Genomic DNA, 72,089 nt, shown 5'->3' with positions numbered 1-72,089 from the left:
GCTATTGACATAGCTTTTCTCCCCTTTGGATGAGATGCTTCAAGCTTGTAACAACTAAGTGAAAATCTCTCTCTCAAATTGTTTCTCTCTAGTCTTGGTATTTAGGCTGTGGAATATGTCGTTGTTCTTCTGGTCTTACCACTTAGCACACTCCACCATCGATACGGGAGATTTCGGATGAACAACAACACCAATGCAGAATCTGTGGAATAGCTGCCCTAAATTTACGATTTACCAACGAGGTAATATCGCTTTCGTTGTGTACTTTGATCTAGTATCTCTAACATTGGTACAAGAGTGTGTGTGATCGGTTGTTCTCGATTTATATTTTGTTGTGCATCTGGCGATTTCTTTTAAAGAATATTTTTCTATGATAAGAAGATTTTTTCCCGTAACCATGGCTGGCTACAACCAGAATAATCAACCAATCAAGCTTGCGACATCTTGATTGTGAGACAACAGCGTGCATAGCACCCAGGTACTGCGAGCACCGCAAGAGGCAACAACGCCACTGCATGGGTGCTGCAACGTGTTTATTGCCTCGATACAGAAACCACTCCAAAAAGCAATGCCTTGTGCCAGAGGGGTTGTGGCAGATTCGTGTATTAGGCCGCACAAAGAGCTACGTGCTCTACCGCTGGTTGCTGTCGAGCATTGTTAATGCAAACACAAGACCGCTTCATAGGCAGCGGCTATGGTCACATGCAGAGCAATGCGGGGACCCGTGTACTCGAAGATGTTGCACACATCAGTGCTGGGAGTGCCTGGGGAAAAAGTGCGTACTAATGGTGCAGCACTCGCCTTAATGATGCCCCCTGCTTTTTTGGAGTTGCAGCAATCGGTGATGCCCTCTCGAAGGAGGTACAGGCACTGCAGCCACTGTGCGCAGTGCATTGCGCACCCATGAGAGTGCAGCGAGCATTGCATCGTGGCATTGCTCGCACCAGCTAGATCGTCGCCCATGGCGCAACCTACACGGCGCATCTCACATAGATGCCTATGTAACACTGCCAAGGGTCAACACTGACTACTAGGGAGAGTCGGTGCCGACGTGGATCACCAAGCACCAGCTGGGTTTATTGTCTGGTGCATCGAGTTGAGATTGTGTGCAGCAGAGCCTACATCACAACGGTTGGATACTACGTGCCCATGGTGCTGTGCACACAGGCAGCACAGGTGCAACGATGCGCCCTATGCTAAGTTGAGCTTCATGCACCAGGCCGGTGCAGCATGCTCTATTGTTGAGCTGCGCGGACCAAGCCGATTATACCATGTCTTAGGAGTTTCGGATCTTAGACATGCTTTGATTTCTAAGCAATATGTTTGAAGTTTGAAGTATGTTTAAGTGATGATTCTTCATGTTTTTGCACTTACATGTTTCGGCCAAGGCATTTTTTCATAGTTCCAAGTATGTGTTTTGATAGTTCATGTAATCTATGTTATCATGCCATGAATTGAACATGTTAGGCTTGGTTATTTCATGCACGGCATTTTATATTTCATATGTCAAGTACAAGAACATTTGTCTTTAGTCTCATGTCATATGCATTTATTTGGGAAGAAGTGTTTTCAAAAGTGTTTTCCAAGGAAAGAGTTTAAAAGTTTTATCACGACCCCAAATGCTAAGGTGGGGGAATGTCCTAGTGAAACTCATTTGTCCACTCTGGAGTGCTTAAAAATAGAGTGGTAACCCCTGGGACGACAAAGAACCATCGACAAGCCTCGAATAGATTCTTTTTAAAGAATGCCAGAGCGATGAAGCGCCTAAGGCTAGTGGGTGCATAAGGCATGTAACCCGAAGAGGTATTTTTGAGTTAATATGAAATCACTATTTATGACATATTCATCATGGTGCACGAACCATTGATGGTGCGGTAACTAGTAGGAACACGTAGTGCAAAGGAAAACCGTGTTGTGTCCACCCTCTAAACAAGAATAAGAGCTCAAATGTTATGGATCACTTGATGAAAATCTCGTGATATGATAATGATCCTCAATGAAAATCTTGTGATATATTTTGATAAGGCAAGTTCTGATTAAGATCAACATGAAAAAGAAAGTCAAAGAAGATTTTCTGAAAAGTTAAAGTCTCTGTTACAAGTCATTTGAAAATGGTCAAATGCACAAGTTAAGTTCTGGTCAAGTACATGTCCATGCATGCATTTCATGATATGTCTCTCGTATGCTTATGTTAACTGTTGTATGTTGCGAGTTTACTTGCTGAGATTTCTCAAAATCTTATTGTGGTAGTTTTCACTTCCATTCCCCAACCGGAATGGTAGAAGTTGTGACAGGTATCCCGGATTCCCCAGAACCATGAACCTAGATGGTTCCATGATAGAGGACGAGTTTACTGTATAGGCTCATCATAACTTATTGCAGACGCATTAAAACACAACCAAGATTCTTAGGGAAATTCTAGCTAGTATTAGTGAGACCGAGATCGATGCTACGATCTACCAACTATCTAAGAATCTGAAATTTTGGTAAAACATGGACCAGTTGTCTACTTTTCTTGAGCAAGCCTTAAAGGCCTTGGCTAATGCAAAGGCAACAACAAAAGACTTAGGACTGACACCACCCAAGCCTCGGCAATCTCATGGGGTCTTCTGGTGTTTGACTCCTGATGGGACAGTAGTGATGAAGAAAATGGGAACCTAAGATATTTTGTGGAAAGAAGAAAAGAAAAGAAAAAGAAACTTATGACTCTAGGTCTCAACTATTTTGAAAAGATCCCGTGTTCTGGGAGTTTAAAAATATACTCTGTGCTTTTGGGATACTATACCTTTTATGATGCATTCGTATGGAAATTGAGAATGTTAGGGTATTTTGTTAGTAACGATACCATGTGCTATGCAATTGCTTATCACATTGCTTAGATTATTCGACTTTTACTATTATTCTGCTGCTATTTTATTACATACTACTAGTGTACTTAGATGTATAGCATATTATCTATCATATACGTGGGGTGTGTAGCCATATGTTACATATCCCAATGTTTCAGTCACCGTCCAATCCCAAGTGGGGACTGGGTGTGCCACATCATCAGTTCCAACGGAGTCAGTCCCGGAAGGCACCATATGTGCATATGGGTTAGGCGATCTTGGTTGTTCGTTGTCTTGGTTTTTTTTCTTCTTATAGGGACATTTTTTGGCCAAGTGACCCGATTTGTTATAGTTAAAACAAATAGGTCTCTTATCATCATTGTTGATATAGGACTTTGATTTCAAATTGTGCTTTTATCATCCTAGTTTTACCCTTATTGAATTTTGACTTATGGTGTAATGAATTCCTATGTGTTCTATGGCCTTCAACAATATTTACTTTAAACTGAAAATTAGAAACCAATAGTGGGATATGATCATTTTCCAAGTATTGTTCTTGAGTCCTAATAATGAAATCAAGGTTTCCATGGTCATATCTTCATTCTTATGTTTAAGAGATAGGCCAAAATTCTTCCATGAATGAGGTAACTTGTCTATTGTATAAGCAACTTGCAGATGCTCGGTAATACCCATTCCTTGTTGCCCTAATTCATGGTAAATGATAGTTAACTCATGGGCTTGCCCTATCACGGATTTGGAATCATCTCGAGCCAAGAAATTGACTTGCAGTGTACTTATCCATTCCAGCATCTTGTATACTATATATCTTATCAAGAGTATTCCAAATCTCTTTGGTAGATTTAATGTGTAGGTAAACATAAAAAATTATATCACTTGAATTATTTAAAATCCTACATCTACACAAATTATCCTTTTCTTTGTAGGTTTGCAATTCAACAGTACATACGGGCTCATGTAAATCATCAGAAGGATGATCATTTTTAATAACAAAATATAATCCAAGCATTGTAAAAAAAATTTTCATCATTTCTTGCCAACACTTAATCGATTCCTCCAAGTTTCTTGGGTGCAATGGGTTCATTAGAAGTCATGGTGGCAATCAATCAATTAAAACACACCTTTAGTTTAACAAAAAGAAAATCTACTCTAAGATTGATGGGAAAATTTGGATAATAAAAACATCTATGTGCAAATACTTTGTAATTTAGAGAACATGTAAAAATAACAAGAATAAATTAGAAAGAGAAAACCTAGTGGCGTTGAGACCACGTTGTGATTGACACTTTCCTTAGAATAGATTCCACCGCCTCCAAATTTAAACATGCACTTACTCCCAATATATAACAACGTCGGTTCCTTTTAATCTCCTTTTTGGTACACACCAAAGGAAATCCTCAAACCCGATATAGACTAGCCAAAGCCCAAAGAAAAAAAAAAAAAAAGAGTGTTTCTCTAATTTTGTAGAGAATTTGGAGTGAGTAAATTTATGGGTGAGGTTCCCTATTTATAGAGAATGAAATGATACTTGTGAAAAAGCACAACTTATATGAATGAAAAAGTACTTCTGAAAAGTCACAACTTATATAAATGAAATTATACTTGTGAAAAGTCATAACTTTTATAAATCAAATGGTACTTGTGAAAAGATACAACTTATATAAAAGAGCACTTGTGAGAAGTCACAAATTTTCAAATTGTAGAGAATACATTTAAAAGGTTTCTAATTCACCAAAGGGCACAACTTCTCCTTTGGTGGACAAGCAGTTAAGGTTCCTATCTTCAAGAGCCATGCATTAGTTCAAGTTACCATGACACATTTTCATTTAAATCTTGACAACCGAACCGACACATTAAACAATAAAAATGGTTCACATTATTTTTTACTTAATGGTAAATATTTTAATTATTTCAACGTCTAAAAACCAACATGAACATCAGGTCAGGCAAGCTTGGCGAGTTATAAACACCAGGCCGAGTTGATACAAGCAAACTAAAATTTAGGGGCAAGATACCAAGTTTGATCAAATGGGGGCCAAAAGCTGACATATGTGATCTCAAGAGGTCATCTAGGGGAGGATTTGTATAAAATTAATGATGAGATGACCAATGGAGCAAGTAGCATTAATTATTAAGAGGCCAACCAAATCCATCTAGGGTGTGCACGTCTTGATGGGAGTGTGGACAACACATAAAGGGTCAGTTGAACAAGAGAACACACCAGAGTCTTCTCCAGCAAACCACCAGGCATTAAATGTATAGGTATGGTACTCTCTATCCAGAGTCTTTCCTCACTCTCCAACAAACCCCCACTCGTTTATGGAGTCTTCTCTTTACTGTTAAAATATCAACTCATAACTCAATTGCAATCTACACCTAAATGGAAATGGACTCATTGATATAAAAACTGAAGCTCTTTCATGGCAAGATCTCAAGCTAGAACCTGCAGTGGAGGAAGGGAAAAAAAAACATCAGAGCAAGCATTGGTAGAGCGTCTAGTTGTTGCATGCCCCTTGAACAAATTTGCAATTCATGCAAGTATCAAAACTGTATGGAATTTCATACAAAAATACTTGATAGAGGATCTGGAAGCAAATTTGTTCTTATTCATTTTACAATCCCCTCAAGACAAACACAAAATCATTAACCAAGCCCCATGGAATTTCAAAGGACACATGTTCATCCTTAAATAGTGGCCACCTAGTTCCACGTTGCAAGAAATTCATCTGAACCATTTAGATTTTTATGTGCAGATACATGGCCTCCCACTGGACCATATGACTCATGACAATGTTACATATATTATAAAAGCTTTGGACAACTTACTAGAGGTAGAAGAAGATACTCAATTTGGAATTACATGGAGGAAATTTATCAGGATAAAAGTTGAGATCGACATCATCTTTCCACTGAAACAAGGGTTCACTCTCCCAAAAGCCTACAACTTAGACACTTGGGTGGGTTTTGTTCAAATACGAAAGATTGTTGGATTTTTGTTATGCTTGTGGAAGATTGGGTCATTCTCAAATTTTCCACACTTTCCTAAAATCTATTCCCATACATCTTCTATTTGGTCCATGGCTATGAGCTAAGAACCCCAATCTGCACTATCTCAGACAAACCTACAAATTCCAAGCCAAGCAGAAGAACCACATCCGACCTTCTCCACTTACAAGTTCCTAGCAAACCTTTTTCAAAGCAATCCCCTTCCACAACATCACTCAGTCTCCTTAGCAAACTTCTCTAACTAGAGCAACCCAACAACTAGATCCAACAATTCTCAACACAAAATGCAAAGGAGAAAGGGAAAATGGTGGAAAACACAAAAGGAATACTCGAAAAAAAAAATTCAGAGCGCCATTTGGTGGAACTAACCTGTAGAACAAGCCAAGACAAAATCAGTTTGGACTTCATTAACCTCTCGCTGATCAAGCAATTAGAAACTCTCAGCACTTGGCATTTCTGATGAACTTTCTGGCCATCCAAGGCAAGGAGCTACTATTGCACATCATTTACTCATATGGATTTAATCCACTAGCCCCAACCATTTCCAACCCAATCTGAAAGGGGTTCAATTTTTTCATTGTACTCTCCTAGCAGCAGTCAAGGCAACCTCAAACCTCCCATCACAAGGGGTTATATGCCTTCCAAGCTCTAACCGAATCGGTGCCTCAGGAAAGGATTTCATCTCCCTCAACTGTTACGAAGAAGCCTCCCTGGCGATTACAATGGAGACAGCTGCAGTCGGCAGTACAAGGCTATCAAGCACAGCAAGCCAAGCACAAGGCCCACCTCATCTCAGCCGATCACATTGAGCCCATTCCTACTCTCTCAAATTTTATTCTACAAGGCCTTTACCTTAACAAGAAAACCCAGTTAGCTAACCCGTCTAAATCAAGCAATCCAAATAAGTCAATCCCATGGGTTATTTCAATAGTCACTACCACCGAAAATGTCATATGCTCCAATAGCCCAGTTACATCCACAAAGGTCTCCCATTCATCCTGACTCAACTCTGAGAAAATTATAGAAAGGCAGAGCACTCCCCCTCGCTTGATGACCCACAACCCCTAAAGAAAAAACAACAACAAAATCAAACCCACAAGTGAGGCTAATGAATCTGCCTAACCCATCACTAATGATTCAACTCTGGCTTTCATGCTATTAGATATGCAATCCGGATCTGCAGAGAAAATTAAAAAATATAAGGAGCATCAAAGGTCACCCCCCTGCACCTCAGGTCACACTTAATTATGTTTGGAAAATCCAAAAAAATCTCCCTATCACTCTTGGCTTGTTACATTTGTATATGCTCCTGCTCAATGTCACTTTAACACTATTTTTTGGAATTTGTTGGATTCAATATATAAAGTACTCCCGGGACCATGGTGTTGTATAGGCGATTTAAATGACTTTCTAAACTCAAGCACATCTCAAGGTCCAACCCACTAACAAGTACAATGAACTAACCAAACTCAAGCAGTTCAGTTGACACTCAGGGTTCGTTTGGATACTTACAATCTCAATATATTTGTGAATAGTAGTGTAATAATTTTAATTAATATATTTCATTGGATTTTGGAAAGGGAGAAAGAAAATTTTGAATAAAAATATTAAAAAATTGTTTGAATATAATTTTTAATATTATTTTTGTTTTGAATTTTGAAAAAGTAGTATTAGTTTTTGTGTTTTGTTTGCGAGTTTGGAAAAATTGTAATGATTAGGTAATGATTAGATGAAAAAGTTGAAGATTTGAAATATTTGAGGTGTTTTGTGTTTGAGTGATGTTTGGGAATGAAATATTTGAGAATATATGAGAATACTTGAGAAAGTTGTGTTGTCAAATGGAGCCTTAAACACTTAAAGAAAACAAAATATCCTCCACGTGCACTTAGGGTTTCATCACTTATACCCCTTTTCAAATCATGATCTCCATAGCCACTCTCTTTCTCCAAACCCTAGTGCTCGAGGCCGGCTAGTTATAGGTCCTCTCCCTTCAAAACACCTTGCCTGCAAGGTGTGTAAGATCTTATTTCAACTTAGAATAGACCACCCATGTGGCGTCATCCGCCCCTTGGCCTTGCTAATGTATGAGTAACTCTACCATAGCTCGGTTTTCAGCCTTCATCATACAGTGGCTTAGTAGCTCCTCTGGCTCAAGTTACATGATCCCTTGGTCATCGATCGGGGGCTAGAATCACTATCACTTTAGCACTAATCTTTTGCTTAAGATGAGACATGTGGAAGGTGGGTGGATCCATGAGGAAGAAGGTAGATCCAGCTTGTATGCAACCTTTCCAACCTTTTGTAATGCCTAAAATGGACCAAAAAAATATGGGGCTAGCTTGAGGTTGCGTCGGGCTTTAGGCACATCATTGGGTAACCTGAATATGGTGTTAGCCAGATCTCAAATCCAACTTAGAAAAAATAACAAACCCTTATAACTCGTCCACCAACTCCTCTACCACTGGTATGGAAAATTTATCTTTGATGGTCACACTGTTCAGCCCTATATAATCCACACAAAACCACCATGTTCCATCAGCCTTTCGAGCAAACAACACCGAAGATGAATTTGGGCTTTGGCTAGGTTATGTAACTCCAATAGCTAGCAGCTCTTGCACTATCCTCTCAATTTCATCTTTTTCATAATATGGCATCTATAGGGCCTTATAGATATGGTTTTTGTGTTGGGTATCAAGTTAATGGCATGGTCATGGGATTGTCGTGGTGGTAGCCCCTTACATTCAAAAAATACATATTTAAACTACTCTAAAAGGATCTATATAGCTGCTAGGATTTCCCTTCTAGCTTGTTGTTTAGTGTCAAGTTCGCTTTCCAATAATTGTAGAATTACCCCATTTTTCTCTAGTTTGTTGAACTTATCTAGGGAGCCTTCCTCAATCATCTGGGCAGTAGCCAAACCTTGCATTTTCACTTCATTTTTCGATAGCAAATATGCATTGCCAGCCTTTCAAAGTTCCACAAGACTATCCCAACTTCTAAAGCCACTTAATGCCCAACACTATATCACATCCAGCCAATACAAGCACTTGCACCTCCACAATGAAGGTAGTCCCTTGAATTAGGACCCTCGCCCCACTATAGTTTCCTTCACTAGGAATGAGTTTCCCACTAGCAATCCTCATCTTAACCCTTTTTGTGTCATCCAAGGGTAGTTTGGTTCTTTTCATTATGGCAAGGTACACAAAATTGTGAGTAGACCGTATGTTAATTAAGATGGTGACCCACTATGTCCAATTCTCCTTTTTATTCTCATGGATCTCTGGTTGTGTGATCCTGTTAGAGCATGAAGGGAAATATGTGGGTTTCCTTGGGTTGTACACTACTCTAGGGTTGATGTCTCCTCTCCTTTGTCACAAACTTCTTCTTCGACCACCTCACCAGGTTCCTTTTCTAATAGCACCTCTTCTAGCAAATAAAGTTTGGGGTTTTGACACTTATGCCCAGGACTCTATTTTGCATCACAATAATAACACAACCCTTTATCTCTCATCTCTTCCATTTGGTGTTGATTGCTGTATGGGTAAATTTAGTTTCTGGTTGGTTTTGCTAGATTCGGTTTGGTGGTTGTTGGGTGTTTTAAGGATGCTTGGGTTAGGTAATAGGTAAGGCTAGATTTGTTGTAACCTGCTAGAAATTCAATGGTGGAATTTCTATTGACTTTAGGAACCTCGTGAAAACCCCATAAGTTTTTACGAATTGACCAATCACACAGGTTCTAGTTTGTCAATATAGTTAGTGTTATCACTCACTATGGTGCTAGAAGTGAGATTTTAATTGTTTGAGGTAGTTTGAAGAGCCAGAATGTGTTATCTTCTGTGCCATTAGACTCAATTGATTCTATAGGATTTTATGATGCAATAACTCATTTTCATATTTTCAGACGAAACGTCTGTTTGAAACTGTGTTTTATTTTTAGGAGCACTTTGGGGTTAAATTTTGATAACCGATTTTTACTGTAGGTTAATAAGAATATTTAAGATTTTTCAGTACTAAGTTTATTATTCAATTTTTAGGAGTGAGTGGTAACCTTGATAAGTGCACCAAGTGCAGTATTTTTCAAATCACATTGTGGAATGTCCAAACTAGATTAAAGAAGTTTTATTTAGACATTTCTCAAGTTCTTAGCCACACATAGTGAATAGCATTAGATACTTGGCACCATGAGGAACGTTTGATGGATTTGAAGGAACCAAGGTGTGAGATCATACCAACTAAGCAAAAACTCTATTCCATCCGACCAATTAAATTGTGCCAAACCAAAGAGGATTTACACCCTCGTAAAATCCTATATGGTTGGAATCCAACTAAGAACCTAAAAGCATGGTGGAAACCGAAATCCTAAATGGTTTTATCCCAACCATAAAGTTGACCTCCCAAACCTAACTGAATCGGTTTCTAGCATTGTATTTAAGCACTTGATTAAATTACTTTCACATGCTATTAATCCTTCAAATTTATGTTAGAACATCATTATCCAACCTTGTTAATATTGAATAATTGATTGGGCTAAGAGAAATTGGATTTGGGCTTGATAGCAACCCAAACCCTTTTAAAATCTGAAATTGAGGCCCATTCGGTTAAGGCCCATTAAAGCCCACGAATTTGGCCACATTAGCATTGCTTCTTGACGAAGTTTTGCACCCCCACTTGGCTGACCAGATCTTTCCAAAATAGGGCCTAGAAGTTTCTTGAAGTAAAAAGCTTAAGGGCCACCTCACTCTTTTAATTCTACACTCCACCTAAATGAAATATCTTAGGCTGATTTTTTTATATTGTATTGGGTAAGAAAGACTAACACTCAAGCTTCATTTCCGCCTTATCATCTACCATAACTTATGCAAGAAGCCCTCCAGCCCACTTCCCACGAAAATCATCTCTCATTTACACTTTTCTTTGAAAGAACACAAAAGACACTCTCGGACAGCTTTTTTGAGCTCTTTTGCACGCCTGATTCTAAGCTTTTATAAGTGTTTTCTCAAAAATTTCCTTCATTAAAGTCGTTCTTATTTTATTCTAGTTTACATGGATACCTTATTGGTTCCATTTGAAGATCTTTGGTCGGTCAAATGTTGTTTAAAACCTAGAAAGGTCATTTTGGGCGATAAACTAGAGAGTGTCATATTTTGGAGTTTTTGACCAAGCTAATGGATAGATCTTGGTCCGAAATTCTTATGTAGTATTTTTAACTTGTGTATATGATTATTGATTGAGGATTTGTTGTATGATTAAAAGTTTTTGTAAAAGATCTTCTTAGATCTAGAAACTTAGAAATTGGAAGAAGAAAAACAGTTTTTGTTTTGAGAAAGTTTAAATCTTTTATGGTCTAATCTTATTCCAATGGATTTGATATTTTTGTTTGAGGATCCTAAGCCTCTTCTATAAATTTTAGAATGTTGGTTTGAATATATTTGATGTTATTTTCAAGATATGAAATTTTATGCAAGGAGATATTCGGGTAGGCCAAGTGATGATGTTCTTGGCTAAATTCATGTTTTGGTTGATTTTTTAACCATGTGATCTTTAGTTTAAAGCTTAGATCTGTTTTAGGATACCTTTTTAAGCCATGTGATGCTTTGTTTTAAAGATCACATCTATTTAAGTCATAGATCAAGAGGTTGATCAAAACAAGTTAGAAACAAAAATTTGTTTTTGAACTTGGAAGAAAAACCGAAAAGTTCAAGTATGGTTTTAGTAATTTTGATGACTTTTGTTCATGATTCAAAACATGATTATTCTTAGAAATATATTATAAGTATATTAGAAGAAAAATTTAAGTTTAATCATGAGTTTTGAAACTTGAAAAAATTGCAACAAGAATCAAGAGAAATAGCCTATATAAGTTTCGGCCGCAATAGAGTTCCCATGGTTGTGTTTAGTTTTAAATTTTTCTTAATTAATATTTGAGTTTAGGACAAAATTTACATAAGATATGTAAGTTTTGGTGATTTTTGGAGTTAGGATGCAAAATCAAGTTATGAGTAAAATGGTCATTTTCCCACATGTAGAGGGTAAAATGGTTAGTTTGCTCTAAGTTAGTATTTTCCAAGTTTATAATTGTTAGTGATTAAGTTCTAACCTTTAGAATCACTATTTTCAGCTCATCGTGATCGTGCTTGAGTTTTCATAAGAAATACAAAGATTGAGGTAAGTTAGCTTTTCTTTTCTTTTTTTTTTTTATATATATATATAGGAAATAACTTCATTTCATAAAGGCATAACACCATGAGATAGGTTACAATAATGTTGATCAATGAAAATTACATTTTCAATGATAAAAGGTACTATTCCACCAAATAAACATATCTTCTATGGACCAAGCATGTCTTGCGAGTCGATGGGTAGCCTCATTTGTGAATCTACTGCAATGCTGAATATTGCACTGAGGGAAAGTTTGCATCAAACCTTTTACCTCTGCTACCACAGAACGTATAGCTGCATCAGACTCAGATGATCTGTTAATCTCTTCTACTAGGAACAAACAATCACTTTCAATAATAAGCTTAGGGATACCCAAACTCATGCACAATTGAAGGCCTCTCAATAATGCCACAGCTTCAACTTGTTCTGGTTCCAGGAAAACAGATTCTACTCCACTAGATGCCATAAGAACTTCACCCATATGGTTCCTCAAAACCACACCCATACCAGCTTTGTTTAATCAACAAAGAGAGCCCCATCAATATTTAGCTTAAGAGAGTGTTCTGGAGGGGGTGACCATATGTACACCAAGTTTTTAGAATTATGAAGCCCCAACTGATGTCTAACCACAACACTATGCAATTTGTTTGTAAAAGCAAAGCCAATAACTTGCTGAGGTGGTAAAGCAATCTGTTCATGAACCATCTTGTTCCTTCTAAACCAAAAAGCTCAAACCATCAAGAAGAAATCAGCCAGTTCCTCAGAAGTTCCTTTGAATAAAATATCTATTGTAGCAGTGAGAAAAGAGCTGATTTGGCCTCCATTTTGGAAAACAAAAAACCTACTCCTTAAAAATTCATAGATGGAAGGGCATAATATCAACACATGCCTCAAATCCTCAATTGGATGTTGGCAAAAACTGCATTTCCCCTCAATGTCCAGTTTTCTCTTAATTAGATTGGCCTTGGTTGGTAAACTATCTTTACAGGTCCTCCAAGCAAAAACCTTAACCTTATGGGGGACTTGTAACTTCCATAGAGCAGTCCAGAATTTTTTTCATCAAAGCCTCATTAGAGGATTCCCCATGTGCTGATTCCAAGAAAGTTTTAAAGAATCTGTAAGCACTTTTGATAGAAAAGGTCCTGACTTCTCATGTTCCCACATCCAATGATCTACAGCTCCAGTATGACTTGGATGCAATCTGAGAATAGCATCCACAATGTTTGGATTGAAAAGAGCTCTAACTTTAGCAATGTCCCACCATTTAGTACTTAGATCAATAAGATAAAACTTGATTGTCCAATTGACAAAGTTGCTCAATACTCTACTCATTTCCCAGTGCTTGTCTCAAATTTCGAAATCCAGGTATCCAAGCATCATTCAAAATATGGATTAAACTTCCATCTCCCACATTCCATCTACCACCTTAAACTAGTAGCCTCTTTGCTTCCCAAATACCCCTCCAAGCATAGGAGGGATTTCCTCCAAGAGAAGCTATCAATAGATTCCCATCAGAAAAGTATCTAGCAGCATATATTTTTGTGGAATAAACTCTCCTTATTCTACAATAACCTCCAAGCTTGTTTTGCCAACAATGTCATATTGAAAACCTCAAGCTCCTTGAACCCCATGCCTCCCACAAATTTTGAACTACACATCTTCTTCCAGCTTAGCCAATGGATCTTTCTCTCCTCATTCTTCTGACCCCACCAATACCTAGCCATCATACTCTCTATTTCAGAGCAAAGTTTTGGTGGAATCTTAAAGCAACTCATGGCATAAGATGGAATTGCCATAGCTACTGCTTTAAGGAGGATCTCCTTACCCCCTTGAGAGAACATATTCCATTTCCAACCTTGCAACTTGAGACAAACTTTGTGCTTAATTCCTTCAAATGCCCTTGATTTTGACCTGCCCACCACAGGGGCAGCCCAAGGTACTTATCATAGTGCTGCACTTGAGTTGAGCACCACAAATTCACAATAGCCTGCCTGTTATTTTGATCCACATTGGCACTAAAAACCATTGTTGTTTTCTCTCTATTCAACTGCTGACTTGAAGCAACTTCATACTGCTCTAATAGAGTTTGCAACCTTACATTTGTTTCCACATTAGCATTACAAAAAATCAAACTATCATCTACAAAAAGCAGATGATTCAGCTTAAGAGCTTCACGACAAATTTGTATGCCAGTAACAGCCTTAGTTCTTTCAGCCTCTCTCAAAAGACTAATCAACCCTTCAGTACACAAGAGGAAGAGATAAGGAGAAATAGGATCTCTTTGCCTCAATCCTCGTGAAGGAACAATAAAACCAGTAGGAGAGCCATTAATCATAATTGAAAAAGTAGGAGTCCTCACACACATCATCACAAGCTGAATTAACTTCTCATGGAATCCCAACTTGCTCATAACAGATTCAAGAAAACTTCATTCGACTCTATCATAAGCTTTGCTCATATCAAGCTTGACAGACATAAAACCTTTCTTTCCTTTCTTCTTTCGCTTCAAAAAGTGTAAAACTTCATAGGCCACGAGTACATTATCCATGATGAGTGTGCCTGGTAGGAAAGAGGACTGAGTATCTGAGATGACCACAGGTAACACTTGCTTGATTCTATTAGCAATAACCTTAGAAATTAGTTTATATACAACATTACATAAACTAATAGGTCTAAGGTCATTTACTGTTTGAGGGCTCTTCTTCTTAGGGACCAGGGTGATGAAAATGTGATTAAGAGCTTGAGGTATTTCACCATGATTCAAAACTTGTAGAACAATAGTTGTGATGGAAGTACCAATGTCAAGCCAAAATTTCTGGAAGAAGAGAGGTGGCATACCATCAGGCCCTGGTGCTTTTTTGGGATGCATCTCTTTCAAAGCTTGAAGAACTTCAACAGCTGTGTAGGGTTTAATAAGTTCGGCATTCATCTCAGGAGAGACCTTCCTCTCCATTTTATCAAGAATAACTTCCTGGTCTCGAGATCCTGTAGAAGTAAATAAAGAAGAAAAGTGATTAACAATTAACCTGTCACAATCCTCTCCTTCCTGCCAACAACCACTTGCATCCATTAGTTTTGATAAGCAATTCTTTCTCTTTCTTTGAGATGCTTTAGCATGGAAAAACTTTGTATTCTGATCCCCTTCTGCTAACCATAAAGCTCTTGATCTTTGTTTCCACATTATCTCCTCCCTCTCCATCCATTTTTGTACCTCAACTGAAGCTTCATCCACCTCCCTTGTATTTCAAGCTGTTGGAGCCTTACTTTGTTCCATGGAGATTTTGTGCTTTGCTTCTTTCAACTTGATCTAGACCTTACCAAACTTTGATTTATTCCACCTTTGTAACTTGCTGCTACAATTGTCAATGCAGTCCATAACACCCTACATCCCACTAGAGGAAACTACAGCAAGCCACTCCTGCTGTACAATTCTTGAACATTCAGTTTCTCCAAGCCACATTGCCTCAAACCTGAATGGTTTAGCACCTCCCTTTCTTGACTAGGCACCCTCCAGCTCAATCCATAGTGGGAGGTGATCAGAGTAAGAGATAGAACCATGGGTGACTGAGGCTCTATTGAATAGATTACAGCAAGTGGAATTACCAAGGAACCTATCCAGTCTCTCATAAACTCGAGCCACATCCTGTCTTCCATTGCACCAAGTGTATTTTGGACCACAGAAACCAAGGTCCCTTAATTCACAATCGAGAAGCATTTGCTGGAAATCAACCATTTGCTATTGTGGTCGATCTCCTCCCCCCATTTCTCCTGTACTGTTAAAATCTCATTGAAGTCCCCAAAATTTATCTATTACACAAAATTTATTCTATCACAAATTATTCATTTGTTATGCAAGATATTCTATCACGTATTGCTATACATTGCAAGTATGACATGTTAAGTATGTCATATGTTACATATATGTCATGTCATGTAGTATTCACTGTTGCAAGTATGTCATGTTAAGTATGTTATCTGTTACATGTTATGCCATGTTACGAAATGTTGTTTGTTACATGTTATGCCATGTTATGAAATTTTTTCTGTTACATGTTATGCCATGTTACGAAATGTTTCTTCTCACGTAAGTCATGTCTTTCGAGTTACGTTCAAGTCATGTTATGTTACGTCAGGACTTCTGTCATTTCGTATTCTAGTCATGTTTCGTCTCGAATACAGTTTGTGTATTTCGAGAATAATCATATCAAGTTATTAATGTCAATCATGACACTAAGTGCTAGGATGGGGTATCCTAGTGAAACTTCATTGTTCACGCTGTAGTATCTAAATAGATGTGAAATTCTCTGAATTGACAAAATACTATCAACGGGTAGCGGGCGGGGCCTAACTAGCTGCTCACCGGAGCACACCAGGCACTAACGCCGACAGAGCCACATTTCAGTTCTCGTGGGGTCCACAGTGAGTATGGCACACAAGGTATGGGGTTCACAGTAAGTGTGGCACATACAATGCACTTGTAGCTGATGTAAATACATGTGTTGTGATGCGATAATTGGCAAGGACACATGGCTCTAGAGGACCTATGTAGCACCCACATGGTCACTTTATTAATCGGGCTTATTGAACAAGATTTCAAGTTCATGTCATGTTTCAAGTCATGTTATGTTCAAGTTAAGTTCATGTTATCAGTTAAGTTGTACTACGGTCAAGGATGATACGCGCTACTTGGTATTGCGGTCAAGGCTTATGCGCTGCCGAGTACTATGGTGAATGAGTAAAATCTGTCATACTATAATCTTCATGTTAAGTAAAGAAGTCACTTCAAGTTCATGTTAAGTAAAGAATTCAAGTTCAAGTTCATGTTAAGTAAATAAGTCAGTTCAAGTTCATGTAAAGTTAAGTTTCGGTTCATATCAAGTTAAGTTTCAGTTCAAGTTCAAATCCATGTCAAGTTATGTTTCAGTTCAATTCCAAGTTCATGTTAAGTAAAGTTTCAAATCAAGCTCATGTCAAGTCAAGTCTCAATTTAAGTCCAGTTCAATTTAAGTAAGTCAAGTTCAGTTCACATTTCAATTTAAGTTATGTCAGTTATGCTATGTTGTATGTCAAGTTGTGCTATGATTACTTATGACTTTGATTATGTATTCAGGTTTTTACTGCCTTGTATGCATCATTAACCTGTGTGGAGGTTTTCTATTAACTTACTGAAATTTGTAATCAAATCTCACTATGGTAGTCTCAACTACCATTCCCCTCTTAATGGTAGATCTTGTTACAGGATCTGAAGGAGAGCCCATAATCGACCAACTAGAAACTGTAGACTAAGCGATGGTGCGATGTCGATAATAGTTTAATAGTTAACTTAAATTACTACTTGTACTTATGGAGTTGAATCTCCAGTACTCTTTTAATCACAATCATTTTGGACTAGCGTTGTGATCTTAGTTGTTTAGTATATCTTTATTTATGAAGTATATTTTAAGTATTTGGGATATTTTTAGTTTAATGCATAGTATTGCTAAAGAAAAAAATAATCCGCTGCGAATATTGCATAATGCTACCTGCATGTTAGAAACATTGCATCTTATATGTCATGAACGAGGCCAAATAACTTTGTCTTGCATGTCTTGATACTTCAAATGTCCATCCAATCCCAAGCGAAATTTGGGGTCGTCATATTTGTGACCCCCTTGGAAAAGTTAAATTGGTTGGATTAAACATTCTAACTGGTAACTTGATGTCATCCCTTAGTCCACTTATAAAGCAACTTAGCTTGTAGGTATCCGATAGTCTCCTTAGTCTATTGGACAAGGTTTCAAACCTAACCTTGTACTCTTTCATAGTATTAGTTTGCCTCAACCTAGTGAGAGCATCCATAGGATCATCATATGCATTAGGCCCGAACCTAACCAACAATGCTAAAATAAAGGAGTCCCAGTCATGGATCTGTCCAAACTCTTCTAGATCTTGAAACCAAATGAGGGCTTTACCCTCCATGTGGAATGCGGCTAGACTCAATTGGTGCTATGGTAAAGTGTTATAAAAATCACAAAACTGAGGAACTTTATAAATCCAACCTACAGAGTCTTCACCATTGAAAACCAGGAAGTCCAACCTCATTGTTCTGGCTTGTACTTCACCCATGTGCTACTACTACTGTTAAGGAGAGACAACTTCTTCTCTATTCTGAATGCCTGGCGAGGATTTTCCATTTCTGCCATTTTGATTCTTTTTTTGTAACTCCACTGTTAAGGTTGCGTTTGTTTGCCATTTTAAAGCTAGCATCTAGTCTCTAAGTTCTGATATTGTGAGTCAGTAGATTTCTTTAGGGTGGTGAGCCCATCTTGAAGTTGATTTAACCTTGTGTCTTCTGCCATGCCATGTATGTTGATAGCATGTTGATAGCATAAAGAACGGTGTCTCTCTGATACCACTTTGTAACACATCAAAAAATAAAGAGATTCACAGACAAAAAGCTCTCTCTTCGTAAGGAGTGCCTCCAAGAAAGAGGATAGATAGAGAATATGAGAGAAAAGTAGGGGTTTCTATTACATTCCAAATACTTTGCAATTTCATCCATGTGCACAATACAGTGTTAGACACACCCTACAAACATGTAAAAGAAAGGCCATGGGCCTCATTAACAGACCTGAACTCAAGTAATAACAGACACTTGCTAAAGAAAATAATTCAAAAGCATGCACTTCGGCCCAAGGACATGCCCCTCGGCCCATTTAATATCACTAACCTACTTAACATAGTTAAAAGGCTCAGAACTCCCCAAGCCCGTAACAGGGTCTAGCCCACTAACAAGTACAATGAACTAACTGAACTCAAACACTTCCGTTGACACTTGAAATCTTAAACAAAACAAAATATCCTCGTGCACTTAGGGTTTCATCACCTCTGCCCCTTCTCGAAACATCATCTCCACAGCCGCTCTCTTCCTTCAAACCTTAGGGCTCGTCGGCCGACTTGTCGCAGAGTCGAAGCAGCAAACTCCAATTGGACACTAAACTCCAAACTCCAAAAATACCAACTCCTACTGGAGCAGAGTTTGAGCGAAATTCAGTCAAAATTTGAAGCTTTCAATTTTTGTACAACCCTATTCACAAGGACACTATACATTTAAGATCAAAGTGTGCATTAGAAGTTTTTAATTAATCGATTTTTAATATAGCCCTTACGTGTCAGCTGCCACAGAAGGGTGCGCCCCAAGTTTACACACTATCTATGCCTATATTTATTCTAACTTTGTTTCATCCCACTAAAAGTAAATGAGCAATGCTACATACAATCGTAAAATGCGCAAGTGTCATGCAGTTACTTTGAAAAAAAATGAAATTCACTATTAAAAAATTAATTTTTTTTTCATGTGAATCTTGTATTTATTCATTTTTTTTAAAGTGATTGTGCGGTGCTTGCACACTCACGATTGCAACTACCATTTCTCAAAATAAATGTGTTTTGCTCGAGCACGGTTTTAAGAAGAAAAAAGAAAGTACAAAATTGTCTTTACGTGTTTTGTTAGGAAAAGAAAGCGCGCTTGCATTTTCTTTTTCTTTTCATTTTTCTTTTTCTTTTTATTTGACGCCCAACTAATTACATATGTATGGGTGTATTAAAAAGGCTTGTAAATAGAGTTTTACAAAATTTAAGGAATACACCTTCCTCTGTAGAGTGTCTACTGCAGTTGTTTGAGTAATGAATGTCGATCTCCATCTTTCTAATATATATGAAGGTTTGATTTCTCTTAATTACAAGAGTTTAAATACCCATCCTTGTGTGATTAATCCCCTTGTTGTCTTGATAATGTATTAGCAACCTTATTTTCTTGACCTTTCTTTTATTATGCTGTAAAATCATGTACCAAAGATTTAATTTTTTTGCGAGGTTATTCCAACTCTTTTCTTCAATAAAAACTTCTCAGTGATTAATTTTAACTTTCAAAGCCTTCCCCAATAAATAGATGAGAAAATATATTTTGTAATTGTGAATTGTGCAACCGCCACGTAATTGCTTCGAAATTAGTAAATAAAACATGAGACTCACATGAAAAAAATTATTTTTTTAATAGTGGACCCCACTCCTTTTTAAAGCATTAAGCATCGTTTACGCACTTCACGGTTGTATGAAAAATTACTCTAAATAGATTCTCCACTTTCTCACTGCAACTACCAAGGTCCATATTGAGGGCTCTTCCTAAGTGTTTGACTAGGGCATGTTTGAGTAAAGAAATCAAATGAGAACTCCATGAATAGTAATGAAATATTTTGTAAATAATAATAAAATAATTTGAGTTAATTTGTTTTATTGAGTTTTGGAAAAGGAGAGAAAAAGTTGAATAAAAAGATTATAAAGTTAAAAAATTGTTTGAATATTATTTTTCTTTTGAAATTTGAAAAGAATTGTATTGTTTTAAAATTTTGTTTGAAAGTTTGAAAAATTTATAATGATTAAGTAATGATTAGATGAAAAAGTTAAAAATTTAAAATTGAAAAGCGTTTTGTACTTAAGTGATGTTTGAGAAGGAAATTATGAGAAGTTTTGAAGCTCACTTTCTAAACATGGCCTAAGACTCTTCCTTTGACTAAGATAAGCAATTGGTTTGTCATTTTTCATTGAAATCACTCTTATGCCACTACTAACCTTGTTTGGTTATACAAATGAGATAATGCGATGAAAATTGAAAATCGAATAAAATATTATTATAATATAATTTTTTAATATTATATTTGTTTTGGGATTTGAAAAACATTTTCGTAATGAGATGAGATGAGATAAGTTAATATGATTTATATAACCAAACGAGATCAAAAGCATCATACTCGAGAACAAAAAAAACTTCATTGAAATCAAGAGAGGCCGACACAAATGCGGTTTTAAAGGTTGTACTGAGCTTTTGGAAGTCCTCTTGTGCAACAATTGTTCATTTAATAAGCAGTTAACCTTTGGGCATGCTTACATTAGTTAATTGTGAAATGGGCTGTAAAAAAATTATGAGTGTATCATTACCCATCAGTATATCATCAAAGAAGACAACTACAAATCTCCTAAAGGTAAGTGAGCTTGTTCATCTTAGTAGATGAGGGCATTTTTTAATTCAAAAGACATTTTTGAGAATTAGTAATGCATGAATCCTAAAGCTGTTTTTTAGATTTCTTCACGTCTTGCTCGAATCTGATAATACCCATTGGGGTTGGTGAAATTAAGTTTGTTTTGCAAGAAAAGGAAATAAGGGAGAGCAAATGAAAGAAAACAATCATGAAAAATGTTGAAAAGAAATGGCTAAATTCGAGAATAACCATTAATGAATTAGCCAGTGTTCGGTGTTTAATGTGCCATTAAACCAACGCGATATTTGTAACTTGACAAATAAGCATTACATAATAGAGAAAATCTTCTACCCTGGTTTTTTCCAAAAAAAGCCTACCAACAGGTGAATGCCACATAGGCATTCCATTTAGCTAACCCGTGAGCCTCCCATTTGCAAGACTTCGGTCCCTTAACCTCCCATTTGAAAAATCTAAAACTCGTGAGAAGTGACATCGTGAGGATTCTCTATTGCTGTGAGGATTCGTCATTGCCGTGAGGGGTCGCAGTTGCTGTGAGGAGTCGCCGTTGTTGGACTCATGGGCTCCGACCATAAAAATTGACTACAAATCTCTCAAAGTCACCATTGCTATCAGGAGTCGACGTTGTCGTGATGAAGACCCATTCGCTCCGACCATCCATTGCGATCAACAATGAAGCCCTTGAATCCATGGTTGTTCTCTATCCCTACACACTATTCTCTTGTAATTTTGTTCATGTTGTGTTTCTAGGTTTAATCGGTACTGATGTTCATGTGAACAAGTTTGTAAATTTCGATTGGATTTTGGGCTTGTTCATCTTTGTTTGAACTATTGTGTTAATCCATAATGTTGATAATACTCTGAACCCGTGGCTTGTTCGATTGGATTTCTGGCTTGTTCAAATTTATTCCTAATCAGTGCCCCCATGTGAAGAATAATCAATTTCTTCCTAATTGATCAGCCCTAATGTGAACAATAATCAATCAGTTTCTTCCCCACAAATTATTTTCAGGTTTACAATTAGCATCAATGCCCCACCCCCCATGCAAACATGAATTATAATCAATCAGTTTCTTCCCCACAAATTATTTTCAAGTTTGTCCCCCCCCCTACACACTATTCTCTTGTAATTTTGTTCATGTTGTGTTTCTAGGTTTAATCGGTACTGATGTTCATGTGAACAAGTTTGTAAATTTCGATTGGATTTTGGGCTTGTTCATCTTTGTTTGAACTATTGTGTTAATCCATAATGTTGATAATACTCTGAACCCGTGGCTTGTTCGATTGGATTTCTGGCTTGTTCAAATTTATTCCTAATCAGTGCCCCCATGTGAAGAATAATCAATTTCTTCCTAATTGATCAGCCCTAATGTGAACAATAATCAATCAGTTTCTTCCCCACAAATTATTTTCAGGTTTACAATTAGCATCAATGCCCCACCCCCCATGCAAACATGAATTATAATCAATCAGTTTCTTCCCCACAAATTATTTTCAAGTTTGTCCCCCCCCCCCCCCCCCCCCCCCCCCCCCCCCAATTAGAACAATAATCAATTTATTCCCCAAAATTATTTTCAAGTTTCTTCCCTTCGTGGGCAACGGAACTTTGAACGGGCTGGAACTTTCGACCACATTGTGCAGCAATGCTAGAAGGGGTTCTGTGTAGAATTTTGGAGTCTTGATTTTATTCAAGAGTCTTGATTTTATCAGATGTGCAGCGTCTTACTATTATCTGCGTATAATTTGCTGACGTGGTGTATTTTATTGGCGGTTGTTAAAGCCCCCGGAACAGATGACCATTCCGAAGGGGTTCTGTACATAATAATGACCTCAAGTTAGACATCCATCAAAATGAAAGCTTGACCAATAAAAATAAACATTTTATAAAATGGGTACGATAATATTACATTTCCAATTATAAACACTCAAACCGAATCACAAAAGAGACGGACAATTATACGCTGAGTTTAAAGCATGGAACACAAACAATGAAGAGAAATTGCCGGGTGGAGTCCAAACGCATCAATGGTTACCTCGTACATTTATACAGTAAGGAGACGGATGAGCAGCTAAGCACCCTTGTTGCTATTCCACGGCTTGATCACGGCTACAACAATGATTGCAACAATGATAAGAAGGATGATAATTGCAATGCACATCCATTTCCTGGAGTTCTTCTGAAGCGACTTGGCCTTTTGAAGGGCAGTATTCCCTTGATTCACATGATCTACCGCACTTGAAACCTAGAAAGAGGAGAGTGAAGATACATTGTTCAAGGGGTTATCTACCCAAACAAGGCTACTAAGGGATTGATAGTCTACGTTATTTCATTCAATTATTGCCTAAAAATGTCTACTCTTAGAAGAAATTCAGAAGCTCAACCTTCAAGAGCGCAGTTCAATTACCTGTGATTCTATGTTGTTGAGCATGTCCCCCTGTGCATCCACCAACACCGCCATATCCAAAAATATCTGAAATAGACATGGGATTTAATCAAAATACCATCCAAATATCTCTCTCTCTCTCCCTCTCTCTCTCTCTCTCTAGACACATGCACACTCCTAGCATTCCTCCATTCGATTCATTTGTCTGTCGCATATTCAATATAAATAGACATGTTAAAAGGAATAGAATGCAATAAATCATTTTTGGTTTACATGTTCGTGTGTTTGCATAAAAGCAAGTATGAAAACAAAATGAATATGTTTTTTATAACTAAAACAAAATGAATATTTTCAAGCAAAAATAGCGGCTCGTGTCCAAGACTTGCAATCTGTATTAAGTTCACATTGCCCAAGCATCAAACCCCTGCTGATATAATGTTCCTTAAGTTATCCATGGTCAGGATCTTCCCTTAGGCTGTTGAAACAGAGAAAGCCACACTCAGGGGGGCCTTAGTCCGCCAAATACTCCTCCAAGGGAAGGAGTTACTATCCCAAAGTATAAGGAACGTGTAGAACGACCGAATCATTAACTTCCTTTCTTGAAAAAGGCCCAAAGAATCTTATCTATACCTCCAAAGCATACTCTAGTAGGTCAAGAGATTGAAGAACTCCGTGAAGGCATTAATCTCCTAGTCCTGAGCCACTTTAGAAAAGCTAATATTCCACTGAGGGGAGCCACTGGATAACTAACTAGATCAGCCATTAAGTTTGTTGTGCACATTGCTATACACCACTGGGAAAGCTTCCATGGGGGCTCTATCACCACACCAAAAGTCATGCTACAATCAAGTCCCAAAGCCATCACACGCATCAAGTCTGTTATAAGTAGAAAATATCCGCCAATATATATTTTTTTTTTTCCCATATTTCCACCCCATGGGGGCCACGTTCCACATTAGAAAACCATCACCCCAAGCACAACCAAATTTAGAATCCACTAGGACTTTCCAAAAGGTCTCCCTCTCACATTGGTGACACCAAAGCTACCTCTCTAGTGGAGCCTGATTGAACAAAAGCAAGTTGCAAACTCCTGATCAACCCTCAAAATTTGAAGAGCACACCTCGGCTCAATTTACTAGGTGTAATTTCAACTATTCAACAAACCCACTCCATAAAAGTCTCCCGTTGCTCCACAATTTGGTTGGCCATGCTATTAGGAAGCGGGAATAGGACAAGAAATATCAGAAATGATGCTCTTAATCAAATTGATCCTACAGTTACATCCTCGTCCAACTAGCCAATCAGTGCTCAATCTTCTCAATCACTCCATCCCAAAGGAAGGTTAAGATATTTCATAGGCAAAGAGAATACCTTGCACTCCAATATGCTAGCTAGACTATCCAGATTAGAAACATTACCCACAGGAACCAACTCTAACTTAACCAAATTCACTTTCAACCCGAAAAGAGCTTGAAAGTATTAAAAAGGAGCCCTCAAAGAGCAGAGGTTGTCCAGGTTCACTCCTAAATATACAGGTATCATTAGCAAACAAAAGGGAGGAAATGATAAGCACACCTTCATCAATAGTAGCTGAAAACATTTTATTGAAAGCCTCTATGACAAGTTGAAAGAAGATTGAGAAGTGTTAAAAAAAGATGACAACTCTTAAGACCAGGACAAAAGCTCTCAATCTATTATAGTGCAGAGTTCATCGCCAAAAAAACCCATGAAAGGAAGCAAGGCCTCAGCCTCTACAATATGACTTTTGATGCCAAAACATGAATTAACTAGAGACCTTTAGTACTTACAAAAAAAACTAAAGATCTTTAGCCCTATTGTTATGATCATTTTCCAACTGACCACTAAAGGCTTTCAAGTATTGACACTTTGATACATTAAGGGCATTCCTACATGTGCATTAATAGCCCTGAACTCCTAAAACCTTCCTTTTCAATGAGTGTATATGAACTTCTCTTCCTCTTCCAATGGCGCTGTCTGGCTGGCACTTCCCTAACAAGACTATATAACTGCTTTTCCCATCATGTTGGACCCTCAATGACACTTTGGCAAAATGATCAAACATAGCTAATGAGCCATTTGACTAAACTCGGCCTTTTGTTTTTTTTATGTCGGGGGAACCACCCCACGGCAAAGCCCATAGGACTCACCCATGGAACCTAAACCCCCGGGGAGACTAGTACAGCAACTCACGCCATGGCCTCCCACTTAAATCGCAGTTTGAGCACCAGGGGGAATCGAACCTGTGACATGGGGCTCAAGCACACAAGTTCGCCCTTATCACTTGGGCTACCAACGGGTGGGTAAACTAAACTCGGCCTTGCATTAGCATAAGCCAAACTAATCATCAAATAAACTGTTTATATTTGATGAACTGTTTATACATGTCGAGAAACCCATGAAGCAAAATTCAGAAAGCAGATTGCTATTTAGGTTAAAAAGTCTTCCCATTTAACTGTATAAGCATTGAAAATAGGGAGAAGCTATCAGGAAAGTCCAGAAATCTAGGTTGCATAGATGCATTGTACTATAAACTAACATCTTGATGCACATCAATGCAACCAACCAATAATAGTACCTGCTGTAAATCAAGAAGCTTCCTCTCTACTTCTCTAACCGCATCATGGCGCTCGTGAATTTCTGCCACAGTGGCCATTATCTGCAAATACAACCAAAGAATACAAAATGAGGTGAGCAATTTGAACAAATGACTTTTATCTTCACGTAAATGTTGATGTAGTGACCCCTGACCCAGAACATCTTGAAACCCCCTGCAACACCCCGACTATCCATACCTATAATTGGTAAATTTAGAGTTCCCATTTTTGGAAGGTGCCCAATTAGGAAACCTTCCCATTTTGGAAAGCTACAATTTATGTGCATAATGTGTTCTTAAGCCTAAAAATAGTGGACTCAAGGATTTGATAAATAGGGTTAGAACTTGGTTTTCAAGGTGCACGGGATCAAGCTCATATTTTTATTGCGCATAGAATTGAATTTTCACAAATGACCTAGTAAGCCTCAATCATGGTAAGGAATCATGTATTTTAAAAGAAAGGATTTTGGCCACGCAGTCAGAATTTTGGCTAAAAGGGAGGAGAAGAAACATTAAATTCAAGGAAGGAAATGTGGTTTAGTTTTATCAAGTTTTTCAGATCATAATAAAGCATGAATTCTCGGGTTGATTCAGGGTAAAGTATAGGTTTTAGAGGGATTGAATTTATACGAATATTTAATTTTTTTTGTCAAAAAGATTAATAGGCCTTCTTATTTAATATGTTAGTTTGCTCTGTCACTATTTCGTCATTTGGAGGTCATTGAGATAGGTTTTCTATTTTTCACAGAAATGGGGTCTCAGATATGTTTCTCTAGAAATTATGGGTTTAATGTTACGCCCAAGTTACGTTTTAATTTTTCTAAAAAAAACAACATGATCCGAAATTCTAATTTTCAGTTATGTTCTACTGAATTGCATCATTGTTTTTTTTTTTTTTTTTTTTTTTTTTATATATATAAGTAAAAATCTATATGCGTATCATTGTTAAAATTTCAGCTTTATGTAAATTGAGACTCCAGTCTGCCAAATTTACCCTAAAATCTAGAAAAGTAATTTTGGTTTTTGTTTTGCCAAAATATTTGTATGTTGAATATGAGTCTAGAATAAATTTCATGGTTTTTTAATAAGTTTTCAATAGGTTTTCAACATCATGATTTGTGGGTATGGTATGGAACATAGCAAAATTCACAGAAACCAGGGCTCAAATGTGTTAAGGTTTTGAGCTTGCAAATGAGAGTGAATTCAAGCAATTTCTAGATTCTACAGTTACGTCCCTGAGTTAAGAAAACTTTAGGACTGATGTTACATGACTTGGGAGTTATAATGAATTAGAACTGATTTTACCCCATTAGGATATAAACTTTAGTACTGATTTTACTTGACTTGGAGGTACGAATGCTATGGGTAGATGTAAAAGCCACACTGAAGGAGGTTAAGAAGGATTAACCAGTTAGGATGCTTACATACAGCCTGATGCAGTACCTACCCCCTGTGGCCAACTGTTAGGATGGTGCACAACCTTGCACACAAGGATTAATATATGTGGACCACTACGAATGTAAACTTTAAAGATTAATGTCTTATGATGTGTGCATAATGCTTAAATGTATTGAAGTGTGATTTAGTATGAAACCTGATTAAAAACATTTTACTCTATGATGTACTATTTACTGAGTATTCGAATCATTTTTATTTTTACGTTTTATATGTCCCAGGTGATCATGATGGGGATAAGTTGGCAGGCCAAAACCAGCTAGTAGTTGCGACCATGACTTAGTCAACCATATAATAAGTTTTTCACACAGTTTGCTAGGATTTGGTTGATGTTGACATGGTGACACTGAGTATATTTATTTAGTTTCAGTTTATTTGATTTTGGTGCATTCAATATTATACTTTAATAGAATTTTCAGTTATGTTTTAAGGTAAGAAATTTTTGGATTTTTATATCTAGTGGTATGACATGACATTCTTAACCCTATGAGGTGTTAAAAAAAAAAAAAGAAAAAAAAAAGAATTAAAAAAAAAAAAAGGATAATCTAAAGAGATTTTCTGGTCCAGCCTAGCGTTTCAAGGGTGGAATGTAGGTTAGCCGAAATTGTTTCTAAAAATTATAGCATCTTAAGTAGTTCATGAGAATATTATTGTCAAATTTGAACTAAAAAAAGGGAAATGACAAACCTGTCCTCGCCCTTGTTCCTGTATTGCCTTTTGGAAAATTTGTTCGCTATCTCCAGTGTCAATTAATCTCTCAATTGTCTGCGCATTGTTCACATAATCAGAACAATATCTTGAAAGTTACGTATTTACTCAGAAATTTTAAGAATGGAACAAACTTTACCTCTTCATCAGCTCTTGTGCCAGTTACTAACAAACATGATTCCAGATGATTCAAACAGGTTAACTCCTTTTCATGAAAAATCTAGCAAATCATACTGCAGATATATACTCAGTGATCAGTAACAAATGTCCAAACCTGTAAAGACACGCCTCTCAACAATTTCTCGATATTCTTGGTGGATGACTTCCCGTAGAGTCTGCAAAAATTTAACAAATTGTAGATGACACAAGAACAAATGAGAAAAATGAGATACTATCATCCAAATACTAAGAAAATATTCATCTGACCACCAACCTGAAATTCAGCCATCTTGTCCTTTAACTTCTTTTTCAAGGAACTGCAACAAAATATCACAGACAAGTAGTTATATTTGGTTGACTCAGTGAATAAAATCCATTGATATATATGGAAATATTTCAAAGGTGGCGATAAATAGATCTGATTCCATGAGTAAATCATTGAGGATTTAAACAATCAGGGAATTTAAACAATCAGTAAGTTCTCCTTGCAGGACAAAGGCAGGTTCAGAAACCTCAGAAGAGGACACTCGTTTAGAAAAAAAAAACTTTGCAAAGAATCATGCAGACATTTCCAATGGTACGATAAATCAACCGAACAAACGAAAAACAGCATAGCAAACAGGTCAACAATGTATAATACTTATATACCAACCGCATTATACTTAATTGACAATTGCAATTATTTATTAATTAATAAATTATAATGTAGAAAGTATATCTTTAATTTGTCCATATAGAGCAACAACTTAAGGCATGTGGTAATCATGTTTTTAAGTATATTCATTGACAAAATTTATAAGCATTATATTTTTACTCATAAAAAAAAAGTATATTCATTGACAAAAACTTATGTACAAGTATGAAGACCGATAAAAAGAATGTTGCCCATGAAAAATAAATTGAAGAGAATTTAAACAATCAGTGAATTTTCCATTGACTTCTACAAATTGCAAATTCTATTATTTATATGATCTATAGGTTGTCCATATCAGGTTCAATCTAGTGATTTCAAAACACTTTCTCCCCTATCTCCCTTGCATCCTAACTGCAGAAAGTAAAATCAATATTTATCAAATTGACTGATCTAACTCTCATAATCTTCTTGTAACGGTTTCTTCTATTGATTCCTTAAAAGAAAAAAAAAATTATTTCCTGAAGAAAACTAAAGATTTTAACAAAAACATAAACCATCCACAAAAGAACAGGCAAAACCTACATTGCCTCACAGAAAGAATAGAAACTTGTATTGAAATTCAGATTGAAATCCCAGTAGGAAAAGGCATTCCAACATCACGCATTGTTAAAGTGGGTGACCTTCAAGGGCTGGTTTATTTCTGACCCATTCCAGTCTCGGCAGGGACGAGAGTAGGATAGCCATATGAGATGAGGCTGCTTCAGCTCAAGAGAAAGAGAGGCCCTGAGTCTGCTCTGATTCAAACCGGCCGAGTGGATTGTCAAACCGGCAACTCAGCTTCTCAAGCCAAGATTGTATCTTGGGCCGGCACTGTGCACAGTAAGTCTATCAATCCCAAACCCAATTCCAATTTTGAATATCAAAAGGGTACTAGGGAGACATCTTCTGATCATGAGCATGTGCCTTTTGATGAGGGCTTATGTCAGAGTGGATCAAAAAGGGTCATGCATCAAAACCCAGCAACTTGTCTAGGTCGGGATGTTAACAGGGCCAATTTGGTGACTGGGCTCACACTCTGTTTCCTACTCAGCCTTGGCCTGCTCAGGCTGGCTCGTCTCAACCTAAACCTAGGGCCATGCCTCTCTTTTCTGGTAGGTGCAAGCAATAAAAGGAATATCATTTCAATAATATCATTCCAATCAGTAAAGGAATAATTTGTCCCTTAGCTAGGTGCGGCTCTTTCTAGCAATCAATCAATCTGCTTATCACTTCAAAATAAGTCATGTCCTGCTAAGAGTGGAGCTCTTTTGGGGGTGGACTACACGAGTCCTATGAAAGATAGCCAAGGACTATATAATAGCACTTAAATATAAGAATAGAAACTTGTATTGTTTATCTGTGGAGACTTCACAGACCCCCAAGAGTAACCTACTAATTAGATGGTTTCCACAACCTTTGGGTGCTATATGGTTTCAAGACTTGGACAAAGCATAATACATTGACAAACAGAGAGCAAATTACATATAATCTGTCTCTAGCATGCATGTTTTGAAGCAAATTATTGATATGATCTCATACTAACACAACTCGTTTTTCCTTTTTGAAAATTCTCATCACAGCATAACTCAAAAACATAAAAAAAAAAAAAAAAAAAAAAAAAAAAACAAAAAAAGGTAAAAAGGGAGGGTAAGTATAACTAACATAGTTGTTGCCGTTCTAGTTCGGTCTACAGCTGTTCCTTTTCCACACCCAGGCTTCTGCCTATTTGCTAAATTCTGGACCACAGAGAAAAGAGGAGGTATGAGAGGAACTTTGCATGAGAAACCAAATTACCACAAAAAATTGAGAAGCAGCAAAAAGGACTGACCTCTTTGTCAAGTTCTTCCACTTTTGACTTAATGTATCGGGAAACTTTTCCAACTTCATCAATATCTTTCTCCATTCGCTGCTTGATTGCTGGAGATAATGACAGGATCCATCACAATTATTGATTAAATATAAGGCTCTTTTGCCTTAGCGAATTGGAGATTGCATAAAAATGAGCAAAAAGTAGCTAAGACAAGTAACTTCAAGTATATATGAGTCCTTGGGCTATGCCTACTCTCATTCATAAAATTTCTTCTGTATTGATAAAAAATATATATGAATCCTCCATCAATTGGAATATATATGTTTACAGGATCTAGAACAATATGCAGTTATACTATAAGTTCTTTACAGTCTCACTGTTATATCTAATGCCATAAGAAAACATTAAAGCAATAATTTCAGATTTCGTTAAGAACTAAGAATCACTATCTTCATATAATGTTCTTTACCATCCAAATAGAACCGAATATATCAATCATTTGGTTCTACTAATTAATGCAAAACGTAAAAGATTCTCATCCATATAGTTTTGTAGATCTATTGAATGAGATGAATCGCTAAATTATCCTACCAAAATATGAGAAACAATGATTTTTTTTTTTTTCCCTGATGTCAGAGAACCTCTCCAAGGCTCCCTTCGGACCCACCCCTGCAGAGTAAACTCCGGTCCCGTGCACCGCACCCTCGAAAGTTTCTCTACATGAAACTGGTTAAACACTGGCCATATGATCTAATTTGATCATATCTGGTGTTACAATGTATTTTTATCCAATATACTTTCTGAATCATTTATTATTCTAGTTATTTCTTCACATACATTGTCCCCCTCAAACATTGGATTCTAAGTTTGGGTTGAACTTCAACTAGACCTATGGGCCAGATTTGTCTTCACTGGATTGAGATTCTATGATTTAATTTTTATATAATGTCCTTGTTTGATTATTGAATTTTGGGCTCTTCATTTTACATGGTAGTGAGTGGATTATGATAGTGGGCTTGCTGTCCAGTCCACTGGACAGCTTGCGGAGTCAACTCCGTGCCCAATTTAATTTAGAATAGTTGACTTTTAGATATGGAATGTTTTCCCCACACAATAGTCGTGCTTTTGTGCATATCATAGTGCCGCTAACAGCCATAAGCTTCAAAGAATTTTTTTATTGAAATAGGGATGGTATTATGTGGTTTTATTACCGAAATAGGACTTGGGACAGATTAGGAAGTTTTCCCAAACTGCGGGCAGCAGAATTTCGAGTTTTCTGAGCTTATTAGGGAAGTTTGACCGATCTGGGAGCCGGAACCTGGAAATTTCCCTTTATATGAGGGTTTCAAGATCGTAGGATTAAATTAGTAAAATATTCCTTTTATGGCAGAGGTGGTTTTCAAGCCGTCACAGCAGTGTTAGTCTGGGAGAGACCCTATACGTTTTAGGAAAGTTGTTAAACAAAATCAAGGAGGAACCTTCCTAGAATTATGCTGAAAATCCAATATTCTGTTAAAGACCCAACAGAATCATAACATATTCTTCTCCCACCAGAGCTGCCGCCCATCAGCTTTAATTCCCGTTAAAATTTCAAGATTTCCTCCTAACTTCAAATCTGTGTCTCCTCTATCAAAATCATGGGATTATTTGACTCTCTTTAATGCAAATCAAGGCTGCCCACCTGTGCCAGAGAAACTCGAGTATATTTCTAATAAAATTCCCAAATAAGGTGCTGCCAGGATTATACCAGCAGTCCCTATGCTCATATGTCAACCCTTAGGTCCAGAAACCCTAAAGTTCTTTTCTACCCAAGTGAAACCCAAGCTGCCACCCTATAGATGAGCCCTAGCTGCCTTTTAAGCCCATCAACCTACAAGGCAGCAAGCAATAGAGAAACCACATGCCCTAACTGTGTTACCCGGTAGCCAAGAACGACCCCTACACCTTGATTCTCATAAGTCACCAAGAGAAGAGACCACAGCCCCTCCTCCATTGTGCTGCCTCTCTCTTCATGTCTACACAGATTTCTGCTGCAAACCATTCACTGCCACCCTAGCTAAATTGCATCCCCACGATCACTTAGAACCTATTGTAGGCTGCTTGAAACTTGCACAAAGTACAGCCAAGTCTCATCAACTTTGCCACTGTGAAAGCAGCTCCAAGTGAGTTCCCTACTCTCTCTATATGTGCTTCGAATCATGTGCTGCCATCCTACAGCCCTCTTCCTTGAGTTCTTTCTACCAAAACCAAGAGATGGAATCTCCTAAACTCTGCTGCAATATAGGCTAGGATTTCTCTTCCATACATCAAAACTTCATATCCTAGCGTTAGAAAATCTCCTATGGTATATTATGGGAGTTTGACATAGAACTCACATCTTACTGACCTGCAGGGCAAAGCTACTGTTGAAGCAGCCAAGGATTTCCTATAACTCAACCTTGGGTTGGAAAAGGTTAGAAAACCACCCAACTTCTAGAAGCACTAAGAATATAGGTTGCTGCCAGCAACCTAGACAGAACCTAGAACCCTACCCCTACCAAGTATTTCACGTAAAAGGGCTTAGAAACATGCATAACAGACTCCTATACATGCTAGTATGACGTCACAGGCAAGACACACACAAAACGCATGCTTTCAGGAGCCAAACAGCATTCCAGCAACATCATACAGCTAGTAGAATCTATGATGTTTGAAATGTCTAGAGTAAGGGATACAATGCAGATGCATGCATACCACCCACTCACAACATGTAAAATGTTTTACGTATGATTTGTACATCAAAAACCAGATTTTTCTAAAAGGTAGACTTTTCAGGATATAGAGCATGAGCATGAACAAACATTCATTAATGCATATTTGACATGTCAAGTTTGATTAATTCACAAACACAGCAGCTAGTGTCTAGGAAGGAAAATGTTATTAAATCGTGTGCATATCCAAAACATATCATGCAAACTTATTCGAAACATTTATCAGAACTCTCTCCAAAGTTTTAAAATGGGTTGCTGTTAACAACCGCAAATGACTCTAGAAGTCAAAGTTGAGCATGTTAGCATTTGTTTTACCAAAAGTTCATGAATTCCTTAAAATACATCCAAAAGGGGTTGCTGTCAGCAACCTTTATGTGTGCTGTAATTATTTTGTTTTGCATGAAAAAGTGTTGTTTAACTATGCAATGTACTGCCATGTTCAGCCCCCTTTCATTAATCTTCCTTGAATTATGATAATGTTGCTTGTGGATGCAAATTATGATATATTGAGCAGTCCTTTGTCTAGAATGGATGCCGTGTCATGAAAATCACTCTTATGCATGTTATGCTTATTGATTGTCATAAATGGATGCATGTCAAGATAACCATGCTTATGTTAATATGCCATGTTTAGTGCTAATGCCATGCATATGAATATGACATTTCATGAACATCCTGAAGTTATAAAAAAAAAATGAACATCACTATGAAATCACCACTTGTATCAAAATTTTAAGCTAATGGGAAAAGATAGATTTTTTATCATTTATATTATATCTTAACACTCACTCTCACGTGTGGATCACAATATCCCTTAATAATTGGGCCCAACACTTGGAATATTTAATTAAATTGGTATAGTATGGAGTTAGGGTACGGACTCAAAACCTTTACTTTGGTATCATGTGAAATCACCACTTGTCCCAAAAGCTTAACTTGATGGGATGGGAAGTGGTAGATTTTAGTTATTTATATTATATCTTAACAATCATGAAGTCAACATTTTCACATGCACCATGATAAGATAAGAAGAAGCCACATGAACAATAAGAAAGCTTTGATGCTTGGCCTTACGTCAATGGTGAATGTGCAAGCTATATATCTAAGCGTGGTCAACCATATGTGATGATGGCCACGATGCAAGTGAAAGACAAATTAACAAGTCATCAATGAAGCCAGATTAGATGCATAGAGTCAATCATTCACTCATCCATGTCACGTGAATTGCCATGATTACTTCTTAAATTCCGGATATTTCACAGTTGAATGGTCCACATGGTAAATATAAGTCTAATTAGGCATGAATGTCTCCAAGGTTATGCTATGCTTACAGTATAATGTATTGCTTACTAATTCTTCGACTGACTTTTTTTATGTTTAAATGTCCCAGGTGATGATGATGTGGACACTGAGCAGGAGGGCAAGGAGTACATTTTACTTTACCAAAATCTTGGACCTTACAAATAAGTGTTATTGCCTGGACCAGTTTCTATTTTACGTCGTTATATTATTATGTTCAGTTTTATAAAACATTTTCATGTCAAGCTATTTTATGATTTAATAAGATGATAAAATTTTTGGCGTTGGATCTCTTACTGAGTGCAAGTTATGTATGGATGTTACATACTTGCAATACTCATAACTAGTTTAATCAAAATCATTAATACTGCACAGTAAGAATCATACATAAGATCATAAAAATATGAGCGTTTTGTCAAGTGAATTCAAGAAAAACAAAAGTATATTAGTGTGGGCTTGCACATTCCAAAACAAAAGTATCCAAAAATAGTTTATTCCAAGCCTAAATGTCACTAGGTAACAGCAATGTTCCAATCAAATGTGACATGATGAAAAAGTCTTGTACAAATCTTGCTTAATAGAATCTATAGCAGTCACTAAGAAGCGTACTCAAGCATGTTTCCTGAATTTGAGCTTTTGGCCTACACACAAAGTCTTATTAAGAAATAAATTCTCTTTTGGTTTTCTTGATTATATTTAAAAGACAAAATGCATCAAGCCATAGAGTACACACTAATGTTGGCACTGCATGAGAAAGAATGGAGACATTCCAATCCCCCAAAATATATCAATTGTTTGGTGTCACAGAAAAATAAGTTGAACACAAAATGGGAAATTTGCAGTGTAATTGTGATCATAAGGGGGACAGTGTTAGATTAGAAACTAAATCCATGCAGTCATAATTTATATATATATATACACACACACACACACACATAATTGTGGATATAAAATCAGGATAATATCTATATAGGGTAGACAACAATGCATATGTCAACTAATCAACACAGTTACCTTGACCATGATTGGCTAATACAATAATAGCTATTATAACCATGAAATCATAAACCATTTTGTACTCCTGTCAGTAAAAAAGTGAAGCATCTATGCTAGTCAAGGTAAACAGAGCATATTCTTTTCCTTTACATGATAAAGAATAAGAGAGCACTTGAAGATGCTAAAGGACTGCGGCTATACTATATGAGATACGTCCAATTGCCTTTAACATAACCAGAACTAGGTCTGGGTGGCGGGCACCCAGGATCCGGCCCACCTGTCTAATCTGCCCAGCCTGCAAGGGTACTGGTGGAACTCTTGGCAGGTGGGCAGATCGTCTAAGAAATAACAGATGAAAGGGTGAAAAAGTGTTGGAAAAAAATCCACCTGTAAAACTCCTGCCCACCCGCCTATATAGCCTACCCATCAAAACATTAAGGGGTTGTTTGGGAGATGGGATAGTCATCTCATCTTATATCATCTCATTTCCTTCCGAAACATCACTCAAACACAAACAATCTAAAATCTTCAACTTTTTCATCTAACCATTACCTAATCATTACAACTTTTCCAAACTTCCAAACAAAACACATAAAACAATTCAATTTTTTCAAATCCCAAAACAAAAATTATATTAAAAAACTAATATTCTAACAATATTTTAACTTTATAATATTTTTATTCAACTTTTTCTCTCTCATTTCCCAAAACCCCATAAAACATCATAACTCAAATTATTTCACTACCATTCACAAACCATTTAACTATTATTCACAGATTTCTCATCTCATCTCATTCCCCAAGCATCCCTAATTTACCTTAGTTTTCTCCTCTTTCTTTCACCTGTCTGCTTCTTTCTCCCTCCGTCCCTCTCTCAACCATGATGTGTACCAAAGATTATGACTTAAGGAATACAGCTACATCCATGGTCCAGCCACACCAATCCTCCACACCTCGCGGTCCAATCATCCAAGTAATACTCTCTCTTTGTTTGGTTGTGAACTTGCGATTTTGTAAATTCTCTATATTTGTGTTTGATTGGTTGATGTGAGTTTGTGATTGGTCATTAGCGTTTGCATAGTAGGTTTTGGTTTGTGAACCTGTCGGGCGAGTTCAGCCCCTCAAATATCCTCCCATAGGACAAGTATGGGAGGATTCACAATGGTTGAGGGGTAATACAGGCCCCAGCCCCAACGGTCTGGGGGATTGATATTTTGATCATGTTTTAATTCCTTCTCCCATAATGTGCCTTCCACAGTGCAAACTCGATTCTAATTTTGCAGTTACAAACTTCTGGTTCTTGTCTTGCATTCTATTATGATGTGTTAAGTTCATCTAAGCATAAACTTGTTTCTAGCTTTTTAAAGTTTAAGGTTTACAAACTTCCACACTAAAGTTTAATGTTTTACTAAAATATTATTTATATATAAAAAAAAGATTTAGGGCTCATTTGGACACTTAAAATATCACATAATATCTATGAACAGTAGTGAAATTATTTGTGAATAATAGTGAAATGGTTTGAATTAAGATGTTTTTATTGGATTTTGGGAAATGAGAGAGAAAAGTTGAATAAAAATATTATAAAGTTAAAAAACTTGTTTGAATATAATTTTTTAATAATATTTTTTTTGAAATTTGAAAAAGTAGTATTGTTTGTTTTTTATAATAAAAGTTATATTGTTTTTTGTGTTTTGTTTAGGAGTTTGGAAAAGTTGTAATGATTAGGTAATGATTAGATAAAAATGTTGAAGATTTAAAATTGAAAATTGTTTGCGTTTGAGTGATATTTGGGAAGGAAATATATGAGAATACTTGTGTTCTCAAACTAGCCCTTACTCAGGAGATTGCATGATTTGTGCTTTAGAGGTTGTTTGGGAAACCAAACTCATCTCATCTCATAATTTCTCATAATTTCCTTCCCAAACATCACTCAAGACAAACATTTTTCAATTTCAAATTTTCAACTTTCTCATCTAATCGTTACCTAATCATTATAACTTTCCCAAACTCCCAAACAAAACAACATTTTTAAATTTCAAAACAAAAATAATATTAAAACAATAATTTAACTTTATAATATTTTTATTCATTTGTTTCTCTCTCATTTCCCAAAACCCAATAAAACATCTTAACTCAAATCATTTCACTACTATTCACATAATTATCATCCCATCTCATTCCTCAAGCATCCCCTTAACTAAAAAACCAATCAATTTATCTTGTTAACCAACATGAAACAATATATTTTATGATATATACCATTTCCTTCTCTTTTTTTCTTTTTTCCTTTTTATTTTTTCAGGAGATACACAACACAGTGCCACATGATATTGAACCATCACAATGCCCATGGCCCACCACTTACCACTCCATCCAAGGGCACAAACCATTGGCAACAAAATTCTATTCAAGGAATGGTAATGTGCTTTTATAACATCAACATTCAAAGCCTGAAACATGCCATGCACATGAGAACAATATGTGTAGTTGACATTACAAGGCCCCCCCAACACCCATACTCTAATTTCTATTGCATAGGCAGCTTTTTACATGTAAATCTCCATCATTTCTTAAAAAGCATTATTGATCTATGTATTCAGCACAACAATGAGAAAAAAGAGATCAAATCTGGTTCAAACCCTCTCAAACACTACATTAACATTTTACTTTTACTTTGGGAAAATTAACATTGAGAAATAGGATAGATTAAAGCAGAGTGCACCTACACATGAAACTTGCAAACTTTGTATAAAAATTAACAGAAATGAAATATGTAGAGGTTACCTTTCATGGCAGGAACCTTAGTCACAACCTTGGACTCTTCGTGCGCATCCTGCATGCAAGATTTCAAAGAATTTTATCAAATACTCTAGATCAAGCAAGAAACCAGCTCCAAATGCAGCAGTCTCTAATCATCTGTACTCATCCGATATCAAAACTCTAGCTGACTCTAATTCTCTCAGTACTGACTAGCATAACATTATCATGCACTAGAAGGGCAATTCATGATTTTTCGCATTAGGCTGAGATAAACTGCATACAATTTTCTGCTGTGTAGATTGAAAAATCACAACAGGCTTACTTGCTTTTGATGGACCTTTATGTTTTCTGGCAGGCTGGATAAATTTTCTTCTCAAAAGAGAGTAGCTGCGCTATTTATACTACAGCAAATCAGTTTCCATTGCTGGTTTCACCATATTACGGGCCTATACTTGGATCTTTTCACAAATTCAGTTATACTCCAACCTACCACTTCATCATTTTCCTTATCCGTATTTTCACATCCTTGGACGACACCACACCTTAGAATCCATTTGTTTGAAAGGAAAATGTATGTTTTCAGTATGAGAAAAGTATTAATTCAGCCAGAACAATCCTCACTCTAATGACCCACACCTTCCACAGCAAGAAAGATTCAGAAAACGATTTTATATGCTCGAATGGCAAAACCTTCAGCCACAACAAGAAGTTACTGAGAACAATTGGTTTGGAGATCTTGGCTCATTTCCAAACATTTAGGGTCGTTACCCATTGCTCACATCCTTAACAAATTCGTCATATTGTTTTCCAGCAAATTGAGAGATCTTGCTGTTGGAACCCATGTCCATCCCAAGTATTATCAGGAGTTCCAATTCAAATGCTATTATATGCAGTGCTCTTGTTGATGCATACTAAATGTGGCAAAATTCATGGCACTCAGCAATTGTTTCATGAAATGCCTCAGAAAAATGCGGTCACTAATTATTCCTTGATTTCGGGTTATTTGCATTTTAAATGCCGAGGAATTTTAATTCATTCATTTTTGGAAGTGTTACAAGAGGTATAACTCCAACACAATTCAGTCTCGACTGCGACAGGGAATTTGTTCCAATTGGCAGCCGAAGGGCTTGGAACTCAGGGTCACCATCTCAGTTCAAAGTAGGGTTTTGCAGTAAAATTGTTGAGAAGATTGATTGATATGGTCAAAGTACTAGAGCGTGGATGATTCCAGGCAGATTTTCGATAAAATGCTGAATCAAAATGTTATGATAAAGAGTTCCATGGTTGTTGGTTAATGCACAGATTCAAGAACCTGATGGGGAGATAGTGCTAGCAAAACAAATTGTGTTTGGATCTCAAATCGAATTATGCGAGTATAATTGTTTGCTAGGTAAATTTTCTAGTCCAAGTTACTTGGATCACTGCCATCAAATTCATTACCATATAATGCAGCACCGTTTGGAGTCTAACACGGACTATAGGAACTACTAAAAATAATAAAATTTGTTAGATTGCTCATCAGTGGTGGCTGACTTGCATGGTTCTATCATTAGTTTTCATCAGTGGTGGCTGACTTTGCTTGTTTCTATTAATTAGTTTGTTATGATCTTATTACAAATTCTTATTGATTTTTCAATTTTATTATTTTATTTTGCACGATTATTTCTTGGAAAATACACCAAACACCTAAAAACAATAGCATTTTCGAGAAAAACATATTCAAACATTATGTCAAAAAACCTTTTAGGTCAAAAGAAATGAATCTTTGGTGTCAAAAAAAAAAAAAAAAAAAAAAAAGAAGAGAAAGAAAAAATCCACAATAACAAAGGCAGACCAGCATATAACAAGCAAAAGATTCAGCATAATCAAATGAATATAAACTTTGACATGTTAAGAGAGGTCAAAGTAACCCCTGGTTAAGTCTAATATTGCATTTACAAAACCACTCTAACGAGAATCAGTTTTCAGATTGTCAAGCATCACTATAATGTTTTTTTTTTTTATAAGTAAAAATATTGTATATATCAAAAGGAGAAACCAAGTACACTGAATGTATACAAGAAAATACCTTGCCCAAAATGACCCAACAAGCCCCTAATGACCCAAAAAGCCTATAAAAAAACCAACCCAAAGTACATCAAACCCGACCCCAATCCTTGTTTCCTGTAGAACTAAAACTCTACCCGAACACCAACCCCAACACCTCGATTCCCGTCTTCACAATACCCTCCCTTTAGACTTCCCTCTAGTTGAACTACCACCCTTAGCGTCGTAGTTGATTGTCGAAAAGAGACATTGTAACTCCCTGCTTTTCTTGAAGCTTGATTTGGTTTCAAGTGTGCGGCTTGCCCCGATCGCAGTAATTAGTTCGTTAAATTGGTCTTCACATCCTCCATGTGAAATTCCCACGAACTGCTAAATCTCGTTAACTTTAGGCAGAATCCAATCCGCTATTGGAGGAAGAGAGACCAGGGGAGCCACAATATCCCCATCAACCTGCACTCCCGACTCTAGACATTCCTCTACACAAAGCACCAACGCCAAACCCATTCGTTCTCCAGTAACTCCATTGGTTCTCTCCAATGGTACCGGGGTCCCCATTGGAGATTCTGGGGTGACAACAAGTCCCTTCACCTCTGGGGTGATAGCAGATCCTACATCTCCTTCAGACCTCAGCAGTACACCTTTTTCCTTCAACTCTGACGAGGGAGCCATAGTTTCTTCAAGGACCAAGGGTGTAATACCGACTATCAATCTATCCTGTATTACACGAGGCGAATGACATTCCATTACTAATGTCTCTACACCAATACCCGATGTAGACCCCACTTCAAATAACCCAGATTTCCTTTTGACCCGCTATACTCTCCTGGATCTGGTTATAGGGACAGGGCCGAATCCGATCTTCCGTTTTCCTTTTTCTAAGTTTAAAGGATTCGGGCCTATCATGTTTCTTACCACCCTGTTGCCTCCAGCTGAAAGCCGATCTATTTTCGTAGACAAGAAAGTTATCGCTATCTTCAACTCGACAAGTTGGGTTTCCATCTCCTTTAGAGAATTGTGCATCTCGACAAGCTGGTCTTGAGGCGTGATTGGCAGACCCCCCCCCCCAACACTCTGAACCCCTGAAGCATGTCCCGTCTTTAGAGCTGCCGCATAGGATTGTCTCACCACCGAGGATGTACTTGGGTCTTTCTCCATGTTCTCCCTCCCTACCACACCACCTTGTCCTTCCAAGCTGTCACTCCCTCTCTTGCCGAAGGAAAAATGACGCAGCACCTCCCCCATCCTTCTCCAACCACTACCCCCCTCTTCAGGAATGAAAATAAAATTCCTCCTCCCCCCACCACCATACTCCTCCACCGCCATATAACGTCCGCGAGCATTCGAGCAGCGATGTGCTGTGAAACTGCGTCGACCTTCCCGGATAGTGGAGAAAAAATCTTGTTTCTTATCCTTAGTACACGCTTCTATGGCCTTGGCCAGCCACTGCACTGTTGTCGAACCCAGAACCAACTTAGATATCACCCTTCGACTCCTTTCAGTAATGGCCAACATGTTCCCCTCCTTTACCAGTGTAAAGGATTTAGATTCTATGGCCAACTCCATAGAAGAACCCATACTGACCCACTTCCCTTCTTCAACAACCATTCATCATCTCAGAGAAACCAAATCAGAAATCTGTTGGGAGCTGCAAGCACTGCGAAGTCGTGGACTCCAGGTTGTGCTCACTGTAGGCACTGCAAAGTTGTTTCCAGCTGCAAATCGTGCTCACAGAAGATGCTAGAGCACTCGCCGGAGCCTTCAAGGTAGACGGCACGACCAACGGAGCCTTCAGGAGGATCGCCGGAGTACTCTGAGAGGCAATACAACAATATCTAAGAGGCCGGAGATTGAACCGATGCCGGACGGCCCTCAGCGAAGTCGCTGAGGTCCGTCGGCTTTATCTGTACCGACGGTGCGGTGTGTCTCGCCGGCAAAGGGTGGGTGGCGGTAGATCTGGTTCCTTAGGGTTTTCGCGCTTCGTATTGTTTTCTCTCTCCTCTGGACCGACACCAGACGGCCCTCAAGGAAGTCGCCAAGGCCCGTCGGCTTTGTCTGTGACGACGGTGAGAGGTCACTCGCCGGCAAGGGTGGTGGCGGCTTCCTTAGGGTTTTACGTACAAGAGAGTTTTCCTTATGTAAGGAGAGTTTTCTACGAAGTTTTTCTCACAGTCCTTTAATAGACATAGAGAGGAAGTGACCCACATTGATGGACTATGGTTATTCTGGAGCTAAAACCCTCTCCCGCCCTCCTACTCATTCTCTCTTCCTTCTTCCCTCTAGGGGTGCCTCATCCTGTTTGATCCTCGTACAGTTATACATGTGATGAGACACATACTTTTCTACTCTAAATGCTATCTTTGAGATTTTATTCATAGCGCAGAATTGACTCAGAGAGATGCAGGTTATCCAAATCTATTGAAGTATAGAAGTTCAAAACATGGTTGGCTGAACTCTTAAGGCAGGCCGGCAAGCGAACATCATAATATTGGCCAGTTAGGGATGCAAAACAAATATGTAAATTTTTTACCTGCAGCTTTTTGAGTAGCTTATCCAGCTTCCCATATTGTTTCTCAATCTCTGTAACCTGGGATCCAAGATATAATATGATAATCTTACACATAAAATATGAGTTTATTGAGGCTCATAAACTAAACTATTATAAGATAAACAGATGAAAAAAAGGAAATGTAACGAGAAAAAGAAGATAATGATGATGATCATTTTTCTTGCCCAGGAAGATTAGACAACCAAAAAAGCTAGCTAAAGCACCTGTTTAAAGAAATTCTCCAGGCCCAATTCTCCTGAGTTCATAGGAGCTTGTATTCCAAGCTCTACATCTCCACCTCTATAACCTTGACCCCGAGGGATCTCAAATGAGTCCTGCAACATCAATATATATAATTCAATGCTTCTAACTTGAGTTGGGTACTTAAATATCTTTTTACCATTTGGATCTATCCAAAGGCAACACATAAACATGATCTAGACTAGAAAAGAATTATAAAAACAATAATAATTTTATTTATATATAGGCATATAAACTCGTGTTTTTTAGCCACATACATTTATTAGACTCTCAAGAAAATTATGATCCATAAAAAGTACTTGAAGCATCTATTAAACTCATACACTTAGCCGTCCAAGTAAAATAGTTACTTGATCACAATGCTGAAAGGATTCAACCATTTTGCCCTATAGAACATTTTTATTTAAATGATTACAAATTTTCTTATTAGATATGGATGAATATTTATAAGATACAAAGTCTAATCACAATAAACATCCTGGAGGACTCTTTAGAGATCACAGAAAGTGGATCTAGCAAGGGAACAGCCAATATTCCAAAAGCCTACCACTGGAACTTGAGCTGAAAAGTAAATACTTCTCCAAAAAAATCTTGGGATATTTATATGATGATGGCCCCACTCTCCTACTTTCAGAGATTGGCAGTCATGGAAATAATTAATTTCTACCCACATGTTATGCTAGTCCCACCCTCATACCGTTTGAGTTGTACATAGTGGAATAACCCATGTTGACCCAATTGGACACTGAATAGGTATGCCAACTGAACCAGAAATAGGCACACTTACTACCTGATGACGCCCCAGAGACCAATATGGACTCTAGTTTTTTTCATGAAATCCTTTTGAACATATTAACATTACAGCTAACAAGTGATCATTTAACAACTATCAATTCTAACAATGCCATTCATACTTAAATTTCCCAAAAACCTGCCTAGAATACAGCTTCTTTAACCAATAAAAAAAAAAAAAAACTCACAGACCATATAAGATCCCAATAGAAACTTTATTTCCAATACCCTAGTGACTATTGTGAAACTAAGTAATGAGAGGATAAATGAAGGAAACTGTGACCACGATTTGAGTTTTATACGCTTTGATGAATAGCAGCATGAACAATCCAATATATATATATATATATATATATATATATATATATATTGATATGGTAAACACTAAAACAATAATGACCAATCCAATATTACGATCAACTAGCACCAATAATACAGGAAACTGAAATCAAGGTATGAAAACTAAACAGAAACAGCGTCTACATCTATTTCTCTAAAAATGAAGTTAGTTCACTAATTTATGAGCAAATGAGAGTGACAAACAACAAAGATGATATTTCACTTCAAGCTTATAGGGAAATAAAATTCAGTAGTCTTCAATTACACAATTAAAGAGACTGCTAACTTTTTATACTTTTTGCTTTTTTACCTTTTTTCTGTTGAAAATATTTGCAAATGAAGTACATATCAGTACCAAATTTTGGCTACGAATTCAAAAATACTTTTGAATCCTTTGGTTTTTAAATCTTCAAGTGCCACTAAGTGGACCAACAATAACATACACATAGAGTTTATACTGAAGATACTTGAAAACATAAACAAACTAAAACTTTGGTATAAAAATTAATTGAATTTCTAAATTCGATGGATTTCAATGAAATTACAAGCTGGTTATTAATATCTTCAAATCTTTCTCCCCTTCCCCCCTCAAATTACAATGCTCCATTTCGCTGCCGAGACAAAGTTAGAGGAGAAATGTAAAACTTTGACCTCTAGATTTTCAATTTGAAGGGCCCTAGGAAACTAAGATATTCACATAACTAAGCTTAATAGAACTAATTAGCTTAGTTACGTAATGTGATACCCCATACTGAATGATAAGGGTATGTGGTATATGGGATCCCGCATTACTTGATGATGACAAGTTCTTGCTCTTTATAATGGTTTCAATGGGTCTCCAATTGTATCATTGACTAGTCCTTTTGGAGTATGAACCCAGATGTGGCTTGCCCTTTCCTTGGAGGGGTCACAAATGGTATCAGAGTCTATCTCAACCAAAAATGTGAGACTCAAGTTGTGCTACCTACGTAGAGGGCATCCGGAATTTAAGGTGGGGAGATTGTGATACCACATATTGAATGATAAAGGTAGGTGGTGTATAGGATCTCAAATTGCTTGGAGCCTGCCATCGGGGAATCTAAAGGAGAGAGATTGTGATACCCCATACTGAATGATAAGGGTAGGAGGTCTATGGGATCCCACGCTGCTTGAAAATGAAAAATTTTTGCTCTTTATAATGGTTCAAATGAGCTCTAATTATATCATTGACTAGTCCTTTCAGAGTACAAACCCAGATATGACTTGGGTCTACCTTGGGGCGTTACAGGTAAATAATTTTCTTCTTTTACTGCGATTCAGGGTAAAAAAATATTAAACTAATAAATTTTTAAAATTTTTATTAAGTTTTCACTAACCAAGACATTTGTTTTTTTTTTTTTTTTTTTTATCCGTTACTAACCAAGAAAATTATAGAGTTCCAACATTTCCAAACTCCACTCTCCAGATTTATCACCACTATTTATATCTGTAATACTTCGAGTTACTCTATGAGGCTCATCATAATACCAACAAAACAACAAGATCCATGATATCTTCACAAAATGATTCAAACACATTGAAGAAATTATAGTAATACTCATCAATGGAAAAGAAAGTAGAATTTCAGAGCCTAGCTTCATGTTGCCTTAGCCACGGTGTGACCCAAAAAGCTCATTTTAATCTAAATTCAGTGAAATTATATTTTCTCAGTATACAAAGTACTCACAAAATCCACAAATCCAAAATGTTTTAGATTTTCCATACCTTTCTAACCAATCAAACACAAAATTTAACCTTAAATCTCCAATTAAAATAATCAAATCCATCAATTCAAACACGATCCAGTAAAATCAACACAGCTATCGTAATCAATGTCAAGATGAAGACAAAACCGTAACAAAAAACTCCCAAACACGCCCAAACAAACAAACCGAAACAGAAACGCATAGATTCTATTAAAAAAATAACAAAATAAATTAAAGAAAAACATTACCGTTAATAGGTCATTCATTGTCGAAGGGGAGCTGAGCAATTCAAAACTAAACCAATAAAAATACGAAAAAAATTAACGATAATAGTTGGAGCTGGTTAAGGTTACGACCTGGTTTTAAACATTTAAAAAACCAGGTCTCCAGGGTTTCACACAGAGAGAGAGAGAGAGAGAGAATGTGCTTTATGTATTTGAAATTTGCCCAACAGCCAGGAAGGAGACAGATCAGTGACAGGCCGTGAAGACAGGTTTTGATTTGGACATTGCTTTTTCACGTTTTTTATTTTTTATTTTTTTCTTCCGTTTTTTCTATAACAATGAAGTTCAAAAAATAATAATTCATCTCATCATTTCACATTCCTTATACTATAACTCTTTTAATTTTTTTTTTTTTTCATAACAAGTATGTAATATACAGATAATAAATAGAATAATTTAATTAATTTAATAAAAATTAAATTAAATTAAAAAATTAAAATATATAATTGCAACCCTCTTAACAAAAAATAAAGTAAGCGTCTATTTCTTTACGAGGTGTGGTGAGCAATTTGAACTTTCCTCCTATTTATTTCGTATGAAAATATTTTCAAGAAAAATGTTTTGACTTTCTTGAGTTTCTCATATGGGTGGAAAATTGAACTGAGACTTTTAGGTTGGTAAAAGAAAAATTAAGGTTGTGTGTGTCTCATTGAGATGTGTTTAAATATAAATAAATTGAAATATATAGTTAAATATATGAAATAAGTTAAGATGTGTTTAACTTTTTTATAGAAAGTTAAAAAAGTAGTGAGTCTCATCAATAATTGATTTGAGATAAGTTGAGGTGAGTTTATATTTCAAATATAGCCCAAGCTTTTAAGATGTAAAATCGATTACCACGTGAGATATAATTCATTTTTTAAAACTGTTATTATAGAGGTGACAATATAAGACACAATTTATGAATCCGATACGAATATTACACAAAATAAGTGGGTTTGGATTTGGTATAAATAGATTTTGGTCAAAACAGATTAATCCGACAAAACACGATTAATAAATGGATGAATTGCGGGTCATAACACGAATACATTCTATTTTAAAATTTTATAAATATTTAGTTTTATATGTTTTTTGTTGTGGGGATGTAATATTACTATTGGACTACTTAGTATTCTAAACTATTAAACCGTTGTTTTATATAAGTAACTATTATACCTTTTTTTGTTAATATGTAATTTTTATTTTATGAAAATTTTTAATTTTCTTACATATTATTTAATTAGATACTGATAATAAAATATTTTATTGTGAATCTATTTGTAATTGTGAATTATTATACAGTTATCTTTGTATTATATGTGAAATTATATTAATTGAGTTAAAAAATAAAAATATGAATAAGCTCAACTTATTTATATGAAACAAGTTGACATGGCTTAAATAGATTGAAACGGGTTAAATGGGTCGTGTCTAAGCTACCCCAATAAAACTTAGTTGTCAAACTGGTTAAGTGGCTCGTGTTGTGTCACCCATTATTTATATAACCCGTATTAGGGTTTTAGGATCTAACACTTTAAATGGGTTATGTTCGGAGCAACCCATATAGTCTAATACTCATAACTTAACAAACACAACGAAAATTGACACTTTACATTGCTCTATCCTTCTTTCTGTCTATGTCTCTCTCTCTCTCTCTCTCTTCAAATTCTACCACCAAACTTGTCCACTATTATCAACCCTACAACCTCCACTCCAAATGTTTTCATCAATACTACCTTATTTAGGTCTCGTTTGGATAGTCAGATGAGATAAGAAATCTGTGAATAATTATGAGATTGTTTGTAAATTATAGTGAAATAGTTTGAGTTAACATTTTTATTAGATTTTTGGGAAAGAAGAGATAAAAAGTTGAATAAAAATATTATAAATTTAAAATATTGTTAAAATATTATTTTTTAATATTATTTTTGTATTGAGATTTGAATAAGTTGAATTGTTTTTTGTGTTTTATATGAAAGCTTGGAAAAAATTGTAATGATTAAATTAAAAAGTATTTATATTTGAGTAGTGTTTGGATATTCATATGAGATGAGATAAGATAGAATGAGATGAGACCAACAATATATCCAAACAAGGCCTTAGTCCTAATTCATTCTCAATTTATTAAAGTAAACTCATATTCTATCTCGACAGCATCTCTAACTCCATTAAAAATGGAGGTTAAAGACATGATGATAATCTATTTTTATGGTTTAGCAGTGTTGTGGTGGCTGTAGAAATGAAAAATAGATGGCACAATGACTTTGGATGGTGATATAGCCGGTACGTTCTTCACGTTTTTTCTCATTTTCACATCAAAACAAACATAGTCCATGATAAGGTCTATGCAGTGTAAGGGTATTTGTGTCAACAACATTATGGTGCGGTTTAGATAGTTTGTTGAGATAAAAGTTGAAATTTGAATAAAATATTATTATAATATTATTTTTTAATAATATTATTTTTTTGAGATTTGAAAATGTTGAATTGTTTATTATATTTTATATGAAAATTTAGGGAAGTTGTATTGATAAAATAAGATGAAACACTTACACTATCCAAACGGGGCCTATAATTCATTTTAAGATGTTGTCATTATCGTATCCCCTTTAAGCAAGTAAATGAGTTGATCATTGTGACATGGTTTTCGAATTATGAGATTACGGTTGTATTTGGGTAGTGAGATCACTCCATTACTATTTAATATTTTATTATTATTTTTTACCTACTTTTCACTACTTTTTACTACCATTCACTATTATTCAATATTTTATTATTACTTTTATCATAATGGCCGAATGCCCTGGGACTTCAATCTTTGCTTGAGAACAAAGGTGATGGCATGTGAATAGAAGATAGTTTGTAAGCATATTTATGATGATACTCGACTAGATGCTACTAGGTGCTATTGTTCCCTCTTTTGTATGTGTATAATGATGCAACCTAAGTCTTCAAGCTATGTCTAATTCTTCCATCAATGATCTTACATTAGGGCTGTTTTTTAAGTTTTTAACTTCAGAAATTTTCATTCAAACTTGACTCAAATCGATGGCTTCATTCAAGAGGTACCTAATTGCACTCAATGGTACTTGGAGTGAGGTGTAAGGGTTTGAAATGTTGCTAGAGGTCATAACATGAGTTGGCACTCCTTCTTTGCTTAAGGTAACGTGTGTTGAGTCTAATTTCAGGGAGTGGAGGCTTGGTGGCATATGGGAGGAAGAGAAGTCAAGTTTTGATGCCAAGTGTGTCATTCCACCGAGAAGGCTATTTTAGCTTCTTCTATCCTCTTTCATCTATTTATCAATCTTTGGGACCAAGTAAAATGTGTGGGGAGTCAAATTGAAATCTGAACGTCTTGGAACTCTACTCCTTTGCTTGAGGACAAAGCTTATAGCCTAAAAATGAGTTGACTTTGTTCGGTTGAGTGGTGTAAGATGATGATGATACCTGGTTGATGTCTAGTGTACTGTTCCTCTTGTGAATGTGTAAGAGAGTGTCGCTATTGTCCCTACACTAGGTCTGAGTTTTCAAATTTGATTCTGGAGGTGGAGCTATGCTTGTTGCATAAATTTTATTCAAATTAAGTTAAGCAATAAATGACATTTGTTGAAGGGTATCTGGTTGCACTTGGTGAGTTGTTTGTGTGGGGTGCATGGCTTTGACATGTTCCCTATGACTATGACATGTGCTTGTATTTAGTCTTTGTCTAGATTAGCTAATGCTTAATCTAATTTAAAGAGAAAGAGACTTAGTTTTAGAAAATTTTCCAAAAGAGAATCGGTTTCAAGTCAAATAGCCAATACATAGTATTCATGCTACTTTGTCTTGGTTTTTATCCTATTGTGTCTTACCAAACTCACAAATCACCTACTTGATTTCATGATGGAGGGTGAAACTTGGTAGCCAAGAAGTTTTGGGTGCCACTTAGTTTGGTCAAGATGCATTTTAGATTCACTAGATGTTGAAATCTGGCAAGGGATGATGTGCAAGTTTCCTAAGCTTGATCTCCAAGTTGAGCAACTTTGGCCCCTCGGCACTTTTCAGATCTTGTCGCCTCTCGTCGATCTGGATCTGTAATCTCCTCTTTTGTACCAAAATATTTTCCTTTCGTACTAAATCTTCTCACTCCTTCAAATCCAAGAAAATATATAGAAATAAAATAAAATCAATAGCATTGAGGGAAAACTGACACTTTTCATAAATAAAAGAGTAATAAAAATCACATAAAAATCACACTTATCAAATACCAACAAACTTAAGTTTTGCTCGCCCTCGAGTAAAAAGAAAAAAGAAAACATTTAAAATAAGCACTAGTTTTATTCGTAAAATTTATTGTCTCAAAAATTGCCTAAAGTTTATAATTCAAAAGAATCATTCAAATCCAAAAGTTAATTCAAAATTCAATTCCACCGCATTATCCATCATCATATTCATACATACTATCATTCTCACTTTATCATTACCTCTCCAGATAGTTTTATGCAAACAAGTAAATAAATAATAGATCTCTAAACACTCCATAAGCTTGCTTTTCAAATCACTTTCTACTTATAGAACAAAAACTATCATCAGGGATCAATAAGTCTTTATTAAGCTTGTAATGTAAGGCTAGGGTAAGGGCTACAAAGAAAATGTAGGATTCAAACAAAGCAAGAGAACTTAAGTTTGAACACCAATAGAACAAATAGAGCATTCTCACTTACAACACAAACATCTATTCTCAATCATTATGAATCTCTCAACATACCTCTCTTTATTGTACTTTCAAGTATCTCTCTCATTTTCCCTCTATTCAGCAGGTTGGACTTTTTTATTATTATTATTTGAAATAAACCATACATTTTCATCTACCTTTGTGGATGACTCTTGTCGACCTTTTCTTGTCGGCCACATAGTAGATGAGTCGACTTTTCACATCTCCAAACTTATGATTTTGATAATATCACTATAATTAACTTTACTTGTAGACCTTCTACCTCTCTTGCCTTTCATACTCTTGTGAACCTATGACTTTGTGTAAACTTAGTTCTCTTGAAAGGTAAGGAAATCAGTGTTTAAGCTCAAATAGGGTAGGGAATATGAGGTTTATAAGAAAGAAAAAAAAAAAGGCCAAAATATAATTTAATAAACCTCAAATGGGTGACTAGGGATAAAGATAATAAATAGGTAATCTTAAAAGGTTCAATCGTTTCAAAGAATGCCTTAATCATTTCCCCAGTAATATTTTGTCTAGGATTTCGCCTAGAGTGTAATTAAACAAGTTATAGAGTAAGTTGAGACCATAAAATTCACATAAAATTTCTTTAGGTATGCAAAACGATTAATGATCATTATAAGCATTCATTGAATATAGAATTTATCAAATTAAGTTAGATCAAATAAAGAATTAACAACTCGACTTAAGTAATGAGAATTTTTCCTAAAAATTATAATCAATTTCAATCATTCTTATCATAGGCTTTTTATTCATCAAACCATACCTTTTTTTAAAAATAAAAAATAAAATAATTTTCTTTCCCCCAAACTTAAATATCACATTATCCTCAATGACAAAGAGGAAAAAAAAAACTAAAGAAGAGAATGAGAGAAGGTAAGAGATGCTCCCTGGATTTTTTTCTTTTCTTTTCTTCCAATTGAATATTTTCCTTGAAGGTGTAGCCATGTACTTTTTGGAGATCTCTCTGCCTCTTCGTTCCTGCAAGATGAAAGTAAAAGAATAAGATTAAGTAAAAAAAAAACTTTAAAAAAATTAAAAAATAAAAACTTGGGTTGCCTCCCAAAAGCGTTTTATTTAAAGTCTATATTTAAATATTATCCTCTCATCATTTATCATTGGCGATATCAATAGAACATTTTTTCGAGTTAAAGTCTCCATCCACACAAGGTTTTAATATATGTTCATTTACTTTAAATGTCCATTTTGTCTTGTGATGGACTTTAACCGCCTCGTAAGGAAAGGCACGGGTCACTACAAACGATCCTTTAACTGCCCCGCAGGGAAAGACACAAGTCACTATAAACGGTCCCAACTACCGAGAGCGCAACTTTCTCCGAGAAGAGTCAAAGTCTTGAGTTAAATAATAAAACTTTATGCCCGACTTCAAACTCCCTTATCAGAATATGCTTATCATGCCATCTTTTAGTTTTATCTTTGTAGATCCGAGCATTCTCATAAGCATCATTGCGAAACTCATCTATCTCGTTGATTTGCAATATTCTCTTCTTGCCAGCCTCTTGTAAATCAAAATTTAGTGCCCTCGTCGCCCTAGAGTTTTCCATAAATGAGCCAATAAAGCGACATCCCGATTAGTGTTTTGAATGCTGTCCTATAGGCCCATAGCACATCATCTAACTTTCTCGCCCAATCTGTCTAAGAGACACTCACGGTCTTCTGCAGTATGTGCTTCAATTCCCGATTAGACACCTTGACCTAGCTGCTCGTTTGAGGATGGTATGGTGTCGCCACGTGATGGGTAACTCCATACTTGATCAGTAGCGCTTCAAATTGGCGATTGCAAAAATGCTTCCCGCTATTACTGATTATGGCCCTCGGAGTGCCGATTCGGGAAAATATGTTCTTCCGCTGGAATTCACTATGACTCTCGCATCATTGGTAGGCAAGACGACCGCTTCCACCTATTTAGAGATATAATCTACAACCACCAAAATAAATTTATTAGAATCTGAGGATGGAAAATGACCTATGAAATCTAGACCCCAAATATTAAATAACTCAACCACTAAAATATTGTTTAAAGGCATCTCATATTTTCTAAACATGTTGCCAACCCTTTGAAAATGATTACATAAATTAACAAAATTAAAAGAGTTTTTAAAAATAGTCGGCCAATAAAAGCCGCATTGTAAAATTTTCGCTACCGTTTTTGCTCCACCAAAGTGGCCGCCCACTTCCAATGAATGGCAGTGTCTGAGTATGCTCTCCAACTCCTTCTCTGGCACACATCTTCTGATTATCTGGTCCGCACAATGCCGGTATAGAAAAAGTTTCCTCCCAAAAAATATTTTAAGTTAGAGAAAAACTTCTTCTTTTGTTGATATGTTATCTCGGTCGGTAGAATTCTAGATACCAAATAATTTACCATGTCGGCATACTATGGAATGACTTGTATAACTATTAATTGCTCATTTGGAAAGGTCTCATTAATTGAGAATTTCTTCTCGCCAGCCGCCTCTTTAAGCTCAAGACGAGATAAATGGTCGGCCATTACATTATCGGTACCTTTCTTATCTTTTATTTTCAAATCAAACACTTGTAAGAGCAAAATCCATCTTAACAGTCTCAGTTTGGCATCCCTCTTCGACAGCAAGTATTTAAAAGCGGAGTGATCGGTGTAGACAACCACCTTTGAACCTATCAAATAAGAACAAAATTTATCAAAGGCAAACACAACCACTAACAATTCCTTTTCAGTAGTAACATAATTATGTTGAGCTTTTGTTAAGGTACGACTTGCATAATAAATAACATGAAGAATTTTATCTTTGTTCTGCCCCAAAACTGCCCCTATAGCATAATCGCTAGCATCACACATTGATTCAAAAGGTAAATTCCAATCCCGTGATACAATAATAGGTACTGTAATTAATTTCTTTTTCAATGTTTCATAAGCAAAGATCAAAAGACATGCGCCTCTATGCAAAGTGCCATAAGGACATGTGAAAGTGGTATTCTCTTGATCATCGGGTGCAATGGCTATTTGATTGTAACTTGAATATCTATCTAGAAAATAGTAGTAAGTGTGGCCGGCAAGTCTTTCTAACATTTGATCAATAAAAGGCAAGGAAAAATGGTCTTTTCGAGTTGCATCATTAAGCCTTTGATAGTCTATGCATACTCGTCATCCCGTGACCGTCCTCGTCAGTATGAGTTCATTGTTGTCATTTTTGATCACGATTATTCCTCCTTTCTTTGGGACGACTTGCACTAGACTTATCCATGCGCTATCTAAGATTAGATAAATGATCCCGGCATCTAACAGATTCAGTACTTCTTTATGCACCACTTCTTTCATAGATGGATTCAGTCTCCTTTGGGGTTGAATAATCGGCTTAAAATTATCCTCCATTAAAATCTTGTGCATGTAAATTGAAGGACTAATTCCTTTGATGTCTGAGATGGTCCAACCCAAGGACATCTGATGTTCCTGCAAGACCCTCAGCAACTTATCCTCCTCTACATCACTCAAGGAAATGTTAATAATAACTGGAAAAGTAGAGTCTTAGTTGTCGGCTAAGATGAGTTTAGCTCTTTCTCTTTCGGTTTTATTGAAGGAGGAAAGGATGGTGTAGCTTCCAAATATCTCTCACACTTCCTAATCTCTTCATCTTCGAATTCAATAGAAGTAGAGTGAGTAAGACATACCTCAAGTGGTAGCTTTGAAAATTCAGCTACATAAGTCTCTCATCGGCCATGACCACATCTCGATTGCTTATTTGAAAGCAAGAATGTACCTCAGAAGGGAACTCCATAGATTTAAATACGTCAAAAGTGATCTGCTCCTCGTCGACCTTCAAAATGAGTTTTCCTTACTTGACATCAATTAAGTTTTTCCCCGTCGCAAGGAAAGGTCAGCCTAGTATCAAAGGGATCTCCTCGTCCTCCTCTATATCGAGCACAATAAAGTTGGCCAGAAAGATGAGCTTATCAACTTTCATCAGTACGTCCTCAATGAGTCATCTCGAGTATTTAATAGATCTGTCTGCCAACTGTAAAGAAATGATGGTCGGCTTTGCTTTTCCAAGACCTAGTTTCCTAAAAATAGAGAATGACATTAGATTAATATTTGTCCCTAAGTCGCATAAATCTTTATCAAAATAAGAATTTCCTATAGTGCAAGGGATCGTAAAACTCTCAGGATCTTTCAATTTAGGTGACAACTTCTTTTGTAAAATTGCATTGCTCTCCTCAATCAACATTACAATCTCATACTCCTCCAACTTCCACTTGTTTGAAAAATGTATCCTTAAAGTTTTTTTTACATATTTAGGCATTTGCTTTAAAGCTTCAATGAGAGGAATATTAATATGCAGTTGCTTAAATATACTTAGAAATTTAGAGAAATGATTATTTATCTTATTTTTTTCTTAATCTTTGCGGAAAATGAATTGGTGGATCATAAATTGAAGGATAATAAGTTTAAGATATAAACTCCTTGGATTTCTTGGGTTTTGAAGCCCCTTTATTCTCCTTAGTCTTCTCAGCTTACCGCTCGGCCGCATCCCGCTTTGCTTCTTTCACCTCGGACTCGGCGTTGTTGGCAGCTTCTATATCTCGCTCAGTACTTACTGTTTGCGGCTAGTCATATGACCACCCACTTCTCAGTGTTATGGATTTGACATGTTCCTTTGGATTAGTCACAGTGTTGCTCGACAAAGTCCCTGTTGTTCTCTCAGTAAGCATGTTTGAGAGTTGACTGATTTGTGCCTCAAGATTGCGGATTGAAGCCAAGTTGTTTTGGATCACCATATCAATCTTTTGCATGTACTGCATAAATATATCCTCAAGTGTCGGTTTCTTCTCTTGCTGTGGAAACTGTTAAGGTGGTCTAGCAGGCCCTTGATTATGGCTCCATGAAAAGTTGGGGTGATTCTCCATCCGGGATTGAACATGTTTGAATAATGATTGTTTTGACATTAGAAACTGGGCACGTAATGGGCTTGTTCATAACTCTGTTGGGCAAAAAGATTCCCCACTTAACAATCTACACTTGAATGATTTCCTGCTCAATGATCACAAACAACATTAGCTTGAATAAATTTGCCAACTGGGCCGCAATTGCGGACATAGATTTAAGATCAATGACGCTGGCTGCCTTCCTTGGCATTGCTCTCTCTGCGGCCCACTAATAGTTGTTAGACACCAACTCTTCCAGAAGTTCATATGCGGCTTCATGGGTCTTACTAATTAACGCTCCTCCCGCAGCCGCATCAACCATAGATCGATTTGTAGGTCCCAAACCGTTGTAAAATGTCTGTACTTGGAGACAGGCTGAGAGGTCGTAATGTGGACACTTGCGCAATAAGTCCTTGTATCTCTCTCATGCCTCATATAATGATTCACCCTCAAATTGGGTGAAGGTAGTAATATTATTCCTTAACTTCGCTATCTTGGTGAGAGAGAAATATTTTGCTAAAAATTTTTGTGCCAACTCCTCCCAAGTGGTGATGATGCCGGATGGTAAAGAGCTCAACTAAGCTTTTACTTTTTCCTCAGGTGAGAAAGAAAAAAGTCTCAATCTAATCACATCATCTGTCACTCTGTTGTGTTTAAAAGTATAACAAATTTCTACGAAATCTGCAATATGAACATTAGGATCCCCTTGTGACAACCCCCAAACTAGACAGTTTGTTGAATCATTTGAATGATGTTTAGCTTGATCTCAAAGTTATTGGCTTGTATAGCTGGCCGCCTTATACTAGATGTCACCCCATTAACAGAGAGTATAACATAGTCTCTTAATGCCTTGTACTCTTGGTCGGCCATATTAAATATAGATGCAGTGGCCTCTTTCTTCTTCTCTTTATTAATCCGACGTAAAGTTCTTTCAATCTCGGGATTGAAAAGTGAATGCTCTAATGGTTTAGATTAGGGCATGCACTTCTGATTCCTGAAAAGAAAAACCAAATAGAGATCTAATTTAAACCAATTTTTAAAAATAAAATAAAATTCATGGTAAAAATCTAGCAATTATCAATATCAATAACAAATAATTAATCCCAGGCAATGGCGCCAAAAACTTGTTATGCTGAAAATATCTGCAAGTGTACAGAATCGTAACAAGTAGTAAAGTGTTTTAAAGAAAACGGACGTCGAACCTACAGAGATTAATTATGCTATTGAGTACTGAAATTTACTAAATTAATTACTATTTGGAAAACTAAAATTTAAAGAATAGATTATCTAAATTAAACTAAAGAAAAAAGTATTAAAATTAAGATTTCAAATATAATAAGAATAGATCTAGAACGTTTGATTTCACCTAGTAAATCCCCCACAATTTATTTTTTCTTGTTATAGAATTCTAATTATCCCAAGTTGATGATAAAAATCTCTTAACTATTCAATATTTTCTCTCGAATAATACTAAAAATATCTCCAATTAATAACTTCATATCTCTATGTGAATTTAATTAATTGGAGATTCATTAAGTCCTATGGATTTTTCTTAAAAATACACTAATTGTGGTAAAGTATCTCTACTTTCACTCAACTAATTGTGCTTAATCTTAGAGTTCTAATTACAAATCACCTCTCAATCTCATTGCGATTCAATAGATCGAACAATAATTAGCTAGAAAATTGCACGCATTAAGAACAAGAAATAAACACTTAATTATGGAAATATTGAAAATAAAATAACTCAGAATATAAATTGTGTGTTCAATGCTAGACTACATCAAAACTCTAGAAAATAAAATTAGCTCATCATGAAATTGGGAAAAAAAAAGAACAAAACCAGTGTTCTTTATTGGAGTCGGTTGATGAAGCATGCGGCTCTCGCCTCTGCCCTCCAGATCTGCTTTCTTGAAAGAAATTTCAAGAATAATCTCTGGACTATTGGACTCTAAAACTCAGACTTTCCCTATTCATCCCACAAGTTGAGTTTAAATAGATGTCAAAATTCAAATCTGGAAACAAGATAAATGCAGCTACAATCTAGCCTAAAGTTCTGTAAAGTAGTTTCTAAAGATAAATATTAACATAAAAGAAAATTATCCCAAGAATAACGAGATTATCTAAAATGGAAGATTCAGTAATAAGCGGCTTGATTTGCGGAGTTTGGGAGGATTTGGTGGTCAACAAATTGATTACAGAACTCGGAAGGGTTCCACCGGGTAGATGCCATGTGCACTAAATATACTGGTCTCCTCGCCCAATGGCCAAGATGTAAGGTTCCTAACTGAGATGAAAAACTCCTCTCGCCAACCTACCGAGCGGTAAAGCTGCTTGCCTTGGCTAGTTGTTGCCCACGATGTTGTTTGGACTGGTCACCCCATCTAATCGCCCGGAGCCTTGTCGCCAAGTCTTCTCACCATTGAGTCTCCTCACCTAAATTTCATTGGCTCTCTTCAGATCTCGTTGCTTCTCATTAGTCTGGATCCGTAGTCTCCTCTTTCGTACCAAAATGCTCTCTCTTTGCACTAAAACTTCTCATTCCTTCAAATCCAAGAAAATAAAGAAAAATATATAGAAATAAAATAAAACCAATAGAATTGAAGGAAAACTGACACTTTTCATAAATAAAAAAGTAATAAAAATCACACTTATCATTGGGCTAGGCTTTGTTAATGGCTTTCGATTAGGCTTTTCAAATTGGGCCTTGGTCCATTTAGATTTGGACCTAGTTTTTGGGCTTTAAGTTGGGCCTTACTTTGGGGTTTAGTTTTAGCCTTACCTTGGGCTTCACATTTGGGCATTTCCTTGGTCCTCACTTTGGGCCCATTTAAGGCTTTCTCCTTAAGAGTTTGCTCCTATAACTTTTATGCTTAAGCTCACTTCCCATCTAGCTATGATTCTCAATATGTTGTGGATTTTTTTTTTTTTTCCAAGCCTATCAAGGTAGTAAGTTCTTTCTTGGTATTTTTCTATTGGTTTCTTGACAAAAGAATGATCTCTAAAGAAATCCTGGCTAAAAGATGATGAAGGTTACTTAACCAACTCATGGCTCTAGATATACCTACCTACTGAGTCCCTTAACATGGTCAAAGTCGTATTACCCTTATGATTTTCTTGACATGATTTGGCAGTGTTATATTAGCTTTATACTATTTTTATTCAATTTTTTTTTCTCAATAAAATATCTTAACTTAAATATTTTTATTACTATTTACAAATATTCTGAGATATTCTAAGAATCCAAATGGGCCTAAGTTAATATCTTTAAAGAAAGAAAATTAATAACACTATTAATTTGGTACCAAATGATTGAGAAGTAAAAAAAAAATTAAGGTGGCAGTAAATTTAGTTCGGAAAATGATAAAGTTACAACTAACTAACAACTTGTATACAACTATGTAATAAAATAATATTATTTTAAATTTTATTTTGACTTTTACTTTTGATTTGATTTTTTAAATATAATAAAAAGTATTATCATATTTAAAGTTGTTTATATGTTGCAAATAGGTCATTAGCGTATCACTACCCATTTAGTTCACCCTAATTTTCAATAGATATTTATAGATAAGGCATATTTGTAACTTTAGTACATTTGAATGTTTTCGTTATAAATACGAATCGTAGAGTAAAATTGTAAGAAGGTGGTAGTAAGATTTATGAATTATAGGGGTTCTTAAAGATTAGACAAAAGTAATTCTTATCAGAATTTAAAATTGGTTAAATGATTGAGAAACAATATAGAGAGTGATTAAACATACTGTTAATGCCAAAAATTATACAATATGATGGAATAGGAGAAAGAATCAGTCCCAACCCATGGTGGGGTTTTGCGCCTCGATCGATATGGTTTGGAACCCCCAAGGGCAGTCTGGAGCTGTTGTACGACGTCCGTATGTACATTCATAACAATGAATAGAAAATAAATGCGAGAAATATAAAGATATGGAGACACACAGATTTACATGGTTTAGCACTAAGCCAACGTCTAAAGGTCGTTTGGAGGGTAAATCTATTATAATATGAGTATTTTACAATCTCTCATGGACTCTCATCTTTCTCTTTACAATGGAAGTTGGAGATTTATTTTCTGGAGAAAATCCTTTCTCTCTCTCTCTGGAGCTTTTCATCATGAGGTTGAAGAAGCTAAAGAAAATCCTCGGTACACTGTTTGGAAGTCTTCTTTTTTTTCTTGGCCTTGGGAGTGGTGAGGAATGACAGCTTTATTCCACTCCTCGCTTGCGTTTCTGGCTTGTTTTTCCCTCATTTTTCATTTTTTTTCTTCTTTTCCATCATCTCCTTTTCCCTTTAACATCTTATTTTCCTTATCCCCTCCTTGTCCTCCTCTTTGTCTCTTCTTTGTCTCTCCTTCTACCGTCTTCTAATGGTGACCCTTTAATTGGTTCGACCTGTTATGGGCTTATCATTTTTATTCCCTCCAGTTGTCCGTAATTCTTAAGGTCGATTTGCTCCAAAAGAATGCCTTGAGAATTTTTAAATTAAATTGTGACAAAGATAGCCTGCAGAAAATTATAAAAAAAATAAATTCCAGGAGCAGGGCCTTGGTTTTTTGTTTTGTTTGCGTTAAGTGATGAAGATTTTCGAACGCGAAGCTAGACGAGAGATTTACTCGACCGCGCTAAGTGCGAGCGCTGAGCTCGTCTTGGAGAGCTAGGCAAGAGATATACTCGACTGCACTAGTTGCGAGCACGGGGCTCAGCTTGGGAGTTAGGCAGGAGATGTACTCGACAACACAGAGTGCTAGCGAGAAGCTTGGCTTGGGCGGGAGATATACTTGACCACACTAGGTGCGAGCGTGGAGCTCAGCTTGGTAAGGTAGGCGGGAGATGTGCTCGACTGCGTTAGTCATGAGCGTTGAGCTTGGCTTGGTAAAGTAGGCGGGAGATGTGCTCGACCACCTTAATTGCGAGAGTGGAGCTAGGCTTGGGTGGGAGATATACTCGACCGCATTAGCTGCGCGAGGGTCGTGCAGTCAAGAGACTGTTACCGTCTGTAGTTCGCGACGAGTCTAAGGACCCAGCTTTGAGTTTACCTGTATGGACGTTTGCCTAATAGGTTGCATGAGATCATTTTAATGTTAACAAAGAGTGCATATTCTACCAATGTTTTTTTATTTTGATGGCGTCATTAAATTTTTGTCCCTTGATGTGAATTGTTATTGGTTTTTCCTTTTTATTGTTTAGAGTTTGTTTGTAATAACCGCTAAGTGGTCAAGGAGCCCGTTAACCACCTAGGTCTATCTTAGGCAATTGCCGAGCCCATCGACTTGTTCTCGAAGGTAACTCGTGTGAGGCAGTTATGGAGCTCGGAGGCTCGTTCTCGGAGGTAACTAGCTGGCAGCGGTTGTGGCACAAGTGTAAACACTCGGTGCTTGCTGGAGAAGATGTTGTGCTAGCATTACTATCCAGGTAGTCCAGTGACTTGACTTTTATGTGCGAGAGAGAGGTCAGACAATTGAGTGACCTGTCTTGCTTGTTGGTTCACGGCAAGTTCAATGACTCGGCTTTATGTGCACGAGAGAGGTCGGGCAGTCGAGTGACTTATCCCGCCTGTTGGTTCACTGCAAGCTCAATGACTCAGCTTTATGTGTGCGAGAGAGGTCAAGTAGTTGAGGGACTTGTCCCACCTATTGGTTCGTGGCTAGTCTAGTGACTCAACTTTATTAGCGAGAGAGAGGTCAGGCAGTCAAGACTTGTCCTGCTTGTTGGTTCATGAAGAGTCCAGTGACTCAGCTTTATATGCACGAGAGAGGTTAGGCAATTGAGTGACTTGTCCTGCCTGTTGGTTCGCAGTGAGTCTAGTGACTCGACTTTATGTGCGCCAGAGAGGTCGGGCAGTTAAGCAACTTGTCTTGCCTATTGGTTCGCAGCGAGTCTAGTGACTTGAATTTTGTTGAAGGAGATGCTTGACCGCACTGAAAAAGCTAAATTGGTTAGCGTAGATAACCCAAATCACAAATGCGAGATTTGCAAACCTGAATTGCTTTGCTAGAGTGTGAGGAAGGTTTGAGGTGTGTCGGTGAGGCCTGCAAGCAATCATGTTTTGGCAATGATGAAGATCCAGATTGCCTGTGATACTGGCAATTTATTTTGATGAAGACAGATTCAAGATGTCTGAGCCATGCTAGAGTGGGCCTATGTAGCTGGTGTCTCGAGTCATGCTAGTGATTTCCAGCAAAGTATGCTCTCGGAGTGTGCTGACACTAGGATTCCCGTGTTACCTCATGGAGTTTTTTGTCGGAAAAGTTTCCAAAAATCCATTTTTTTAGTAAAAATGAAATTTAAATAGAAAGTTTGAGAGAGACAATACCAGAGTGATGAAGTTGTTGTTTCTGATTTATGCTTGACTGAGATTGTTCATTATTGATTTTTTTTTTCTGAGACTGTTTACTGCTGGGGAAGTTGTCTGCCTATACACACCTTTGTAACGATGTAGACTTAACTATGGAGCGTCCCATGGGACATGCAATGTGTGCCATGGAGATGCAACATTATGTCGTTACATGGGACATGCAAGGTGTGGCTAAGGAACTCTATTGGTTGACCCATTTTCTGTGCGCATCCATAGGATCTCTGTTGGTCGATCAAGCTATGGGGGTCCATTTTCTGTTGGTCTCACAACTCTCAGTTGTTTCCAGGTGCACCGTGCACGAAGCAGACTCTTAGTGGCCATGGAAAGGAGGCGGCTGAGGAGCTAAGGTCGTGTAGCCTGTGTGGCCTAGGAAGTTGTGGCCGAGGGATTGATTGTTTGGTTGAGGAATTCGTGGCATATCGGGTAAGATTTATGCAGCCGAGGAACTCCCTGTTGGTGATAGGATATGCCGGCGAGTAACAAACAATGTGACCGAGTGAGCCATGTCCGGGCAAAGTTGTGGCCGAGGAGCTGAGGTCGTGCAACTCACAGCTGAGGAACCCATGGCCAAGTAGCTTGTGGACGGGGAGGTTTTGGCCGAAGAAATCTTGTCTGAGAAACTTAGTTGTTGAGGAGTTGCGTGGCCGGGGAACCTACATGGCTGTGCAACACCGTGGTGAGGGGGCTCATGGCCGAGGAAAGGTGGTGGGCCGAGGGACTGACTGTTTGGGTTGAGGAATTGATTGTTTGGGCCGAGGAACTGACTATTTGGTCGAGGAAAGGGGTGGTCGAGGAAGCTTGGGCCGAGTAAGCTCTAGCCGAGCACGATTGCTCGCCTTTGTGCATTGCGGGATGGTTGCCCGCATGCATGGCCGAGCAAGGGGTGGTAGAGTGAGCTCAAGGATACCCCGCCAACGACAGATGGTGCTAGTGATGGCCATTGCCTCATCCACCTGCATACGCCACGAGAAGGGCTTCTTTGGGTGCATGACAGTGTACACCCGTTGCCCACTTTGCGATCTCCGAGTGTAAGGACACACTAGCAAGGATAGATGATGCCAGCGTTACACACAATGGTCGAATGGTGGAGGCCGCCTACCATGCCATTGCTTGGCCGGGCTGAGTGGTCTTGACCACGAGCAGTCCCTTGCATGTGGTCAAATGGTGGAGACCGCCTCTGTGGGGGGTGGTCGGGGACCACCCTATCGAAGACAAATGACATCGCCGGCGCCCCTGTCATGCCACGACTAGGCCTTCACTGAGTAGTCTCGACAACGTGCAATCCCTTCCATGTGGTCGCATGGCGGAGGCTACCTCTATGGGGGGTGGTCAAGGACACCCCGTCGGAGATAGATGACATTGGCGATCCACATGGTGGTCGTTGATGGCCTTGTTGGGCCACAACTGGGTCGGGCCAGGTTGTCTCAACCATGTGCAATCTTGTGCACATGGTCGCATGGCGGAGGCTGCCTCTATAGGGGATGGTTGGGGATCACTCTATCGGAGATCGGTGATTCCGGCAGTCTACATGGTGTCCGTTGGCACCCTTGTCATGCCACAGTAGGGCCGTGGCAAAGTAGTCTTGGCCACATGTAATTTTGTGCACACGGTCGCATTGCGGAGGTCGCCTCCTTGGGGAGTGGTCGAGGACCACTACGGAGGTGGCAAAAGGGTCAGCAGCTCTTATGGTGGCCATCGGAAGCCACGCCAGGTCCACGGCTAGCCCTTGTGGGCCGTCTGGGTGCACTGTAGCACACTGTGCGTGCCATGCACGGTCGTATCTCCCACGATGCACTATAGCATAGTGCACCCCTGGTTTTTGCCCTTGTGCATTATTCAAGAGCATAGTGCATGTGGGTGCTGAGTGCACAGTGTCTATGGTGAGAAGGTGTTTTCCTGTGTGCCACGTGTACAATGCGTGCGTTTTAAATGTATTGTGCTCCCAGTTTTATGGACGAGGAAGGTTATCTCACCCATAGTCTTTGTAACAGTGCTATCAACGCAATAAAATAATGGAGGAGTCTTAGTTGATCCTTGGCAAGTGATTTGGAAGCTAGGAAATCCTCCTTCTTCAAGTTCCAGTGAATGAAATAAATTGGATCCAACAGACGGCGTCAAATGTTAATGCCAAAAATCGCACAACATGTCGGAATAGGAGAAATAATCATTCCCGACCCATGGTGGGGTTTTGGGCCTCGATCGGTGTGGTTTGGAGCCTCCGACGGTAGTTCGAAGCGATTATACGGCGTTTGTACGTACATCCATAGTAGTGAATAGAAAATAAATGAGAGAAATATAAAGAGTTGGAGACATACAGATTTACATGATTTAGTACTGGGCCTACGTCCACGTAGGACTGTTCATCCGAGTTCCGTTCTGGGAACCCGTGTATACCGAACCAGAACCCAAGTTTCAAACCCAGGCCGGAACCCGGACCGGGTTAACCCAGTTCAAACCCGGGCCAGAACTTGGATGAATCTGGGTTTTTAAAACTCGGATTCTGGGTTCTGGGTTGAACCCTTTTTTTTTTAACATTGTTTATAAATTTTTGGAGAAGTAATAGGTAGGCCAAGCATTGATGCTACTTTGCAAAACTTCGCTGTGTTGGATTCCCAATTAAAATAAATAAACGAAGTGATAAAGAAATCGATTGATTCATATATGTATTGAAGAGAAATCGATTGATCCATATATGTACTGAAGATCAGAATGAACACCATCAAAAGCAAGCCATTACAAAAACCAACACATTGTGGTCCAAGATAGAACAAAATGCAGATGAAATTACACAAAAATGTATATATTCAGCATCCAATGCAACCAACTTGTTTATAAATAAAAAGCTAACTGCATACATGCCCATATGCATCTCCCTACATTCTAACAACATGGGATTCATACTATTTACTAGAAACTAATGCCCAAGCATTTTCTTTATAGTGTGTTAACACCGAGAGGAATGTGGAGAAGAAAAAGTTGGCTCAGAGAAATCTACAAGCCAATGAAATTTAGAACAAGAGCTTAAACCAGCACAAATAAAAAAGCACGTGCTAACTCAGAAAGAAAAAACTTACAGGCCAACAATTTCCAGATTAAGGAGAGATGGACAAGCAAACAATGCCCCACAAAGAAAGGAAAAAAAAAACCAAAATATTCAAATTGAAAAAAATAAAAAATAAAAAACCGCGTACCGGGTTGTAAACCCAGGTTCTGGGTTTAAAACCGAGTATCCGGACCAGGTGTACTCGAGTTTTTCTATGCAAGTACTAGTCTGGATTTGTTCCGGACCGGAACAAGTAATCGAAACCCGGCCGGCCAAAAAAAAAAAAAAAACCATCTCGGATGGACTGGCCTACATCCATGGGTCATTTGGAGTGCATATCCACTATAATATGAGTATTTTACAGTCTCTCATGGGCTCTCATCTCTCTCTGTACAATGAAGGTTAAAGACTTATTTTTTGGAGAAGATCCTGTCTCTCTGGAGCTTTCGTCTTGAGGTTAAGAAGCTGAAGAAAATCCCCCATACGCGGTCTGGAAGTCTTCTTTTTTTTTCTTGGCCTTGGGAGTTGTGAGGAATGGAAACTTTATTCCACTCCTAACTTGCTTGCGTGGCTGACTTTCTTTTCTCTCATTTCTCATTTTTCTCTTCTTTTTCGTCATCTCTTTTTTTTTCTTCTGACATCTTTTTTTCCTTATCCTCTTATTGTCTCTTCTTTTTTTTTTCTTCTACTATCTTTTAATGGTGGTCCTTTAATGGGCTGGGCCTGTTATGGGCTTATTATTTTTATTCCCTCTAGATGCGATATAATTTTATTTTGCGAGTGCTGCTTGGGGAGAAAAAAATAGAAAAAATCATTTTGGATTCTATGAAGTGGGGACACATGAATAGAGCAAAGAAGTATGAAATTTATCTCAAAGTATTTTCTCTTCTGGTACACAAGAATATTTTGAAGGAGTTTTCAATGCTCTTGGTCGTCCTTGCCCTGAAGAATTGGTAAGAAGGCCCTTTGATAATTCATATCAAACTTTGTAGTTTATTTGACGATTTTGTGTTTGATTGGAAGATTGAGGTGTATATATTATCATCTTTGTGTTTTTATGATTAATCTTTCTTTACATTAGACCATTTTATTTGATGACTAATGTCTCGTCTGGGGAAAGAGATGAGATCAAAAATCTGTAAATAGTAGTGAAATAGTTTGTGAATAGTAGTAAAATGATTTGAATTAAGATGTTTTATTAAGTTTTGGAAAATGAAAGAAAAAAAACTAAATAAAAATATTATAAAGTTAAAATATTTTTATCATATAATTTTTTAATATTAATTTTGTTTTGAAATTTGAAAAAGTTGAATTATTTTTTGTGTTTTGTTTAGAAGTTTGAAAAAGTTGTAATAGGTAATGATTATATAAAAAAAATTTGAAAAATTAAAATTAAAATGTTTTTATATTTAAGTGATGTGTGGGAATGAAAGTATTAAAATTTTGAAATGAGATGAGATGATTTGTGTTCTCAAACGAGACATAAGAGTTCATGTAGTCCGCTGGTACTTACTAAACTTAATTTAGCTACCCAAAAATAGGGAAATTTGATCTTTTGTATTCATTTCTTCAATAATTAATTATAGGGTAACACTAGATAGAGGCTTAGGGTGCCCACTATTAAAAAAAATAAAAATTTCATGTGAATCTCAAAATTTTTCACATTTAAAAAAAAAAAGCGTGGAACTAGCACATCCTATAATTATATAAATTATTTCCCTTAATTCTATGCCTTATAAAATTTTAAGAGCTATCAACAATTAATACTCGTTAAGAAACAAAATTTAAAAACAAATAGGCACTCAATTTTCATTTTGTCATTCAATTTGAATTTTTTACTGAATAAGTCTACTTAGTATCCCACACACCACGCACCATATTGTTTTTTATTTTTTTTCATAATAAGTATGAGGTATATGGATGATAAGTAGAATAACTCAATTAATTTAACAGAAATAAAATAAAAAAAAATTAAAATATGTATAGTGTGTGGTGTGAGCTGAGTAGCATAACCCAAAAGATTTTATGGTTTGAAAAATAAATTAGAGATTTGCTAAATTGATATGGACAAAGCAGGAGGAAGTTTCTAACTCGATAAATATTTCTAAGCAAAAGGTAGCTAGGACTAGGAGGAAGTTTCACTCCCTATCGCCAACCACAAAGGATTATTCTAGAATTGTTTGAACTGTTAGGTGTGATATAATAAATTAGCTTTATGATTGTAGAAGTCTTTTTAATACACTCGATTGATTTTATGAAGATTCGGTTCAAGGGGAATTGCGGAATCCCTAGGGTTTTTTTAGTTGAATTACGATTGATTTCAGATTTTGATACGAAGAATGAGATCCCAGAAATTATAATATTTGGACAGATTATAATTGACGAGTATAACTATATATGTAAACACCATAATTTTCAAAGAAGTTTTGATAGGATTTTAAATTTTATTACGAAAGACCTATATATAAATTGGTCAGTGAAAAATGAAATTAAAATGACACGTTTGGTGTGGAAATACTTGAGTGATTTATTTATATTTTGTTCATGAATTTGCATAAATATTTAGTTAATGAGTTTTGATATTTATCATCCCTTGATGAGGTATTAAATAATTGGAGAAGTATTTATCCATGGGTTTTACTACATATAATCCAATATCACACAGTACACATGTTTTATTTTATTTTATTTTTTTGTTTTATTTTAATTAAATTAATTGAGTTTTTCTATCTATTATCCCTATACCACATTTTTGTTAAAGAAAAAGAAATAAAAAATCATGTATAATGTGTGATGTAGGGATAATAAATAGAATTACTCAAATTTTTTTTGGAGATTATCTTCTCAACATTAAGTCGCTACGATATTCCAAAACTCATGAGAAAATGTCAATCAAAAGTACCATCAAGTTCTGTAAGAAAATATATTTTTTATGCATATTTTCTTGCAAAGAACATAATTTCACTTTCGTCGTAAAAGTTTAATCTTTCATTATTAAAATCATGAAATTAACGTAACGTATGGTATGGTCACAATTCCCCATATGCACTTTGAGGACTTGCCGGTGACCGTAGTACAACTCACGTTGAAACTACGTTGTCTATAAACTCGTTCTCAATGTATTGGTAATATAACATAACATCGTAAAAATCAAAACATGTACACCCACCAGCATTAGGTGTCATAACGTATTACTTTGCTCTGGCATTATTTAAAAAGAACCCATTCGAAGTCTGTTGACTGTTCTTCATCAATCTAGGGGTTACCACTCCATATTTAATCACTCTAGAGTGGATAAAGGAGTTCCATTAGGATACTTCCCCATCCTAACTTTTGGGATTGTGATAAAATAATTTTCATGCAAAGGCTTTTGAAAAAGAATGATTTTCATGAAATGTATATGAGTGGCACAAAAATGATGCTTGAATGCAAAAATGATATGACAGTTCATGCTACAATGACAGTTATAAAAAATGATAGTTATAAGAATGACAATTATAAAAATGACATTTATCAATAAATCATAAATAATCGATCAAGGTATAAGTTAGATGCCAACTTACAGGCTACTGGAGTTGTAAGTGAAGTACTGGCTGTAAAATAAATTATGCTAAGTTAGAATCTAACTAACTTAGGGTCCGTTTGTTTTCAGAGATGAGATGAAATGAGATGAGATTAAAGTTAAAAAGTTGAATAAAATAATGTTAGAATATATTTTTTAATATTATTTTTGTTTTGGAATTTGAAAAAGTTGAATTTTTTATTTTATTTTTTGTGGGGATTTGAGAAAGTTGTAATGATGAGGTGAGATGAGATGAGATGAGATGAGATGTTTTTCGAAAACAAACAAGGCCTTAAAGAAAATAAACAGTGACATGAAAAGAGAAATTACGAAAATGTCCTTAGACGTCTAAATGATGCATGCTATCTAATAATCCATAACCTATCTCATGAAATGCATAGCATGCACTCTAGTTGATGCCTAAATGAAATCATTAATGATGCATGCAAAGCATAACCTCCAAGGAACATGCTTACTAGAATCCTCAAGCTTGAGCAAGTTCATCCCAATACTTGGTCATGCCTAATAAAATCCTCAAATGCTAACTAAATCTTAATGATGCATGATATGATCCTATCACTGATGACACGCTATTTATCATGCATTCTTCGTATCCCAATCAGAAGGTTTTCTAAATGCTCACATTTCAAGCCTATGTAAAATAAACTAATTTCCTCAAATGAAGCATGATTAAAAGTCAAGCCATACATGCTTTAATGATTAAAACAAGATAGAACTTAAAACTAGTTATGCCATGTTTCTCATCTTAATGTAAACCTCCATAAATAATCCTATGATCAAATTATACCATAATTAATCAAGCCATAACTAATTTCCTCAAAAATGCATTTAATCTCAACCCTATCCTAAATATGCAACTCAACTACTAAGGATCCTTATGCTAAAATGGCTACTAACACCTTAAACATAAAAATAACAAGGAAACTAAGATCAAGAGAGGGAATACTCACAAAGATTGGATCCCTTGAGCTTTCCCACCCAAACTCTAAGAATTCTCAAGAACACTCAAGAACACTTAAGAGAAAAGAGAGGAAATGAAGTGAAGTAAAGAAGAAGTGAGGTGAAGAGAGGTTTATATAGCCATGGAGATGAGGGTGGCGTTGGGCTTGGGTGCTTCCTCATTGGGCAGTTTGGGTGGTGGCTCATGATGTCTTTCAAGCTTAGCTCCTCCATGTAGGTTAGCAAGATGGCGTCTAGGTTGTAAGAAAATTAACCAAAGGGGAAGAGAGAGATAGAGAGAGAGTTTTTGTGTGGGTCATGGAGAGAGAAAATGTGGTGTAATTAATGCTAGGGTTTAAGCCCTTAATGATCGGTGCCGAGGGTTTCCACAAGGGGTTAGCAATTTTGTCTTATTCTCGTGTCTTATTCCCTTGGTTTCTAATGGCTATGTAAGGCATAGTCAAGCGTCATCTAAGGTGATTCAATGGTGGTGGTTGGGTGGTGGAGAGGTGACCAAAATTAAAACAAATAAATGAAGAAAATAGGAAAAAATAAAATAAAGGGTTTGGTCGAATTTCCCAAGGATAAAATCGGTATTAAAAGTATTAGGGTTTTGGCTAGGATTTTTTTCCAAAATTAACTGCAAGGAAATTTCACAAATAAATCATGGGACCAAAAACAAAATTATCTTTAAACAGAAATATCGAGCTAAGGGTGTTTTGGTTCACTGTACATAAAGTACACATGGTTGCCAAACGAAAAGGTTTTAAGGTTTGACATGTCATCACACAAAATGGCATGTACTAAGGCTCAATAAAAATACAAGCATGGCTAATGAATGCTAGAAATGGATGATCAAAGAAAGAAAATTGAATCAAAACTCGAGGAAAGAAATTGAACTAAGCTTGCCTAATGAAAGTTAGTATTCCTCTAAGTAAGCGAGCTAACCTTCTAAAATCTAAGTTAACCTAAGAGTTAACCTAATGGGGTAAAGAAGTGGGGTGTTCATGCAGTCCATAGATTTTTTAGAAAGTGTGGTGCTACTCAACCCCCTCTTAACTACCTGTGCCTGAATGACTTGGTGGGTAATATACAATTAAAAAAAAAAAAAAATCTTCTTTCCTCTATTACCTTTGTAAATTATCTATTTTAAATTCTACACCTTTCCCTCGTAACTACTTCTGTAAATACAAAGCATTGGGTAATCTGTGCCCCTATCTATCATTAGCAAGCAATCTCAAATTCTAAAAGAAAGGTCCATAGTCGGTAGCGGCACGTCATCTCTATTGACACATGTTATACGTCGGTTATGGCAACCAGGGTGCAGACAATGGCATGATGGTACTAGTATTTTTAGACAAAGAGATGAGAAAGTGTTATTGTAACAGCCAATTAGAAATTCAACGGATGAATTTCTTTATGTTTTAGGAACCACACGAAAACCTCGAAAGTTTTCACGAATCGATCAATCGCATAGGTTTTAGTCTGTCAGTATAGTCAGTTTTACACTATAATGCGAGAAATGTGATTTTATTTATTTTAGGTACTTAGAAGTATTAGAATAAAAAATGATCTGTGCCATTAGACTCATAGAAATATTTAAGATTTTGTAACGCAATAAAACAATTTTCAATTTTTGGAATAACGCTTGTTCGTAAATGCGTTTTGGGTTTTTTAAGGTACTTCGGAGTCCAATTTTGATATACGATTTGCACTTTGAGGTTAGTAAATTTTATTTTTCACTTTTTTGAAGTGAATGGTAACCTCGGTGTTAGCACCTAGACCAGTGTTTTCAAAATGACAGTGTGGAATGTTCAAATTAAGTTAGAAAAGTTTTATTTGGACACTTGGCAAGATCCTAGCCATGCTTTGTGAATAGTATTGG

At 36.7% G+C, this 72,089-nt stretch overlaps 1 protein-coding gene and 1 non-coding gene across 2 annotated transcripts; one reads left to right on the top strand and one right to left on the bottom strand.

Annotated features, from left to right (window-relative positions):
• Positions 1-22,911: 22,911 nt before the first annotated feature.
• LOC121266991 (syntaxin-132-like) lies at positions 22,912-46,856 on the bottom strand. Its single transcript, XM_041170870.1, has 13 exons — positions 46,613-46,856; positions 43,473-43,583; positions 43,231-43,287; positions 38,682-38,730; positions 30,868-30,956; positions 30,702-30,775; positions 28,641-28,683; positions 28,482-28,542; positions 28,347-28,372; positions 28,187-28,264; positions 26,027-26,107; positions 23,452-23,517; positions 22,912-23,289 (listed from the first exon to the last, which is right to left on the bottom strand). Exons 1-13 carry the CDS (start codon positions 46,628-46,630, stop codon positions 23,116-23,118), a joined length of 927 nt encoding a protein of 308 aa, XP_041026804.1. The 5' UTR covers positions 46,631-46,856; the 3' UTR covers positions 22,912-23,115.
• A 9,788-nt stretch (positions 46,857-56,644) lies between these two features.
• LOC121268713 lies at positions 56,645-56,751 on the top strand. The gene has a single exon (XR_005941225.1). It is a non-coding gene; the product is annotated as a small nucleolar RNA R71 (small nucleolar RNA).
• The last annotated feature ends 15,338 nt before the right edge of the window (positions 56,752-72,089 follow it).

Source organism: Juglans microcarpa x Juglans regia, chromosome 5S (genome assembly GCF_004785595.1).
Source record: "Juglans microcarpa x Juglans regia isolate MS1-56 chromosome 5S, Jm3101_v1.0, whole genome shotgun sequence".
NCBI lineage: Eukaryota > Viridiplantae > Streptophyta > Magnoliopsida > Fagales > Juglandaceae > Juglans > Juglans microcarpa x Juglans regia.
This window is presented reverse-complemented; position numbering and strand designations above follow the sequence as displayed.

What these genes read in the sequence shown, in the direction of transcription:
- LOC121266991 (XM_041170870.1), bottom strand. An exon ending in TGGAAGAACTTGACAAAGAG is followed by an intron (nt 30,776 to 30,867) that starts GTCAGTCCTTTT and finishes TCTGTGGTCCAG; the next exon opens with AATTTAGCAAATAGGCAGAA. An exon ending in TCAACAACATAGAATCACAG is followed by an intron (nt 23,290 to 23,451) that starts GTAATTGAACTG and finishes TCCTCTTTCTAG; the next exon opens with GTTTCAAGTGCGGTAGATCA.